Raw genomic sequence first — 72,089 nt, 5'->3', positions numbered from 1 at the left:
GGTTCAGTGAGCTGTGCCCTCTACAACTAGATTGAATACAACAAGCTGCCACTGAGCTGCTGCTGAGCTGCTGGAGGGGTGGAGGGGTGGCTGGATGGCTCAGTTGGTTAGAGCGCAAGCTCTCAGCAACAAGGTTGCAGGTTCAATTCCCACATGGGATGGTGGGCTGAGCCCCCTGCAACTAAAAATTGAAAACGGTGACTGGACTTGGAGCTGAGCTGTGCCCTCCACAACTAGATTGAAGGAAAATGACATGGGGCTGTTGTGAAGGGAGTCATGTAGGGTCTCTGGTCCCGCTCTCCACATAAGAACGCAGGATATGGTGAGGCCAAAAAGGAACACCCATGGAGCCATAGATGGGGGAATCATACTACCCAACAAGGGGAAGGCCTTTTCCCCCAAGGCCCCAAAACAGAATGGTCAGCGAGGCAGAAAGGGGCCCAAGCCTAGTATAATGACCCAAGATGGCAGAACACAGGGTTTACAGAGCTGCCAGACATCGATATAATCTAAGGGAGACACTCTGCTCCTTCCTGGCTCCTGAAGAAACACTAGAGAAAGTCATGGTGTCTGGAACCCTCCCCTGAATGGGGCCATTGATTCAGTGAATTTAGGAACAAACTGTGAGAGGTTGTGAGCTTGTGAGACTAGAGCATTAGGGACTCATATAGAATCCCAGGGTTTTCCCAGAACAACAAAGGGCAATAAAGCCCTGGAAAAGATGGGACAGCAGATGGGGGGGCGTGGCGGGGGCTGGTTGGCAGTCTGAACTCTGATCATTTCTGCAAATAAGACTTCAGTTCTCTTTGTCTGGTGACACCTGGGCCAATTGGTTGCATTATGCCCCAAAGTACACGACTGATCTATATTTTGCAGTAGAAATGCAAAATCACACTCGCTGTTGAAATAAAACATAAGGTTTCAAAAATTTCTAAAGATAACTTGGCATTACTTGCTCGAATCTGAGAGTTTGATTTCACTCTCCTCTGGATAAGGAAGGATGTCAGTGGAATAAGTCAAGCAACTTGAACTTCAGGGAACCACAGATCCTGGGGGTGGAGTTTAATGCACAGGAGGGGTGCAGAAGGCAGGCGAGAGGAGAGATGAGATGAAGTGGGTGGGCAGATGTGCCCAGGCCTTGGACCGCCCCTCAGGGTTGCCCTCCAGGGAGCTTTCCTCCCTTGTCTCTGAGCATCTCCACCTCTCTCTCCCTGTTCTACCATAGCCACTACCCATCACTAATACCAACTTTACCTCCAATTTCCTCTCCCTTCACTTGTCAGAATTTACCTATTCTGTGTTCTTTACCAGAATATCAGACACATACAGAGGGTGCTAAAAAATGTATACACATTTTAAGAAAGGAAAAAAACTGTATTAAAATTGCAGTACCATGAATGACGCTAGCATTCATTTGCTTAACGCCATGTTTTGGGCGCATGACACACTACACATTGCTGCTATCATTCAATTCAACTTTGAAAAGTAATAGATAACATCTCTTAAAATGGGTACATTTTTTTGACGCCCCGGTATCTGAATTACAGCTGATATGCTGATGTATGCAAATAGATGATATATTTGCATTTTTCACAGTGGTGTCTCAGAGACAAGTCCTAATTCAAAGACTGATTCTTGGCAGAGGCGTCCCAGGCCTTTCTAGGCATGAAAGCTACCTGTTCGATCTCACCTTGGGCATCAACCTATTAGAAGTTCAACGTATGATATTGTCTTCTAATTGGTGTGGACATCACCACTTCACTTGTAGTATAGTGGACACATGTCTGGAATGCAGAGCCAGACAGACCTGAGTTCAAGACTCGACTCCAATCTTGTCTGGAGCATGTGACCAAGACCCTCAGAGCACCTGTGTCCAAACTGTGAAAGAGGGCATTGATGGCATCCGATCAGGCTCTGGTGAATATGTCAGTGAAAAATTGGTGTCAAGTTGTGGCAGACACCCTTGTATGTCTGTCCAAGAGCCATTCCCCTCCCTTTCTTTCTTATAACACAGCCTACTTTCCTTGCAGATGCTACAATTAAAAATTTTCCAATCACAGAAAGGAGAAACTGGGGTTGGAGGTGGGGATACTGCTTTTCTGTCCCTCACCCCTTGGGTGTGTGGAAGTGTGGCGGCCCCTTTAAAATCCTCAGGGGTTCCCCTAATACTGACAAAGGCAGAGTAAAAAGATGAAAGACCCCATGTCCTAAAAGACATCACGAAGCTGCTGTGTGAAGCAATCCTGGGCTCCACTACCCATGCTGTTCTTATCATGGGAGATAATAAACCCCCAGTGTTTACACCACTTTCATTTGGGTGTTCTGATGCTTGCTATCGAACCACTCTGGTACAAAACCATTTTGCAAAAGTCCCTGTAAGAACTTGGCAATGTTAACTGCCTTTCTTCACCTTGATTTTCACTGATCATGCAGGATGAACCACTTCCAGGCATCCTGCTAATTGGAAAAAAAAAAAAGACCCAGGTGGTCTAGACAGGCAGCGCCGCCCTTCCCCAGCGTCTGTGCCGATTGCCTCTAGAGACAACAGAATGTGAAAAACTGAGGGACTGTTGTGACTAGCTATCTCACCACACCTCAAAACTTCACACATCCCCAAATGGAAGATCAAACTAGCCTTTTTCACAAAAGTAAAAGAGAATTGTATTTAGTGTTACAAAACACCCTAGCAACTACTAGTGATTGTTGACACTATTCTAAAATGAACACTCTTTAAAGCAATGAAAATTCCAGGGGAATTTGCACCCTCACCAACATGACTGGGGTGGAAATGTTACTCCAGGTGACAGTGTTTGTAACAATACATTTACATTCTCCCTCGTTCTATGTGATCCAATATGTTGTGTCTGGGGATTTCTGGGGGGCTGGTGGTGACTGGCCTTTCGGTAGCAAGACTTAAGCAAACTCCAGCAGCCTGACTGCAAGTTACCCATCCATCTCAATTTTTCTCTTCCTTGATCAATAATGTTGTGTTGAAAAAAAAAGAGCTCGCGCTCTAACCAACTCAGCCATCTGGCCACTCCCTACCATTCAAATAATAATAATAATAATAATGTTGTGTTGTTTTAGACTCTTGATTAAATAAGACAACAAGGTGGGGTTTTTTTGTGCTCATTGTAACTCAATCTAATTCTTATTCAAATCGAAGTAAATTTGCAAAGCAAAAAGGACAGTGGCATCCAGCTAAAATCGCTTAGCCCAATCAGACACTTGGGAAAACCAGCAGGGAATTGAGAGGGGCAGAATCAACAAAAACAAGCTAGCTGCTTGGTGCACACTTGATTTTTATTTTTGCATATGGCATCTTCCCAGACAAAAAATAAAGCTTTCCAACTGGGATACCTCCAATGGAATTTTAGTTCACTCCAATATGTTGTATCTTGGGACTTCAAAGGGGCGTGAGAAAATATTTGATAACCTTGTTTCTGGTGGCGCCCATCTGACCATATTCATTGGTCCAAAGTCATAGTACTGTACACAGAAAAAGAGCGAACTTTATTAAGTGTACATTTTAAACCCGATTTACAATTAAAAGGAAAATAGAGTACTTGTTATTTCACATGCCCACATCCAGCCAGTCAAAGTAATATTTTGCTACCTCCTACAAGGGTGTTAAGGGTTTTCTTGAATGTTACCTCTCTTCTGTTTTGTCTCCCAATTCTCTTCCAGGAAATATTATTTCAGGTGCTACAAACTTGAATTCAATATGAAATCATTATGAAATGAACATTTTCTTCTTTATTTTAAAAACTGCTGTATCATGAATCCAAAAGAAGGAGTTAAGAGGGTTCTTCACTGTCTGAAAACATGATGGTTTCTTAGAACAATTTATTTTATCTAGCACTGAACAAATCTCTGAACAAATTCCTGAGAGTGGCTTAGCTCTAAAATAATAAGAAAATTACTTATCTTTTCTGTTTTCAGGTTTTTTAGCTATAAAATGTAGGGCAGACTACACTAAACCTTATTTGTGCAACCCCAATAGCTGGTAGTACTGCCTGAATCATTGTATTGAGGGAAGACAGATGATCTCCCACCCATGCCTCCCAATGACCCTGGCCTCAAGGGCCTGGAGAATTTAGGTGCTAACACCCCATACTCATTTGCCATCTTGGCACCTCCTATGTGACAGTCAGTTCCATGTGGATGGGGACCTGATTGCTTAGTTCCCTTCAGTACCTGTAGTACTCAGTACAGGGGAACTCAGAAGGCATTCAGTGACTAATGTTACAAACGAGTGAATGAATATACCAATGACTTGTAAAGCCCTTGGCAGCTCTAAAGATCGAAAGATGGAAACCGTGACAGGTGGTGGGCCTCAAGTTGGTTTTCCTGAGACCTTAGCACACAGATACTTCTCCTTACTGTCTTTCATTGGGTTCCCCTTCATGAGCCTCAGATTTAGATTGTAATTAAAATAGAAACACTCCCGGGCAGTATAAGCCATTAAGCTGGTTATAATAATCTTCAAATTTCCCTGAATAAGAGCCCTGAAGGCATTTTTTATTAGGAAGGGTGAAATATAGTGTTGCTTGCCTAAGGGCATGATGGAATGAGGTAAGGGGGAGTGATTTGGTTCCAGGGAGATGGAAGAGCAAATCTTGCTGATTTTGCAAGTGTGTCCAGGGCCTGCTTTGCCCCAAATGGCCACCTCGAGTTTACACATAGGTGGGCAGCTCGGCTTTAGGATGTCATTAAATTGATCCATCTCCAGCATACACTGTAAAACATGACTGTAAAAACATATACACCTGTGCGGCCACCCTCCAATCAAGATACAGCTCCTTTCCATCACTCCAAAATAATTCCCACATGTTCCTTGGAAGTTAATCCCCAATCCTGGGCTCTCGGGGAACACTGATCTGCTTACTATCCATATAGGTTGGCTTCACCTCTTTTTTAAGGTCATATAAATGGCTTATTTCACACAGCATATTTTTGAGACTCAGGAAATTGTTCCATGAATCAGGAGTTTATTGCTGGGTAGTATTTCAACATGGCTTTTGTTTAAGGATAAAAACTGTGCTTTTGTTTACTTTACAGTTTAAGCAACCAATTTTATTTATTTGGCTTGATTTTGAATATAACATTATTTTTTTAATGAAAGGATACTCATTTGTTTATTTATTCAAAAGATATAGAAAAATACAAAGAAGATGGTAAAAATACCCTGCAATTCAAACACCTAGAGATAGCCACCATGAAAGTTCTACTATTCATCCTTTCAGGCACCTTCCTTTTTGTGTACCTACACAAGCATACCCAGATACACATTTTATAATAAATGGAATTCTAATATTTATTCTGTCCCCTAATCTTTCATTTTCACTCAGCAATTCATTGTCAAGTGCAGATCTGCAATATTCCATTGCATGTATGAATCATATTTATTTAAGTGGTTATTTATTTGGGAACATTTGTGGTTTTCAAATTTTTACTCTTAAACGATGAATATTCTCCTAGATACACCTTTGGGCTCCTGTGTAAGTATATCCTTCATAAACTCCCCAGGTCAAACAATATGAACACACTGATTTTTGAAACCTATTACCAAAGGGTCTCCCTGAAAGGTCAAACCATTTATACTCCCAGCAGTGGTGCTCACAGTGGTTCATTTTTCATGCATTTCTTGGGTTTTCGCAATACGTATTTTAAAATGTGCCAGTGAGTAAAAATAACAAACAAGAGCCCTCGCCACTTGTAAGGTTTCCATCTTGTTTGGTACTGTTGACTGACTAATCCAATCATTTCGATGAGATGATTAGGAGACTATACCTGTTTTTGGAGCTGTAGTTTTACACTCGAATGGATCCTGAGGCCTATTTTTCTCCACTTTTCCCACTAGCACTATTTTGCCACTAGAGGGCGAAGACGCTGCAGAAACATAATAAAGTGGGACACAACCGAGAGCGAGCGCTGCAGGAGGCACCGCTAATACTTAGGCGGGGACAACAGGCCTCATCCAGGAAGGCCATGCACATCCCCGGACATAATTAGCCCAGTACAGTTGTCTTGCTTTGAAATGTCATTTAGAATAATAACCAGTGATACCTATGTCTAGATTTATGATACCTGTGTTATGTTTAGAGTTGCTCTCATAACCTCAAAGAATTTTTCAAAACAGTATTTTAAAATTTCATTTCATTAAGTATATTGTATATAACATATTATTCCTATATCAAGTCTAAATTAACATTTTAAACACCCCAGATATGCAACCTATGAGGCAGAAACTCAATATGAAAGAAACTCTACTACCGTTATGAGGAGAAAATGAGGGCGGCTGGTTAGCTCAGTGGGTTAGGGAGCGACGCTGTGGCACCAGGGTGGCCGGTTTGATCCCGGTGCAGGAGCCAGTGTGAGCTGCGCCCTCCACAACTGGACCAAAACAACTACTTGACTTGGAGCTGGTGGGTCCTGGAAAAACACATTTAAAAATAAATAAAATTTAAAAAATATGTATGGACTTGGGGCTTTTTAACCAGTAGCTGGGGCCTTAATTGCTATATGACATGGAAGACTGAGGCCACGAAGCTGCCGCATGAGCAGAGCAGAGCAGCGGTAAGTGGCATCTTTCTCCACGAAGATGTCTCTTCTCTGCCTGAGTCAACAGGATGCCTCTGTTACACGTCTACCCTATATTCATCCCTCCTCCCAACAGGCTCTGAATAAGTGTCTTCTCTGGCTTTTTCCCCAGAACTTTGGACGACCAATGAGCCCCCCTCCAAACTCTCCAACACTTCTGTTCACACTCTTTTCCTCTTTCCCCATGAAACCAACTTCTCAATGAATTAGCCAACCTTGGTGGAGCCCAATCCCCACCCTTCACTCCTTGGTGAGTGCCATTCTGTCCACAAGTAGACAGAGATGAGGTTTTCCCAAACTCGCCAGTATCCTCCTAAAGAAAGCCACATAGATGTAATCAATACAGTAGGAAGCATTCTACAAGTTTATTTGTGAGAACATATGGCAACCTCATTAGAAGGGGCCTAAAATGGGGGAAAGGAGAGTAAAATGTGGGGATTTGCTTCATAAATAGAAATGGAGCCAGTTGCGTGCCAGGCACTGTTCTAGGAGCTGGGAATAAATGGAAAATTCATCCTGGCTTTTGTCCTCATGTTGCTTACAGGCTAATGTGGAATACAGACAATAAAGAGTTAACTATTGTAATGTTAGGGAGCCAACCACACAAGGGGGTCGAATCAAACCCAGGAGAGAGAGGGGTGGGCAGGGTCAGGCAGATGTGAGCAGGGATCTGAATGAAGAGAGGGAGTGAGCTCTGTGACGTTATAAGGAAGCACATTCTAGGCCAGGGGTGTCCAAACTTTTTTCAACGTTTTTCACCAGGGCCATATGCGGTAAAATACACAAACAGCCGGGCCCCTCACTTGCGGTGAAGTACTATTGCCTCACCTGGTTTATTTAAGTAAACTATATTTTTGGAATTTGCTGCGGGCCAATTAACAATGGATTGCGGGCCTCAGTTGGCCCACGGGCTGCAGTTTGGACACCCCTGTTCTAGGCAGAAGGAATAGCAAGGGCCAAGGCCTTGGGGTTGGAACCTCCCTGGCAAGTTGAAGAAGAAGAAGGCCAGAGGGCTGGCGAGCAAAGAGAGAGGGTAGGACAATGTTGAAGAGACCAGGGGGAAGGCTTTGCAGGGCTTCACTGGCCCTGGCAGGAATTTTGCACTTTATTGCATGTGTGACGGGAAGTCACGGGAGGGTTGAGCGTGAGGAGTGACATGATCTAACTTATGTTATGAAAGAGCACCGGGCGGTGGTGTGGTATGAGGGAGAAAAATAACCAGAAATTGTTCGGTATATCTCAGGCTGATGACAATCTGTGAATGAGGAGTGTGATTAACTCAATTCTGTACTTGGCATCCAGGACGGAAGAAAAGGAGGGCGGGAGGGAGAGGACAGAAAAAGGAAAAACAAAATGTATTCTGACGCCTACTTTTCAATCCCATGAAATCATTTTCATGCTTTCTCTATGACTTTCCCAAACCCTTCATAATCCTGCTCATCCCCCTATGCTAAACTGTTTCCAGTAAGTTCTCCAGTGTGCCTCAATGGTCCCATGGTATTCCGTTTCTCAGGAGCATCCTAGTCATTAAATGTTTGCAGCTCTGAGGTTCTTAAGGATCAGCCAGTGCCACCCTCTCATTGCATGAGGCTGGTTTGACTCAGAGGTTTCCCCAGTTCTTAGTCCAGTCTCCAGATAGAGCGGAAATAGGTGGCACAATTTGAATTCACTGCCAAAGTAGCGGCTGTCCTCCCTTCAAGTTGGAATGTAAATGAATTGAAGAAAATAAAGGTGTCACGAATAAATAGGACATAATAAATAGTATCAAGAGACTCCAGAATTGAGGGAGGATGCTTTCTCTGACATTTGCTGGTTTTCCCTTTATTTTCTTTTGCCCTGGTGGTTTGGGACCCACCCTCACAGAGATGAAATCAGGTTGGCCTTCCCTTTGTGATATGAGAGGGGTCTCAAGGGCCTCTGGGACACTGAGGGGACACTTAGGTCACTTCCATTTTTTTGAGGTTTAGGTATATTAAAAAATGAGGACACTTTGAGAATATTTGTGTGCTGTAGGATAGAGCAAATGAGGAAATATTCCGAAATTGCTGGGAACTAGGACTCTTGCTGTGGGAGAAGGAATATAGAAATATATAATAATGGAAAATAAAGAAAAATCCTATAGTGTTGGATTTGGATTTGAATTGGAGGTATCACTAAAAATTCATTACGTAGCTATAAGTTCTGTTCACCGAAAGTGTGCTGTGAAACAATAAAAACCCAGTAGTAATTCGCAAACTAGGCATCCTGATCTTCTTCTCCAAATACAACTTCCCTATTAAATGGAATTAGGGATCCTTGAAGATATGGTTGATTTTATATCTGAAACAAAGCACAGGTGAGCCTAGAATATCTTCTTGTACTAAAAGCAATGAGGTGAAGATGTGTGAAAGGGCCCAGCATGGAAGGGAACCCACTGGCCACATTTGGGACAACTAGAGCATCAATAAGAATAATGCCAGACGTAAAGAATACTAACACTTAGAATTTTTTTTAAGTGAATGAACAATTAAGTAAGTAAATGCAGATGGCAGAAGCCAGGTTTCTCACTATTGGAATGGGAAGTTACAGATATACGCAAGGGGAGGAGGCTAGCACGTGGTAATGGAATAGAGTTGGAGACTCTAATCAGCATTAACTCAACATTTAGCATAATGTAGACACAGATGATCACACATAGAAAGAAATATTTGGAGATAGGTGAATATCCCAAGAATAAGACTGGAAAATAAGCCCTAGCATGATCTTTCAGGAGGACATCCCTGAACATAAGCCCTAATGGGTCTTTTGGAGCAAAAATTAATATAAGACCCAGTCTTGTTTTCAGGGAAACACGGTATGCACAGGTTGGTATACAAACATAGGTGTCATGCTCTGTCAGCTGAGAGGGTTTAGAAGTAATGACACCCCAGTAGCTAGGCCTACCTAGCACCCAGATCTTTGTTTCTCATCTCATTCTCCAATAGAAGGAAGCAGGACTCCTTGGAGAAATGTCTGGCTCTAGGACTGAGGCAGAAAATATACCAGGTGAGCCAGAAAGTAAGAAAGTGCTGCAAACAAAACCTAACCAAAACATCCACAATGATGGAAGTCTATCATAGAGACACAGGAGACAACCAAAAGAGCTCCCTTCAATGGCCAAAGCTGGAATAATGTGAGCAACAGAATTAATAAAACAGTATCAGATTGTAACCTGGAGTATAACATACATATCTGTGAGTCCACACTGATATGAATAAGTGATGGAGAACCGTTAAAAGAGGAACTGAGCAAAAGCTTTACGAGTTTATTTGAACTAATATCAGTTTGAATCAGGCAGCACTAAACCTGAAGTGGCTAGAAGTGCTTTATTGATGGATCATAACTCCCCATTTGTTGACAGTATGTACCTTTGATGTGATGTGATAATAATCTGTGATAATAGCCTTGTCATTATTAGGAAAATGTTCTTATCCTCAGGAGATACAGACTGATGTGCCATGAGTTCTGCAAGTTAATTTATAATTTAGCAAGAAAAAGAATACATGTGTGTGTGTGTGTGTGTGTGTGTGTGTGTGTGCGTGTGTGTGGGTGTGTATGTGTGCTTCCATATATACTTGTATATAGAAATAGGAACAGAAATAAAGAAAACTGGCAAAACAACAACAGTCACTGAATTTGGTGAAGGACGCATTCATTGTATTATCTTTCAACTCTTCTGGAGAATCTCAATTTTTCAAAATAAAAAGTTGGGAAAAATAAATTTCAAAAACAAAGGATTTTGAACGTACACATTTAACAAAGGACTGCTTTTTAAAGGAAAACGCAATAGAATGTAATTATGCTAAATTCGGATTTCAGAATCAAACAGTAATTACAAAATCCATACAAACAGTTGGTCCATGGCGCCCCAAAGGCTCTGTGGTCTGCTAACAGACACAGGTTTAAAGTTATAAGAAAACCATCTTTTATTACCATTGCCGATGTAAGAAATATCCAAACCTGTAGAGAATGTTTATGAGTTTATTGGAGCCAAACTGACAACATACACTGCGGAGCAAGATCTGAAATGCTCCGGAAAGGAACGATTTTGCTGCTTCTCTTAAGCATTTGAAATTAAGGAGGGAATTTAAGGAAGCTTACATGGAGGTGGGAGAAAGCAAGGGGGGTAGCTTTACAGGATGGTTATGACTATGTGCTCTCTTGGGGGTGGTTATGCCTTATTTCAAAGTCCTGTTAACCTAGATGAATAGAAACAATGGACAGGGCAGGCTTAAGGCAAAGATTTTAGTATTTACTTAATAAAAAAAAAAGGAAAAAATTATATGCCTGGAGCGTGGGGAGTGACTACCCACCGTGACCTGCCCAGTTAGGAATTAATGATCAGATCACTCAGTGAGAATACTTTCCATAGAACCCCTTTTTTCATTCACAGCATGAGATTACTGGGGGGATGGTTCTTTCGGGAAAACATCAAGGATCCAAACTTGAGGCTTTCGGGATGAGAGTGAAGCCTGAGCCACATTCCCTGTCGGCGCAGTCCTAGATCCTGAGTCACTGTTTACAAAGGCCTCCCCCAGCCACCCCACCCCACCCCCGCGAGCTATTCTCCACTGGGGGCTGGGAAATTCCCTCTCAAAGCATTGAACTACCGTTCAAATGCACAAACATCCCTTTTACGGTGTCTCCTTAATCCTTTCCCTTCCCCACTGCTTAGTTTACAAAATTATCACTTTGAAAGACACAGCAGGAAAGAGTATGGGCCGGTAATGCGTCCAGTGGACCCAGGAAACTGAAAGACTGTGCGGGATGGTTCCTGGGGATGGAGCCTCACAGACGTCGAGGGATCAAGCAGCTGGGGTGCTCGGGCTCCCTGTGAAGCACCTGGGATCTGAGGTGGAGCAGTGACACCCGAGTAGGAGGGGAGCCCCAAGACAAGGGAATAAGAAGGGAAAAGTGAGAAGGGCCTCCCCCCCTGACTATACCTACCTGACTATTCCAGGTGCCTTTTGGGAAGGAATGGAAGTGCTTGGAAGGGGGGCGGGGAGACATCAATTTAATACATGGGAAAGCAGAATTTCCCCTCTTCCCTTTGCTCTCTAACCTGATCAGCTCTGAGACCAGCTAACTTACCTCATGGAGCTCTGGTTGGGTGATGCTCTGTGTAAGACCTCGAGCCTCAGCTCTCTCCCCGCCTGCCTGCAGACCCAGTCACTTGACAAGGAGGAGGGTGAGGAAGAGTTAGAGTCAGAGAAGATGCATTACACCTGAAGACCATTTCGCCAAGGCCCAGGAGAGTTATCTTTTTTAAGTAGCAAGTGCACATCAAACGTTTCTGCTTCTACCAGCGGAATGGCTACTCCTGGGGGAAGGAGAAGGGAGGCGGTTGGGGAGGGGTGGGAAGGAGTATTAAATTCTAGTGGAAACCGTTTAATTGTTCAGCTGGATGGTACTTTACAGCTCTCCATTGTGCCAATACCTAGATTATTGGTTTGCCTAAAACATTTCATAATAAACCGTGTTTTAAGTAGAGCTCACGCATTACTTGAGTGCAAGCTTTGAAAGGCATGCTGCTGTCCTGATTTCAGTTCACCCGCACAAGCATATTGCCAGGGAAGAACCCTGTTTTAGGAGTTAGCTACCTCCGGAATCGGCAATCTGGAGCAGCTGCTCACTAGTCCAGCAATTCCGTGCAAAGTCCTCTGTGCTTCAATAGCCCACCTTTAACAGGAAGAAGCTACCTGTTCTGCCACCTCTTGAGAGCCTCATGCAAGAAAGTCCTGTCGACAACATAAAGCGTTTGTATTTATATAAATACAAACCATTATGAGTGGAATTTGGGGTCTGGACTGTTCATGACGTTAAATTTGTAAGTGCTGGATGTGGGGGGTTGTTAACTTGATTGCTTTTGCAGGTGTAAATGATGAAGGGGAAAAACCTGGTTCCAGAAGCATGAACTGGGTCACCGCACTTCCTACTCACCACAGACCTGTTTTTCTCCCTATTTCTGTTCTGCTTGCTCTGTGTCTCTCTGCAAAATAGCAGCATGGGAGGCCACGAGCAAGTTTTCATCTCATTGTCCTGGGTGTGGTGGGGAAGGCAGTGGAATTATTTTCTCCCTATGCATGTAGTTTAAAAGTAAAAATTTTTAAGTTTTTTTATCTTTCCCTAAAGCATTTTCACCTTCAGAAAAGTGTTCCCTGAACCTAATATAATATTGTTATGTCACCTATGATTGAAAAATAAATTTTACCAAAGTGTGTGTGTGTATGTGCCATGACCATAAATTCACACTAATTTATTTTAAAATGCATTGTGATTTCTAACCAGATTAATGTCACTTTGAAGCAGCCACTTTGGGAAGCTATACTTCTTGCCTATGACCTTTGCTTTGCTTAGAACATGTATGAAACTCTTCTAGGGTTGCTTTCAGAATTGCCCCCCTCACCCCAAAACCATGCAAGAAAATCCATCCCATGAATCCAAACAAGATTTAGACCCAAATCCTGTTACTCAGATGGACCACTTGACTGTAAGAATAACCTTCTAAGTTGTTTCTGGAAAGCAAAGCTTCAAAGAAACAACATTTGACACCTTAGAGGATATTCAAAGGATCGACCTTGGGATCTAAAAAGTTTCTGGAACTTTCTCAGCAAAGACACCACTGAACGAACGTTGAGCACAACCTGAAGGCAACTACTCTTATCTGGATGTAAAAGTTTTAGTCCAGCTTCTTTTAGAATTGAGCTTTTAAACTTTGTAATTATTAAAATATTTTTTGGAAGTACAATCTAATGAGAGCATCAGTGTTATTATAGTTCAAAGACTGAACCAGTGACAAAATGATACTGGAATTTGCTTTGGGGCACAATAACTCTCAGATTAATCATTCTAAGAGACAACGACAAGGAAAATGGAAACCTGGGCGATTAGGCAAAGACATTATTACGTTTTTAATATAAGAAACTAATTCTGGTTTTGACTTTTGATTAGGTCACTGTAGTGGTTTTTGCGCCCCACTCTCTTACTGAATGATTCACAGATTTGTTTTTTCTTTTTGTCAAAATTTCATCATTTTCTACCATTCACTTTAGATTCCTGTAGATAGCTGAATAACCGAAATGCCACAACATAAGTTGAAAATCTTTTCTTCATTAACTAAATTTTAACTGGAAAAATGATTGCTGCTGTGACTAAAATAATCCTCAATCATCATTTTCTGGAGTTTAGCAGTAGACATTCTAAACAATTATTTACATTTACCTGTTATACAATTTGGGTGTTTTTAAATGGCATTTCTATGGAAAAGCCAATAAACTGAAGAGAAATTGAATAGTAATAACTGGCAATAAAAAAGGAACTATTTCAAAGAAATGAGAAAAATGTTATTTCCGAATTACCTATCCTAAAGAGGAATTAAAATAATAAAAGACCAAGCAACAGGAAAATCTTTATAATTATACCTCTTATAAAAAGCCCAAGTATGTTTGTGCACATAAAGGTACATGAAGACAAGGGTATTTCACTGTATTGAGTGAGAAATCTATTCAGATTCCATGGTCTAACCTCAGCCCTCCAACTCCTGGCATCAGGGCAAGGTTGCGTAATCTAGTCTGACCTCAATTGCTGCCAGAGGAAAATTTCATCCAGGACAAAGCCTGACTCTGAAGGCTTGTTGAAGTACACCATAAAACTTTACTGTTCCTTCTGGAAACCTGGCTAAGTCAACCAGATAATAAAAGATTTATAAGCCTACTGCCTGTTGGCACCTCAGTAATTCAGAGTTCAGTGGCTTGGATTGGCTCCCACATGCTTTATTGGTCTGAGGTATTCTTAGTGGACCAATCAAAAGCAACGAAGGGCAGGCAGGAAGGCTGTCATCCTGTGCCCCTGAGCACCTGGGCTGTGTCAACTCTCAGACCTGATTACAGTGCTTACATTTCACCAGGCTGTTTTTCTAAGTCATATTTGTTCCTTCGGTCCTCCAAAATTTATCTTTGCAGCTCACATAGAACTTTCTAGATTTAGAAAATAGCAATAGAGGCATAAATAGACACTGCTACCTGCTTCCCTTCCAGTTAAAGCCAAACTGGAATATTTGATTCAGTTCCTAGAAACTGGAGGAAACTCAGGAGACCATGCCCTCTAAGGATCCTCCCTCCCTTTCTTCCGCCCACTTTTCCTTCCATCCTTCCTCACTGGGCACCAGGCATGGCTCTCAGAACTCATTTGTGTTCCAGGTCAAACACTGAGTTTCTGTCTGACCTCCAAGACTCGGTCACTTCGTTTTCTTCAATTCTGGCTATTCTCCATCTCTCTCAGAGGGATGGTTGACCAGTAACATCCCTCTGCAGTTCCCTTGCGTTGCTCTTGCCAGTTCCGCACTCTGAGACTGGAAGTCCTGTTCCTGACCCCTGAATGGTGGCCCCGCCACCTGCACACACTCCAGATGGTGCCCACCTGCTCTGCCTCCTGAAGACTGACTATTCCTTGTGAGCTATCACGGTGCTCTGCTGAGCCCTGCAGGTACCCCTGGGCTGGACCTGGAGGTGTACGGGACCACCTTCTGCCATCTCTTAGACTGACATTTGACCTGAGTGGTCATACCAAGAAATGAGCAAATGTGCCAGGCTTACTGGGCGGTAAGTTCCTCCACGCCAGGAATGAAGTCTTGGTCAGCGTTTTATGCCCAGGACCTAAGTGCTGGCCTGGCCCAAAACAGATGCACTAAATCTTCGTTCAAGGATGGGTGAACACTATAATTATTGTGTCCTCCCCGGGGCCCACAGCAAGCTCCCACTTGGTCTTACTGTTCTACTTAAGTGACCACATGTAGCCATGCTTTTGGGTACCAACAATTAAGTCACTCGGTTGATTTATGCAATGTGCTCATAGGCATTTGTTCACTTTACAAATATTACTGAGTGTTTTACTGTGTGTCAGGTTGTAGTATGTAAAAGTGACATTTCATGCTCCCTGATAGAGGAATGGGCTGTCTGAAACAGCATTTCTCAAAACTTAATGTGCACATGAGTCACCCAGAGACCTTATTAAAATGAGATTCTGTTCTGTGGGTCTGGGGTAGGGCCCAAGATTCTGCATTTCTAACACCTCCTCCCACCTCACCCCCCACAGACATAGAGGCCACTGGACTAGGAAAGGTCACCAGCAGTCCTCAAAGTGTGAGACCCATAGCTCTGAGGACCACGTAGGAACATGTTAGAAATGCAAACTACCTAAACCAATGAGATCAGAATCTCTGTAGGGGGACCCGAGCCTCAGGAGTTGCTTCTTTCTTAAACTTCCCAGGTGAGGTTAAAGAACAGCCAGTTTGAGAAGTATGAGCTAGAAAAGCTGCCACATCCGCAGACGTATACAACCCTATGTCATAAGTGTCACTATTATCAGCTACAAACAGTCTGCCTGGGAAAGTCAGCGGGCTTCTCAGAGGAGGGGACACGTGTGAGCCATCTCTTGAATCTAGCCAAAGGTTTGCCAGAGACACAGACAGGGACAAAGCACCCAGGCAGAGGGCAATGTAGAAGCACAGAGGCAGGAGGCAGCAGAGCTGGTCCAGGGTCTCTCTAGGCCCTGGTTGGTGGCGCCAGAGCAAAGGAAGGGGAGTTGGATGGAAGGGAAGGTGGGGTGGGGGCAGACTATTTTCCTGTGTGATTGAAGGCAGTGGGCACACTTAACCTGGAGCACGAATGACCAAGTGGAGAGAAAACAACTACCTTCAAAAATCTGAACATTGTCCCTCATCAATTGTGGCATAGATGATAACCAGAGCCTTCTCCCTGGTGCTTTCCCTGGCCTTCCAATCTCTCTTCCATAGTACTGCCTTGTGGCGTGTGGTGATCAAGTTCCTCCCAGATTTAAAGCTTTCATGCTTCCCAGAGAGAATCAAGGTCCTTCAAGAGTTGGGTCCTGCTTTCCTCTTCCATCTCCCTTCTTCACACTTTCCAGCCTAGTAGGTCGACATAGCCAGTGACTTGCAATTCTCCAGGTGCTCTCATGAGCTCTGTCCTGCGTCCACCGCTGGCTCACTCCTCCCCAGTCATGGTTGGCTACTGTTATGGGTTTAATTGTGTCCCTCCAAAAAAGATATGCTGAAGACCTAGCCCCTAATATCTTAGAATGTGACCTTATTAGGAAATGGGGGTCTTTACAGAGATAATCAAGTTAAAATGGGGTCATTATGGTGGGCTCTAATACAAAACGACTGTATCAGTATACAAAGGGGAAATTTGAACACAGAGACAGACATGCACAGAAGGAAAACAGCATGTAAAGATGAAGGAAGAGATTGGAGTAATGCTTCTACAAGCCAAGGAACACCAAAGATGGCCACCAAACCACCACAGGCTAAGGGAAAGGCATGGAACAGATTCTCCGTGCTGTCCCCAAAAGAAAATATAATGTTGGTGACATCTTCATCTTGGACCTCAAGCCTCCAGAATTGTGAGACAAGAAATTTCTGTTTGTCATCCAGTTGTAGTACTTTGCTATGACAGCCCTAGAAACTGACACAGCGACACCAAAGCACTCTGTGGTTATGTCACCAGGTGTGTTCTTAACCACTTCCAAGCCCCTCCTTGAGAAAAGGGCTCTGTCTTTCATTGCTACATCCCCCGTATCTAACTTAGGGAAGTCGATAGGCAGCTAAAGATGGAAGGAGAGAGAGGTGCTATTTTGAAAAAGAGCAATAGGGTTATTCTGTTGCTACTTCCAAAAGTGCCATTAGAACAAGGGCTGACTGCTCTTAGGCAATGCAGTGACTGTAATTCTAGAGAGGAAAACATCACTAACTTCTCTCTGAAGCCAAATGATTGAAATTTGTCAACAATTTTCTTATAACACACTTTTTTTCCTACACAAAGGAGAAGAGCAAGTTTGTTTTTGTTTTGTTTCTTAACTACTGGGTGGTAGGGTTACAGGTGGGGTTTATTTTCTTTTTATATTTTTCTGTATTTTCTAACTCAATTGAGGAGCCTTTTATAATTAGGAAAAAGTCACAGAATAAAGTCATGAACTTTTGCTAAACAGAAGACCTTCCCCATCTTGACTCCCTTGCATCTCCCATCCCCCACATCTCCCCCCACTCCACCAGGCACTCCCTGGATTCCAAATTAGGCTCCAGTTAGAAGTCAGTTCTCCTTCCTTAGGACATTCTGGCACCTTATTTCAGCTCAGAGAAGGAGCTGAAAGGAGGAGTGGTCTTCCTCCTTTCATCAGCCACTTCTTCCACCAACTTGGTGGCAGCACCCATTTCTTTCCCTTTGGATCTCCCATAGCACCTTTCTCCAGGTGGTTACCCATGAAATGAGTGGGACAAACCCAAGAATACACACCAGCCTCCCCGATCACAACTCAGTCTCCTCGAGGCAAGACCTGATGTTTCCCCCACTTGGAAATTTTCCCTCCCCGCCCAGTCAAAATTTCCACTCTGGATTGTGGAAATCACCCCATGGAGAAGAGACAGGTACACCAATCAGGGGAAACTGACTGACCTCAGACTTGTATGATGGGGTCTGGAGACCGTGGAAAGTGCCCAGGGCACTCTGGTTCCAGGTTCCTTTAAAGGTGGTGTTTGGGTGAGTGAGCCAGCTAAGATTTTCCAGGAAAGAATCCCCAGTATATCACCACTGCCCAGCACAACCATCTTTAAAGAGCAATAGCTGACACATAATATGCAACCACTGGGGGAAACTGGGGGAAGGATCCAGGAAAGCTCTCTGTACTATCTTTGCAAATTCCTATGTGTCTGTAATTATTTTTTTAAAAAGGTTAAAATAATAAACAGGTGGCTAACTGTCATTTGCTAAATGCTGATGTAGGTCTTTATGTTGCATTCTATCCTCTGAATAGGAGAGACACAAAAGCGTCTGAAGGAATTACGCTTTGGGGAGGGGGAGTGGGGTTCCATTGGGACCTATTTCTCTACATCTGCTGATAGAGTTTTGCTTTCTCTCTATCTTGACCAGCTCTTTACCACACTACAGGAGATACCAATACGATATGCTGTTAAATTGCTGAGGCTGCAGCCACAGAAGTAGAGAAGCCAGAGTTTCTACTAAAGCACAAGAGAAGAAAACCCAGCAGTTCCCCTAGGGTTCCTTAATTCAGAATTTTTCAGGTGCTTCTGTTCCTCAAAAGTTTTGTTGTTAAAAGAAGAAGAAAGCGGGGGTGACCAGTTAGCTCAGGTGTTTAGAGCGTGGTGCTGATAACACCAAGGTTGCCGGTTCAATTCCCACATGGGCCACTGGGAGCTGCGCCCTCCTTAAAAGAGTCAACTATGCCATTGTAGCATTAAAGCAATGTAACCAATGACCATGGCTATTTCCCAATTAAAGAAGGAGAAGGAGAGGAAGAGGAGAAAAAGAAAGCAATAGCTGACCCTGGACACTGAAAACGCTGGGATACTATTAGGTGCTGAATAGCCACAGGGTTAAATGACTTGTATGTGAGGCCTGTGTTATGGGCTGAATGGTGTCTCCCCAAATGCACATGTTGAAGTCCTAACTCCTCGTGCCTTGCTTGGACTGTGACCTTATTTAGAAGTAGGGTCTTCACACATGCTGGAGTTCAGATGAGGTCATTAGTGTGGGCCCTCATCCAATATGACTGGTGTCCTTATAAAAGGGGGTAAGACAGACATGCACAGAAAGAGAAAGCCATGTGAAGAAGAAGACAAAGATTGGGGGGATGCTTCTAGAATAAAAGAATGCCAAAGATTGCCAGTAAATCACCAGAAGCTAAGGGAACAGATTCTCTCTCACGAGGCAAGAACCCTGAGATGCCATGATCTCGGACTTCTAGCATCCAGAACAGTAAGACAAGAAATTTCTGTTATTTATTTATATATTTTTAATTGGAGAATATTGGGGAAGAACGTGTTTCTCCAGGGCCCATCAGCTCCAAGTCGTTGTTCTTCAATCTAGTTGCGGAGGACGCAGCTCACTGGACCATGTGGGCATTGAACCAGCGACCCTGTTGTTCAGAGCTCGCGCTCTAACCAACTGAACCATCCGGCCGTCCCAAGGAAGTTCTATAATTTTAAGCCACCCAGTTTGCGGGACTTTGTCAGGGCTGCCCTAGAAAACTCATATAGCCCAACCCCAACTGTGAGCCCTTGGCAGGTTCCCTTCCTTTATGAGATGTCACCATGATTATCTAGCCCATCTGCAGCCCAAGATAGCTGGGGAACATAAAAGTAAATATCGACTAAACACATGTCATTTGAGGCATTGGGATAACAAACATGAAAGTATTTTAATAAGTATAAAATTGCAGAGCATGAGATAGTATGATATCTTTTACCTCAACTGGGCCATAGCAAAGAATTGGATGGAAGATGTAGCTTGGTTAAGAGTTAGAGGCAACTCAGAGATAATGTGGATGCCTGACCATGGCATTGTACAGCAGAAGCTAAACATTAATGAATGCCAACTATAATCTTATATATATAATGTGATGGCTCGGTGTGAGGTCGGAGGGATAATGGATGGGGGGCGGGGGATTCACAGTGTGAGAAATATAAATGATGAACGTCTAAGTATTACCTTGTCTTGTACACCTGAAACTAAAAAAAAAAAAAAAAAGAGTTAGAGGCAAGTTCTAGCATATTCTTTACACCCACAGGGGCTGACCAAATCCTCCCCATCATCCTGCAGATTTCAGGGGCAAGTGGAGACTGAGGCAGAACTAGAGGTGGAAATGGCTGTCTCAAACCATTTCCATATTCATTTTGCCTGTCTCAAAAGGACAGACACTGAGCTGAGTTATGATGAGGAAATGCATGTGGGTTTTTTTTCCCACTGAACATCGACACTTGACTGTTCTGACTGCTTTCTAGAGCTCTTCGGCAAGAAGTAGGCAGGGTATGTGGCCAGCAGCCTGAGTGTCACTCACCCCTTCAACACATTGCCTTAGCACAATGAGCCTTAGCACATTGGCGCTAAGGCTCTAATGTGATACCAGGGCAGCTGCTCTGCTCCAGGAAGACAGCCAGCCAAGGCCTTCGCTCTTTCCCCGTGGGGCTGTGCTGGACATTGAGAACCAGGAGGCCCCCATGACAATCGCATTTCACTTTTTCCACTCAGTACATATCGAATACCTCGTCTGTCCCAGGCACAGCACCAGGCACTGGGTCCACAGACATGGGCACGGATCCCTCCTGCTGGCCCTGTAAGTCTCTGGCTGGGATACGTAACGTAACTCGTACTTGCTGGGCTATAAATCAAAGTAGAAAGAGATGAGTCTCTGTTCTAAAGAGAAAGTTGATGGGTAAACAGCACGTCCCGGTCTGGCTCACGCAGAGCCAACATCCTAAAGAGCCAGTAATTAGTGACACAGAGACAGGACCTGGGCCTGGTTATCTCTGGGGTGCTGGTAGACGTCTGGGAGTTCCTCTGGTCCCTGGGGCACCCGGGGAATGTGTAATTAGTGTCAGGACCAGACTTCTCTGGCTATGACCACAATGGTTATTGAGATTCTGTTTATGTTTCCCCAGCTGGTGGACCATCAACTCCACCCCTTCCAGAAATACTAGGAAGAGCCTCCTCCTCTTATCAAAAAAAGGATGTGTCACCCAGCTAAGCATCCCATTCCCAGTACCAACAGGAAAGGGTCAACATTTGGCACTTCCCTTTAGGAAGTTTCAGACCTCCTCAAGGAGAGGAGCAGACAGCCAAGACAGAAGTCTGGTTCTGTCCACAAAGCTTGAGTGGATGCTCATCGTGGATACTCCGACCCACCTGGAGTCTTTCTGCATATTTCCAGGATCCTTAACACAAGTCATCACCATAACAATAAGCCAAGGCTCTGGTCAGTTTGGGTACTATTCACCCTCGTGTGGGAAATTTTTGTATGAGGCTGACACTCTGGCAAACAAAATTTGCATCACTGATAGGATTACTCTTTCACGCCTGCTTTCCAAAACCAGCTCTGGAAATGTGTACGGTATCCTGCCATGACTTCATGGCCTTTATGACACATATCGGAACAAAGGTCAAAGCAAGACTTAAAAATAAGTATATCAGTAGGTGAATGAAATTGCAAAATGAAGTCTTGATTTTTAAGAAAAGTGATTTCCAGGGAAAACGCTCAACATAAAAATCATGCAAGTGAGATAGGGAGATAAAAATCCTGGTCATGTTATTTATAAAGTGGTTGTGTGGCTACATGGTTGTGGAGGAAAAAGAGGGACTTGAGAAACTATTAGTAAACACAGTTATTATCACCTAAGTTGTTAGAAAAGGATACTGAAGTTTGGAGTAGATGTTCAGGCTATAAAAAAGAAGAAAACATAGAACCAAACATTATTGAGATGCTGAGATTATAGAAAATGGCCTGCAATAGTTAAATTGCACAAAACTTCACTGATTAAAAACTGTAAGGGATGGCTGGTGGGTTGTTGCTTTTTATGTAAGAAAAGCCTGGGGGGAAGACAGGGTAGTTCAACTGTAATGTACATTATCTCTCCTGATTACACACTGCTAATCCAAAAAAGCATTGTTTTTACCCTCAGCAATACAGCCTTTCACAATCACCTCCCTCCCCTATCACTTCTGGAGTGCCAGTGCCTTACCCAGCAGCCCCAACCTTGTCACTCCGGGCTACCGAGCAATTCGGGGTCAGACAAGTGTCCTTAGGAGTGGCCAGTGTTTTCCCTACACACACGCACAGCTTTAGCCCTCCCAGAGTTGATGACCTTATCCTCAGTGGTTTGCTGACTCAAAGTACGTAATGATGTTTTCCTATCATCCCCGTAGCATAAAGGAACTACCGGTAAGATGCCTCTCAACTCATCTAAGCGGCTTTAGGTAAAAATAGAGCTTTTCAGAGTGTGTCTAGAAGTTCACGCCATGCCGATGCCATCCTCCAAGCCTATAGGCTTTCCTGCCAGACCACCTCTGCCCGTTTCTCCTCCTTTCCCACCCCTCAGCGTTGATCTTTCTTCACCTTGACTGAACACGCTTACGATTCAATGCCACAGAAAAAAATGGGAAGTGAAATAGGGGCCACAAAGAGAAGATAAAGGTATGTGCTCCCCTCACAACTGCACACAGACTCTGTCTCACTTTCCTAGTGAGCACATGATTTGATGAGGCCGCCTCGCCCTTCCTTTTCAAGACAGGGATCACAGCCCCCTCTGTGGCAGGTTACAAGCAGCAGGGAGCGTTTTGTTTACCTAATTCTACGCAGACTATTAGCAGTAGCTCCCAGGTTCTGAACGAGGAAAAGTGCTCACCTGTGACCATTGCACTCCAGCTCGCTGGCTGGTGCTGGTTGTCGTGGGGTTTGGCTTTGATTGAAAGCAGAGATGCATGGAACTCAGGAACCATGACGGTCAGTGGACACCCGTTAATCGCCAGGCAGAAAGTTTTCCAATCGTTCTATCTATAATAATCAGGAAATGTTAAATACAAGTGATATTCGCAGGTTCACGACAAACAAAATGAAGCAAATAATGACAAAGGTCGACCAGGGAGACTATCTGATATGAGCGCACTGACGTTCTGGACTTGCAGTAAGCATAACAAAGAGGTGTATTTCCCAGTATCGCTGCCTAACTCGGAGATAACACGCAGATATCAATGGAAATGTGTACAGTGGATGGAAAACATCATGTTCTTATTATTTATGTACTACATTTTAATGAAACAGAGAAGTATATATAATGGGTGATGTCACATAGCTGGGTGTAGCTGTGAGAGGGCCAGGATTCCAAATTCAGAGCTTTGAAATAGAGGGAGATGAAAAAATACCAAGTTTTGAATTTGAGCATTACAGGCAAGGTTTATCATAAAATAATTTGTTTTCTGTGTTGGTTGCCGTGGTGAGTGAAACGTACCAGTCTATGATTGCAGAGGTGTGTAATTTGGAGCCCAAACCTCCATGACTCTAGAGAGCTCTGGCTTAAGGAAAAAAAGCACAGTTCTCTTATATGGCACAGTATTTTATGTACTTCTTTCCATCTCACCCATGCATCACATGGGTAAATCAAAGCAGAGACAAAATGCATAATTTTGTCTATGGGAATCTCCAAGTGTCGCCAAGAAGACCTGAAGACGCCATCAATAGATGGGTGGTACCCATCTATTGGGTCATGCTTTGCAGCAGTTCCTTGTGGGGGAGGGTTTTGTTTGTCCCAGTATTTACCATAAACTGTTTGGAAAGTTTTTTCCCCCCAACCCCAGCCCACCGCCCCCCCCCAAGCCCCCACCTTGGTGTTTATCTCTGGTCCACAACTCAGATTACACAATGTAAGGCTTCATCCCTATCCCATACAGTTTAAAATACAATTCAAAATACTTGGAACGTATATAATGCTCTGAAAGGGTCATATCCTTCACATTCTTCTTCTGGAAATATAAAGAACTCTTGCGAATCAATGTTTAGAAAATGAAGCTCAGCAGAAAAATATAGCCAGCACATAGCTTAATATGTTTTAAGAGAAAAAAACGACATATGAAAATATCGACAAATATCTTAAAAGATGGTTTCATGAAAAAGAAAGGAAATGTGAGTAATATGAAAAAAATACTTTTTTCTCTTCAATTTGACAAATATTAACAACAAAAGACAATATGCAGTGCGACTGATAACTGTGAGAACATATTTTTGTTCACTGCTGGTGGAAATGTAAATGGGGACAACCTTTCAGGAGGGTGGTTTGCATCAAATTGTTTTCCTCTGGGAAGCAAAAAGAAAGAAGTAACTGCATGGATGATCTTAGTGATGAGAAAAGATGGTAGAGCACAGTGGAAACTATTTTTATAAGCTTGATGGAGTAGTACCTGCCTAGAAGAGAACTGATGTTAAAATCTCTAAAGGGAAAGAAACAAATCTGCCTAAAGAGATTACAATGCTATATGCAAACTATATCATAAAGTTAAACACAAAACATCAAACTGGAAAAAAATAATTTCTGCAATGTGTATGAGACACAAGTGCTTGGTGAGGATTGTAGATCACGCTTTCTCAAATGCCATCGGAGGGAATGTAAATGGGTATACTAACTTTCAGCAGAGCAGTATATCAGAAATTACAATGTGTTTGATTCAACAATCCCCCTCAGGACAGATACATATTCTTGTGTATGTATCTGTAATTTACGTATTACAGATACATGTACAAGAATGCTAGGATACCCTGTTCCAGGATGGTCCTTGTTACATGTATATAATAGCAAAATACTGAAAAGCAACAAAATATTCACCACTAGTAGAATGGTTATTCATAAGAGCATGTTCTGTTATTTATGCCACTTACTTAATGAGAAAGCTATATGGAAAAGATATTAAGATATACCACTAAAAAGAAGTGGTATACACACTTTTTCACAAAACAGGAAATGCAGTATAACTTGTTCTAAATAGATATGTTCACCTAGGCTTGTATAGTCACATAAACAAGTCTAGAAAATTTTGTCATCTCAGGTTGCATAAGATAACAGGGGATTTGCTTCTGAATTTTTACATTTTTATGCTTTTGAATATATACATTTTTTACAATGAACAGACATGGATTACTTATATAATGAAAAAAAATACCTTTATATTTTAATTTGAAAAATGAGAAAATATCCTTATATCTCTTTCCCTCATTCTTTCTAAAACTTTTAATTTTTAATGCATTCAACAATATAGCAACATTATGGACACAGTAAATGGTGTAACCCAAATTTTATTTAAAAAAGAAAAATACTGTTATCTAAAGATCACAAATGAGAGGAGAAAATTCATGTCATCATCAGCTTTTCGGATTGTATTTGTGTGACAGTTTTTTATTTATATCTTAGCCATCTTTTATTTTATTTTTAAATTTTTTTTAAACCAACACAGTTGTTTAAGAAAGAACATGCATTTTCAAGTAAAGAGAATATATTGAAATAATAAGGAGTTTCACCACCATGGAGATAGGTGAAAGCATTCCAATTTTACTGAGCTGTTTGGTAATGTGGGAGTGGGATGCGATAATGAATGTGTAAACCAAGAGAAAGATCACAATGACAGATACCCCACGGCAAATTTTAATTAAGACATTTGCTATATTAAAAATGCCTTTATTATAACCCAAAAACTGAGAGTTCCTTTCTCAAAACTTTCTTGACAATGCAGATGAGAAATCTGATATTTAAAGAGAGTAAACAAAATTTAGGTCCTAGCTTATCAGTATTCCACACAGTGTTATTTCCCCCAAAGTCCAGAAACCTGAGGTAACCTGCCCAAGCTCACATACTGACTTGGAAACAAAGACAGGATTAGAACTCCAGACCTCCAAACCTAAACTTGTTTCCCTTCAATATTTTATAAAATGACTTTAATCCTGGATTCTATTCCTCTTTAAAACTTAGTGTTTTTAAGTATAGCCTTTCACTATTTTCTTGTTTCTTTTCAAAACTGAATGAGTTATATACATTTAAGCAACTATTTCTGAAATTTATAAAGGATAGAAAGGTTTGTTTTTTGTGAAACATTTTTGAGGACTTCTTTTTAATGGTATGCCATTTAAAAAAATCTAGAATTATTAATAATTTGCGTTCAAATATTAATTATGATGCTGCTTGCTATTTCTTTCAATAACACTGTTAACATGAAAATACAGTTCGAGACACCCACTTAAATAAGTAATGTCCAGCTGGTAGATCGATCCCAACACTGAGCCTTATTGGGCCTTCACAGTAAAAACTTTAGCTTTCACCTTAATTCTTAAAAACAAAAGAAAAACAAAAAAACAGAGAGACAGGCATACATTTCCGGGTTTCTTCCCGTGTCTGAGTAGGGCGGGGAGAACTATGTGTGATGGTGATGTAAAAACAAGCAGCCTGTCCTTACGCTTTACACAAACATGGAGAAATGAGTATCTCTGAGCCATGAAACCTTCAATCTATAGGATGAAAGTCCAGATTTTGCTCCAAGATTGAGTTCTTCATCTTTCACAAAGAATCCTGGAAAACAATGAGGAAACAAAAAACCTGGTAAATTTCCAAACGAAAGAAAGCAGAGGAGAATGCCTCCTATTTCAGAGCCTAGTGAAATAATCACTGTTCTGTGAGATAAATCCTTTTAGGACAAAACTTTAAATGCACATGATTCCGTTAGAAAGCATTACAGCCTATGTCTTACAAACTCTCCCTGGAATGACACTTTTCCAGAATAGCGCCACTTGATGACTGAATAAACAAGCAACTCATAACCACAATAGAGCTACAATAAATCCTCCTACTTTTACAAAGTTGTTTTAGGGTTTACAGTGTCCACGTAAGAAACGTGCAAACCTGTAGAGAATTTTTATAGGACTTTATTTGAGCCAAACTGATGACATATACCCGGGAGCAAGATCTCAAATGCTCCAGAGATTAACAGTTTTGCGGCTTCTTTTACGTATCTGAAATCAAGGAGGGACCATTCAAGCAGGTTGGAGAAAGCGAGGTAGGGATTGCTTTATAGGCTAGTTAACAAGATTCTGTGATCTCTTGAGGGTAATACCCTCTTCCTAGGGTATTACTTCTGGCATTTCAAAGGTATGTTAGTAGTCTAGATGCACAGAAACAATGGACAGGGCTTGCTTAAGGCAAAGATAAACCTTTTACTGAAAGGTTATTTTAGTAAATAACCTGGGGCATATAACTACCACCCTGTCCCACCTAGTTCAGAATTTACTATCAGATCACCCTGTGAGGTTACTTTCCACAGAACCCTTTTTTTCCATCCACACCAACATGACTTCACAGATATTTGGTCTCTTGAGCAGTCAAAGGAGAAATTGTATTATGTTGGTACATTTTCAAATTGTCCGGACTTAATCATTCTTGGTGATTGAATTCAAGAAGCTGGTGTGATCTACCACCAAGAATGTTAACCTTTCTCATCCACCCAGGACCCACCAACCCGTGCCTTAGACCTTAGTATTGACATTCGAGTACAGATGTATATCTCTCTTTTAAGAGCTGCCCAAGAGAAATCCATGAAAACAGGCTTGAAAGGTGCTATGGAACAACGTAAAGATCTTCAGTGTCAAAAAAGTGGCCTGAATTTCAAAATTTAAAACTCTTGTGTTTGAATGCCAACTCTGCCCCCACTTGGCTAGCTAGGTCGCCAAGGGCAGTTTTTCATATCTTGTAAAATTGAAACCATACTCCTTTCTCGTGGTGGCGGTGGCAAGTAGATAACATACTATATATGTGAGATTTACATTATCTGACCCATGTATTTACATTATTGTAGTTACCTATAGGTATAAAAAGCAAGAACAGGAGATACATTTGCTGAATAACAATATGGAACTGAAAACTTGCAACTTGAAAACAGAAACAAACCCTCAGCTGAACATAGTATCTCAGAGAGATTTCTCCTCCCAGTGGAAAGTAACATCAGAAACCACAGCCACAGAGAATCTTCTCAAGATATGGGAACTGACAGAGGGCATGGGTGATTCTGGAAATCTCAAGGAGTGTCTTTTGTGTACGCCGTCACTTTTAGTCCTGGCTGGTCAGAATTTTGTGTTCCAATCCCAGAAGTTCTTCTCAGATAATAGTGTCCTAATGCTCCATCAGAAATATTTAACATAATATATATATATATATATATATATATATATATATATATATACTCTTGTGTGTATATAATATTTATATAAAAATACATTTATATAAATATAAATAAATGTCTATATAAATACAATATACTGGGGGGTGCCAAAAAATGTATACACATGGCTTGTATTCATCTTTTGTTATCGATATATATTGAGTATTACAATTTTAATAGATTTTCCCTTTCTTAAAATGTGTGTACATTTTTTTTGGCACCCTCTGTGTATTATGACCCTGGTTAAGAAAATGTCTGTAATCAGAGAAATCATAGATTTTACTGACTTCTTTAATTTTACTGACTTCTCCTAAGGTAAAATCACATTTTTTGCTGGGGGTGTAGGGGCCTTTTTCCTCTTCCTCTTTTACATAGATGGATATCCAAGGAACTAAGAATAGATGACTTCCCCTTTTCACATAAGAGATTTTACCCAAGTAAAAAGCCATTCGATTACACAAACATTCTGAGTCCTTCCAATGTCATTTTTCTCTTTATATTTTCTCTTTTTAAATATATATTATTATATATTGTGTTTGGTTAGAAACATGTTACTTTGTTTAAAATTATTTCTAGGCTCCTGAGAAAGCATAACAATATGTATATTTCCTCTTCTCATTTACAAGATATCCCATAACTCAGAAATTAGGAATTAATTCCTTTCATTACTATATCCATTTGCCTTGGTTGTTGTTCCTGTGTGTGTGTGTGTATTTGTGTGTGCAGTGTGTCAGCAGAATGATCTTGGACATTGTGACCAAATTGTCATGCAAAGCCATGGGTTCTGTCCAGAGTCTAACTAGAGACTTCTTTTCATTACGAGTTGTACGGTCCTTTCAGTTATAAGTTTTGAAGATCTAATGTACAGCATGGTGATTACAATTAACCACACTGTACTATATACTTGAAAGTTGTGAAGAGAATAGATCTGAAATGTTCTCACCACAAGAAAGAAAAGGTAATTATGTGAGGTGATGGGGGTGTTAATGAACTTTATTGTGGTAATCATTTAGCGATATGTAAGTTATCAAATCAACACATTGTTAAACTCACACAATGTTATATACTGCGTATTTCTCAATAAAACTTGGTGGGATACGAGTTGTGTGATTGGAAGTTTATGAAAAGAATCCAGGTGAGATGAAAACATATTTCTATATCTTAGATCCAAAGAAATACAAAATCAGTAAGAGACCAACAGGATGGGAATTGCAGAAGCCCAGGGGTAGGAGAGGATGAAATAAGGTCACAATAGGCTATGGGACTTCCAAGTGACAAAGTCCTTATTCTAGACTATTAATAAGACTCAGCATTTCATCCTCAATGCTTGGGGGATCTGATGAGAATCCAATGAGCATTTCAACTCCCCAAATTACATAGGAAGATAACCCTCAAATTTGTGTAGTTTGAAAAGATAGTTTCCTTTTTAAGTACTGTCCTTTAACCTGGAAAAAGAAATGAACAGGTACAGAAGTGTTTAAGACGTCAAATCTTTAGGATTAGTGTTTGGGGAGGACATTGTGCGTGTTTAGTCCTCTCTACTCTAGCGTTTAAGAAAACGTGGTGTGTAAACATTTTGATCTATAAGCTATTCTCTGTAGTGTGTGTTCCAGAAAATTAAGCCTACATTTAAATGAGGGGACTAGGCCAACTCCTCCCCACCAGACTCCGGCCCGGGGACTGCCAAAGCTTTTTGCCTATCTCCGCCCACCTCCTCAACTACAAAAGTCATCTGAACAGGTATCGTTAACTTGTTCGAGATCCAGTCCCAGGGGCGCCACTTAAGCCCTCACCACATGACAGCACAATGGTAGCCCTTTTAAAGAGGTGTCCATTTATGACCCTCACTTAGCAAGGAGCCAGCTCAGGAAATCCCTTTCGCCCCTCCCCCACCTCCATGTCTAATTAATCAGCACTGCTCTTTCACAGAGGTCCCTAACTTCAAACACCCCTTTATTTCCTTATTTTACAAAAACTGTTAAAATTTCTAAGTTTTTACAGATTTTGTTAGGTTTGGGAGCAAGTCATGCTTCCTACTGTCTGTCTTCCACAAAAACGACCGAAATAAAACAAGACTTCAATCTTCCTTTTACAAGTAAGACGGAACAAGTCAAATGAGAGAAGGATGAGAAAATACAACTTTTATACAATCTCAACAGATGTCAGAGGTTTCCTAGTTAAAACAAACAAACAAATGAAAAACTGCAAAATGCGTGAGAATTATAATGCATTTTCTTTTTCCCAATTGTTCTGTAAATGACCTGACGTCAGGATATTTACATGGGCACGAAAATGCTGTATAAATTCTCTGCGATTGCATGGTGCTAGTTTAAAAAAAGTTCACAGTAAGTGAAGCTAGACAGGACTTAAAAGTTTAAGATGCATACAAATCCCCTGGAAATGTTGTGAAAATGCAGATTCTGACTCAGTAGGTGGGGAGTGGGGCTGGAGAGTCTGTATTTCTAGTTCCCAGGAAATGCAGAAGTCTTGGTCCCCTGCTGTCTTATTGTGGAGCCAGGATGGTGGCAGTGAGTTAGATCAGTCTGGAACTTGAGAATTTGGTTTTGCTGTGGAGGCAAAAATTTTGGCAAGTTCTGCCAAGAGAGATAAGTTCCTTCTGTATGTAGCATTTTCCCTTAGAAAACACTGGGGGATGGGTGCGTTTTTTCACAAGTCATGCAGACACTGAGGGGGTCTCCTTTTTTTCTTGGATTTCTGTCATTCAGTGTATTAATGGTGATTCCACTGAAAATTGCCTAGATCTCTTGACATCCAAGGCCTATAACAAAGAAAGGAAGGGAGGGAGGGAGGAAAGAAAAAAGGAAAGAAGGAAGAAGAGAGGAAAAGGGAGAGGGAGAGAGAGAAGGAAAGGGAGAAAGAGAGAGAAAGAGAGAGAGAGAGAGAAAGAGAGAGAGAGAGAGAGAGAGAGAGAGAGAGAGAAAAGAAAGAAAGAAAGAGAGAGAGAGAGAGAGAGAGAGAGAGAGAGAGAGAGAGAGAGAGAGAGAAAGAAAGAAAGAAAGAAAGAAAGATTCTATTACTGAGGTGGGAGCCAGCAAATTTTGGCCTAGTGCTATTTATTTAAATAAACTCTGATAATAAACCTTTAGTGCAGGGGGGCTGAGTTTTGAGGCTGAGATGAAAGAAAGTGCTGGCTGAAGAAACAATGACCAAAGTCATTCAATTGTCACTGCAGTGCCAGTGAGTGTGGATGCAGGTGCCCAGCCAGGACGGACAGTCACATCCCTGGGGGTTCGTTATGACCCAGGCATCAGAGAAGGCCAGCCACCTCGAAGCCCAGCTGGCAGGAGGAAAATGATAGCCAAAGGAAAAAACAAGGGTGGGGCCCCTGTGAAGAGACGAAATGTACCCTCATTTTCATCAGGAGCTAGGATCAGCTGGGCAGATTACTGAGCTCTTGGCTGGAACTCTGGAGGATTCAGATTAGAGACAACGTGTGTGTGTGTGTGTGTGTGTGTGTGTGTGTGTGTGTGTGTGTGTAAGGACAGCGGTGGGAAGGGGACCCTCCCTTCCCCCACACACTGCTTCAGATTTTATAACAGCTGAACCAAAATAACTAAAGAAAAGACTGGATTTGCCCCATCCTGGGCAAGTTCTACATTTTGTCACTGTAACCAATATTGTCATTACTCTCTTTGTTCTTCTGAGACAACCTTTGTCCCCACCGCCCTGACACTAATTTTCCTGGTAGGACACTTTGAGTTCCACAAAGATATCAAGATGAATAACTGGAGGCTTGGCAAGAGACCATCTCTACCCCACATGCAAAACTGCAGTGCCTGCCCCCAGACAGAGCCCCACACTTAGAAACCAAAAGGAGAAATCCTGAGGTTGCTAGATACTAGAACTTACTGGGACCATGGGACTTCAGAGGGGTCACTGCCTTCCTGGAAGGGGGAAGAGAACAAATGATTTTAAGAATCCTGGCACTTTTGAAGTTCTAGTTGAAATAAGGAGAAGGCAAGACACTGGAGCTGGAACAAGCAGGAGCTGTTAGGGCAGCTGACTCACAGGGGTGGACTTTCAGGTTCACCCGCCCTCTGAACAAAATGATCTCGCGCCAGTCACGTCCACGGTTTTCACTTATCATGCTGCCTGATAGCCTAAAACTACAGATTAGCATGGAGCATTATTGTTTTTAAAGTGCAGCCCTCTCTGGGAATGCGAATAAGCCATCAACCATTCACATGCTGTGTATTTTAATGTCTTCTGCCATTCCTTAAACTTCCCCTTAGAAATTAAACAAAATGAATACCATTTAGTGAATACTGTAAAAGCGTGGATCGAAATTTATTTTACTGTTCTGTCATTTCTTTGTGAGCCCCATTAGGATGGCTCCTACATCTATCTACCTATCTTCTATCTATCTATCTATCTATCTATCTATCTATCTATCTATCTATCTATCTATCTATCTATCATCTATCTATTCATACCTTGAATTGATATACAACATACAGACAGAAAAGGGATAACTTTTTACAAATTGAACACACCCACATAAAGAGCCTGCAGCTCAAGAAGTGGAATATTATCAACACCCCAGGAACCCTTCTCTGATCCACTTAGTCCCTGATTCCTCTAAGGGCAACCACTATTATCTTGGCTTCCAACAGCATAGATTCCTTTTGTCTGCTTTGGAGCTTTTTATAAATAAGACCACACACTATGTACTCTTTCGGATCTGACTTCCTTTTTTCCACATTGCCTGTCATATTCAGCCATGTCGTTGCTGTGGTTGTAATCATTATTGCAGCTGTGTGTAGTATTCCACCATGGGAACGGACTGCTATGTATTTCTCCATTCCACAGTTGTTAGGCAGTTGTGCGGTGTCCCAGTTTAACGCCACTACAAATAAGCTGCTGTGAGCATTTGTACATATCTTTATTTATTTGTTTGTTTGTTTGTTTGTTTATTATTAGTTTCAGGTGCACAAAACAAAGTAATACTTAGATGTTTATCATTTATATCCCTCACACTGTGTGAACCCCCCTCCACCCATCCACTACCCCTCTGACATCGCACACAGCCATTACATTTTCACTGTCTCTATTCCTAATGCTGTACTCCGCTTCTTGTAAGTATATACATATATATATGTAAAATTATAGTTGGCATTCATTATTGTTCAGCTTCAGCTTCAGGTGTACAGTGCAGTGATCAGATATCTACACCGTCCCTGAGGTGGTCTCCCTAATGAGACAAGTGTCCATCGGATACCCTACAAAATCTTTACAATATTATTAATTACGTTCCCCAAATTAACTTTCGTACCCCGTGGCCATCTTGTGGTTACTGACTGCTTTCTAATCCCCTCACCTTCCCCTTTATCCCCACCCCCCCATCTAGCAACCCTCAGTTTTTCCTCTATGTACATGTCTGTTGATGAACATATACATACATTTCCATTTGACGTGTACTTAGGAAGGAAATTGCTCGGTCCATGTACATTTGAACTTTATTTGCATATTCTTTGAACAATTAATATGACACATGTTTGAAAACACTCAAAAGTAACAAAAGAGTATACAGAGGAAAATAACTATCGCTCATACTTCTGTCCACCAACCAGTCATTCTCCTTTGTAGTACACCGTTACTGGTTTCTTGTGAGTTCACTTTTTTCTTGTTGGAACAGCCACATTTTATCAGTATTACAATTATAGCTTTATAACACATCCTAATTGATTGAACTGCTGTCCTAATAATACTAATAAATCACATGTGTACATTCCAGTTTATACCATATTTTTAAATCTACTATTTCAATTAATTAATCTTCCCCAAACTTATGAGGTACGTAGGGGGTTACAACTACCATTTAACAGATGGGTTAACAAGGTCCCAGGAAGTCGATGCTTTGCCTAAGAACACATTGGTTTTAAGTGGCAGAGCTGGGAGTCAATCAGAACTTCTGACTCTAAAATTTGGCATTTATTGTTCCTTCATTAAAAAAATCAAGCTTAATATCTGACAACAGCGATATAAAAGCTGACAGAATCTTATATCCTCCTGAAAGCAGCTTGTAACCTCCTGACAGTAACTTATAACCTGACAGCAGCTTGTATCCTCCTGAAAGCAGCTTGTAACCTCCTGACAGTAACTTATAACCTGAAAGCAGCTTGTATCCTCCTGACAGTAACTTGTAACCTGACAATAACTTGTATCCTCCTGACAGTAATTTATAACCTGACAGCAGCTTGTATCCTCCTGACAGTAACTTCTATCCTCCTGACAGTAACATGTATCCTCCTGACAGTAACATGTATCCTCCTGACGGCAGCTTGTATCCTCCTGACAGAGGAGCCAGCAGGCAGGCTCTGCCCCTGAGCCCCTGAGCCAAGGTTTTCTTTACCACAGAGCACTACCATTCAGAATTGTTGGGTCCTCAAAAGGGCTCCCATGCTTCCCCACAATGGTTTCTGATCCCATGTGCCTTTCCCACTGGAATTTTATTTAGTCAGGTAAATTTGGATATTTACTTTTGCATATTTCTCAAGAGACAGCTCCAAAGAAGGAAAAAAGTCACCTGCAGATGAATTGGCTAATCCACCCCCACTCCCCAGCCTGCTGTGTGTTCAGGCCCAAGGCTCAGAAAGTGATTCATTTCCTCTTTCTTGTAGTTTCCTTTCTCCGCCTGTCACCTCTTTCCTTTCTCTACGGAACTCAACAAAGTGGTCCTGTTTATAATCATGAAGTCTGGGGGGAATTTGGGCAGTTTTTAGTTTTCGCAGGCAGGGCTTCTGTGTTGGGATAGGAACACAACTGATTATGAATTGTGTTTCTGGGGACTTTGGGGATGGAATGGATGGCACTGGCACGTTCTTGCCCTGCCTTCTCATTCTGGAAATGGTGGTGGACGAGGTAGGTAGAGAAAGCTCTTATGATCGTTAAGTCTTCCTCACGTGACATACACTATGGTAACTGATTTCTTGTATTATCCTTTTTCATTCTCAAAAAGCCCTGGAGGGGAGGTATCATTATTATTTTCCCTTTCCAAAACAGGAAATCTCGACTCAGAGAAGTGAAGCAACTTGCTTAAGTACACATATCAAGTAAATAGTGAAGCTGGAATACAAATCAATTTTTTTAGAAAGGTAAAAGAGAACTTCATACAAAATTCCCCCATTAACTTGCCTTCTGTCTATATATTGTAATCCTTTGAGACTTCGATCATTATTTCAGGTACTTATCGTCAAAGAAAATAAAGCTCATTATTTTAGCATTTCAATACCACACCAAATTTGGCAGATTTAAAAAATCCCCCAGGGATTTTGATGAAGATGAGGATGAAGGAAGATTGTCTCTGGGTAATGGAAGTAGCTTAAATGGTTTGGAGAAAAGATAGCAGTGAGGGAGAAAGGGAGTCCTGGCCCTTAAGGAGTATGCAACTTTATTTTAGGGGACTCATAAAACAATCTGTGACACAGTGTACCAATAAACCAGAGAAATGAAGTATAGACCTGCTTGGTGGGCAGTGGGGCGTTATCTATTAATCCTTTAGCAAGGGAATGAATGTCAAGAAACTGGTGTTTTATAGGCAGATTGAAGGGTAAGGGGGCTCCGCTGGCAGAGAAAGGCAGGTGTCCAGCTAGAAGACTTTTGAAATAATGTCAGAGTGAAATAACACGCTCTGTAAGCAGAGAAATTTGAGTAAGAAGGTTAAACCCTAAGGTCACTTTAAAGAAAGATGTGCTAGGATTGATGAATTGAATACAGGGGGTAAAGAAGAGGAGAGAAGCCGATCACTGTTGCTGGTTTTAAGTGTTCTAGTCTGAAAGGCTGGAATAATTGTCTCAAGTTTCTGCAAAAGTGGGCTGGAAAGAGCCAGACACCTGGCTGCCAAAGGCTCTATAAAACCCTCTCTAAGGCTTTTCTCTATGCCTTCCCCAGGCTTTCTTGCAGAGAGAGAGAGAGAGAGAGAGAGAGAGAGAGAGAGAGAGAGAGAGAGAGAGAGAGAGAGAGAGAGAGAGAGAGAGAGAGACCAGATCTCTCCCTCTACACATTCAAAAAAGGGAATCTGAAGAAGGGTCTGTGCTGTGGCTGTACAAGCTTTCTGTGAAGCTGTTCTCCCTCCCCTGCTCCAGCTGTCTGGGCAGGCTGTGCCACAGGTAGCGGCTGACCGAGGGCAGGATCAGACCCTGAGCTCAGCCTTTGTTCTTCAGGAGTTCTGCTGGCTCTTGACTTTATTCATAGTGTTTGTTATCTTACTGACCAGGGCTTGTACATTTCTAGGAAGGCGAATGGGTCTTTGGGGTTTGGTTTTCACAGCAAGTTTTCAAAAGTCAGTCCAATTTTAAAATTATGAAAATATTCACCCATGATTTCTTCAAGTACCTTTTCATATGTGCTTGATAGTAAATATCGTGAACCCTTTGGAGTTTGTTTTGATGCAGACAATGAGGTAGGTATCAGGCATTGAGTTTTTTTCTGAATGTTTAACAATCATTAAACCCATTTATGAAATAATCTACGTTGTATCTATTGAACAGAAATGCCACCTCGATCATACACTTCTTTCTCGTGTGTTTTGGGGGTGTCCAGGTGCCCCTAGGGTCAAATCACATATGCAAAAGCCAGCTGCCAGAGCCAAAGGAAAAAACTGAGGGGAAGTTTGTTCTTACTATAGAATATCTTTAATTCTCTGTTCTGCTCAACTATGTGTTTTCATAATTTTGTCTTTACATTTGCTTTTAATTTTAATAATTTTTCTAATAAATGGAAGGGCTAGTTCTCCTCAATTTATTGCATTCCTAAAAAGATCTCCACGGGGTTCTAACCGGAATTGTATTGCATGAGTAGAATAATTAGGCAGAGTCTTCTCATCTGGGAATAACTCTTCCATTCTGTTCCTCATGACACAGCCAGGACTCTTCATGCAGATTTTCCAGATGCCGCCAAGAACATATTTATAATTTTGTTGCTGTCATAAATGGGTGGCATTAAAATAAAAAGCATTACACTTTCTTAGTGGTTAATGTTGGGCTATAAGAAGGCTATTTAAAAATACTGATTTTTATTATTGGTATCTAATCTGAGGTGGTGTCTAACCTGAAATCGTTTTGATTTCTAATGGTTCTTTTTTCTCACTCTTTGTTTTTCCTGCTAGGAATGCCAAAAAGCTGGGCAATGCTTCCTCCCCTGTCCTATCCGGCTGTCAGAACAAAGTTTCACTCATTTTTTTTTTTTTCCTTCAGCTCTGGCACATGGCTTTTGCGAATTCAATTTGACTCTGGGGCGCCTGGAGACACCCAAAAGCCTTTAAGCTGAAAAAGGAAAATATGATCACTCTGGAAGCAGTGTGGACAATGGATAGAGAGCTGTAAGAAGGGACATGCGGAAATTAGCATTAAAGAAACTCACCCTGGCTGCAGTGTGAAGAACAGAGAGAAGAGGGCCAGGTGTGGTGGAGGGAGGTCAGGGAGAAGGACCCCTACATTGGCCCAGGTAAGAGGAGGTAATGGCTGGAATGCAGAGAGTCAAGGGGAGATCAGAACGACTTCCCACTGATTGGTTTGAAGGTTCCCAGGGGGCTAGGTCTTCGGTCTTTGGCTTGAGCCTCTGGAGGGGGTGGGGATGGGGGACAGAGGATGGTGCAGTGTGTGGAGACTTCAAATCTGCAGGATTAGTGGAGACTCCAAGAGGTCTCAGTGTTCACTTTTGAACCATACAAATTTTAAGTTTAAGAACATGCAGGTGGATATGGGGAAATTCCACGTTTGAAATGTGGGTGGTATTGGACATAATCTATGAGAATGGGTGATGAGAATGCATGAGATTCTGTAGGGGGAGAGTAAGAAGTCGGTGACTTTGGAATGGCCTGTTTCAGGAGGAGGGCCAAGAGATGAACAAGGAAAACCAGAATGCTTTGGACAATGCTAATTCTTTTTTTCTTTTTTAATTTATTTTTTATTTTATTATTTATTTATTTATTTATTTATTTTTTATTTTATTATTTATTTATTTTTTGGACAATGCTAATTCTTAATGGTGTTGATTATTATTATTATTATTATTATTATTATTATTATTATTTTTATTTTTAAGGAGGGCACAGCCCACAGTGGCCCATGCCGGGATCGAACAGGCAACTTTGTTGTTATCAGCACCATGCTCTAACCAATTGAGCTAACCGGCCATCCCTGAGTTTCTAACCTTTTAATTCTACAGGTTTATTGGTAAAGAGAAACACTTTTATAGAACAACAACAACAAAAAGGAAAGGCTTATTTTAAATGTCCATTGCCTGTGATCTCTTCTGATTATTGTCAACTGTTCTGTCAACCAAGAACTTTAATTACTCTATTAGATCTGTGAATGTAGGCAAATGATTTAACATTTTTTAGCTTGGGTTTTCTCATCTGTGTGAAGAACTGGAAACTTAGTCCACAAAATTTTTTAGAGGAGAAGGTCCTTCTCAACATACCCCACAAAAGCCATGCTTTTACTCAACAAATACTGCATTTGTCAAGTGTCTGCCATGAGCCTAGCACTGTGGGTCTGGGCACTGGGAATAGTGGAGAACAGTCATGTAAGGTCTGAGTTCATGTGGAATTTGCTCTCAAAAGGGGAAGTTCCTGACAATAAACAAGTCAGGCAACTAAATAAAATAGATTTCATGGTGGATAGTCCTGTGGTGTGTGGGGAGGGGCCATTTTAGATGAGATAATCTGGGAGGGCCTGTCTAAGAAAATAGCATTTGTTCTGAGACCCGAGTGGCCAAAAGTATGTAGACATGGAAAAATCAGGAGAAAGAGCATTCTAGGCAGAGTCAAGGGCCGTGTCCCCGAAGCAAGAAGGAGCTCAGTGAGTTTGAGGAAGAACCCCGGGGAGGTTGGTATCACACACGTTACTGTTCTGTTGCCCTCCCAGGGTTCACAGTTCCTCTGTATTAGTGACACTCAATCCACGGTGTGGGAGGGATTGTGGATTCGATTAGGCACGAATGATGGTAATCTAGAACTCAGCCTTCATCCATTTCTAAGTCTATCTATATGCAGAAGTGAAATTGTATCCCCCCCTTCCCCACCCCTAAAGGCAGCAACTGTCAATTATCCACACAGCTGGATAACAATTCTGTTTGCCGGTAATAAGCTGAAAGCTTCCAGACACTCAAAACATCTCCTAATTCCCTGTTCCCCTCTTCTCACCAACTGTTTTTGTTCTGCCCCTTCTGCCTCCTGGGGCTCATGACAACCACACATTTCAGTTCTGCCTCTTTCTCCTTCCTCGATTGTGTGTTTTTATTCTTTTGTCCTGAGCCTATGTTTCCTAGGGGTTGTGGCTTCTTTTATTTTCGAGAATAATTAACAAGGTCCCCTTTTTTCCTTTCCCTACATAGATTGTTGAAATGGTGAAATATAACACTCAACCGGAAAAGTATATAAAACACAAATTATGTTCACTGAACTGCTGTGTAAAAATATTTCCATGTGTTACAACGTCACAATAAATTATAATCCATTTTCATTTATTTGCTAATTCATACCATTGTTATTTCTTGAACTAGACTAAAAGCTACATGAGGTCAGATATCATTTCTGAAGTGCTTTTTCCTCATCTCCATTCATGTACCAACATCATCTTAGAAGCTTGTTAAAATGAATATTTCCGTTCTAGGGTCCCAAAGATTGTGATTTATTAGTCTGAGATCAGGTCTGCATTTTAAATCAGTTCATCAATTGATTCTGAGGTTGTATTTACACAGATTACACTGGGACAATCATTACTTTCTACTCTCACACAGGACTGAATTACCTTCCTAGTAGTCATTCGATAGTAATTACTTAAAATGATTTTATCATAATGAATAATGTTCTAATAAACATAGTATTTATGAATAGTTTTTTCTATCAAATCCTCTATGTGAGTTGGATTTATTTACTTGTTGAAATTAAATGCAGTTAATTTCAATCTTCAGGCCGTCCAGACCTCTTTCCATCCTTTAGCTGGTGCTGTTGAACATATGACTGCTCATTTCTCTTCTGGAATCTTTTCAGTTACAAAGCACAAACCTGCTTGATGATCATTATCAGTGATAATCCAGAAAAAAGAAACAAACAAACAGAAAATAATTAGTAAACGAGGGAGAATAAAATGAAGAATAGAAACTTTGGGAAATGAAAAAAAAATTCTCCTCTGTTTTCCACATTTTATAACCTGCTTATATATTGCACTAAAGAAATTAAACTTACTTTCCAGCTTCATAAAAGCATTTATGGAAAACGTGTTTGACCTTGTGAGTGGCAAGCCTGGGTGGGGTGAGGACGGGGGGTCACACCACAACCTCCGACTTCGAATGTGCAGGGTATACATATCTTCTAAACCTGTTCCCTCAGGAGTCATCTTATTTCTTACATTATCTATACTGCTTTTGAGCTTTATTTCTGGCTGCTTAAATCCATTGTCAAGTTTACGAAGGGAATTTTGGTTTCTAAAATGTGTAAATTACAGGGGTAGCCAGTTATCTCAGTCAGTTAGAGCGTGGTGCTAATAACACCAAGGTTGTTGTTTCCATCCCTGCATGGGCCACTCTGAGCTGCCCATTCCTTAAAAAAAAAGAAAAAAAATTCAAATTACAAATAGGAGGAAAGGTTTATATCAGTACGTAGACCTTTTTTAAAAAGGCAATTGGTAAAGGGAGATGTTATAGATTGAGATGAGTCCCCCCCAAAATATGTTGAAGTCCTAATTCCCCACTACCCCCCACCTGCCAACCTATGAATGCGACCTTATTTGGAAGTAGGGTCTTTGCAGATGTAATCAAGTTAAAAAACGAGGTCCTACGGGATTGGTGGGGTCCCTAATGCAATGACTGATGTTCTTATAAGAGGGAAATTTGAACACAGACACAAAGAGGAGAAGGTCATGTAAAGACCAGGACAGACACTGGAGGGATACATCTAGAAGTGTTGCAGGAACCGCCACAAATTGGAATTGGCAAAGGAGGATTCTTCCCCTAGAGCCCTCAGAGAGAGCATGGCCCCACTGACACCTTGATTTCAGCCTCCCAGCCTCCAGAACAGTGCAAGAATAAATTTCCATTGTTTTAAATCACCCAGTTTGTGGTGCTTTGTGATGGCAGCCCCAGAAAACTAATATAGGTGAAGACGTCAATTACATTTATGCTGAAAAATACCAAGTCTTGCTCTAATAGAAGGGAGTCCTATCCCAGTCAGGAAATATGGGAATTTTAATAAGACCGGTTAAAACAGTGAGTTTGCTGGCACTACCATCAGGTATGAGAATTCCAGCAGATCTTCACTAGTCACACCGTCCCCAGTCTCAGCTCAACTAATGTAGTCACACTGCAGCCAGAGTGAGCTCTCTAGAATCTGAGCATATCGCCCACCTCCTTAAAACCTTCCGTGGTTCCCCCCGCCCCCACTGCTTCCACAATAATACCCAAATTCCTCAGGCAGCTGCTCTCCCCATTTACCTCTCACCATTTCCCACTGCTCTTGACTCTCTGCAGGGAACACACTTCTTCCCTTCAGCCTCATTGCTTGGCCAACTCCTATTTATGCCTCAGGTCTCCATGTCGATGCCCTTTCTTGCTTAATTGACCTCCCAAGGTCTGCCATCATTTCCCTGGCCCAGCTCTCGGCACATCTTATTGTACCTGCCTGAATCAGCCTCTAGCCTTCTCCACAGACCAGAAGCTTTAGCCTCACCAGTATGCTTAAGAAGCAGAATGTTAAGACCAGCTAGATGTCCAGAATCAGATGTGAACTTTAACAAGGCAGTCTTTCGCACCATGTGTTTGTAAGGTCTTGCTCTTTTCAACACCGGTTCCATGGGGGCTAGAAAGCACTTTCTCCCGGGAGCCTAACCTAGTGTCTGTCTTAAAGAAAGATTTAACCAATTAATGCATCAGGGTGATTTCGTGTTAACAAACATGCTCTACAGGAAAAAACAAACAAATCCCCGTTTACAGGAATAAACAGACTTAGGTTTACAGCCTATACATATATTTCTTCACAGGCTTCCTTTAAATTTCCCCCCTTTTCATCTCTCATATCTTCCTGTCTTCCTGTTAAATCCTATTTCCCACATGAGCTATATGAATGACTATTCTATTACTAATCATGTTTTCTGTTTTGTTTTCCAGTATTTTTATTTTTAACATGGGAAGTGACAACACAAGCATGACCAGATTTGCATTGTCATTGTTGAACTTGGTCCATGAAAACTTATATCTGGTAGTAGTAGCAGTTTAAAACATTGTCGCTCTCACCAGTCCTAAAAACAACAACAACAACAAAAACATAATAGGGGATTTTAATGCTACATGAGAAAATTTTATTTTACCAGCACCAGTGGTCAAAATATCTCCATGTTTATATTTCTTGCAAGTTCTTATTAAATGATACATCATTTTCCCAGAGACGTCCTGGGGGTGCCAAAAAATGTATACAAGTGGACACTGGTCAGCGTTGCTCAAGTAGTTTGCCATAATCAGAAGTGTCGGGACACTGACGGGAACCACTTTGAGCACCTCTTGTAATTGCAGAAGTCCAATGTGACTTGTATTCATCTTTGGTTATCAGTATATATTGAGTATTACAATTTTAGTAGTTTTCCTTTCTTAAAATGTGTATACATTTTTTGGGCACCCTCTGTAGATAGTTAAGAAAGCCTTTTCATATTCAGCTTCGATTTCCCTTAATAGAATGTTGGGTCTGAAAAAGACTGTGAGGTGTCTCAAATTCAACATCTTAAAAAGTCCTCCATAAATGGCTGATTTTGACCCCTCTCTGAAGCCCACCTCCCCCTACTTGCTCCTTCCTTTTCTTTCGGATTTGCAATTCTCTAAAAGACACAGCTAGCCTCAGTTTGTGTGGACCACGTGACCAACAAGCTTTTATAATGCTAAGGTGACAGGACCTGATCGACACACCCTTTGTAGGTAGACAATGACATAATTTGTTTTTCTCGTGTTGAATGTTTTCATTGCCTTTCAGCGTCCATGATTGTCTCAGAAGTTTACTGATTTATCCAATCAGAAAGTTAATGATGTTCCTTAAGTATGAGGTTCATCGGAATGACCCTTGAGGAGAGCCGCAGTGGTTTTGGGCTCTCCAGCAGCTCAGCAGGGCTTTCTTTGTCACATGGTAGAAAACTCCCGAATTCTCTTAATCCCAATGTGTTTACCACAGTCAAAACGAAGTTGTTTAAACTCAATCGCAGTTTTGTTCCATGCTTCCAGTGTTGTCTATACTTCTGCTGGACCAAGCCAAAATAAATAGTCGCCGATTTGTGTTGATTGAATGATTTCAGGTAAATAAACAAGCTCAACTGCCTACTGGGGCCAGATAATGTAAATGAGAAAACAAACAGCAGGGAGTGTGGCTGACAGGGGCTCCAGCTCCCGAAGGGAAGAAGCACGTTTGGAAAACGGATCGCAGTTTTGAGGAGCTTCTGAGTTTCCAAAGGACGCCAGAAATGCAGGGTTTTAATGCAGTCTCTCAATTTTAAATGTTGGTAACCAATGCAAATGTTCACAAGACATTCTGCAGACCAATCCTGTGAGCCAAACACTTCTACTAGGAAGCCACGCAGCTCTAAGCAGCCAATTTGCAACGTCTGCATGAAATAGCAGGGCTAAGACTCAGCACACATTTTCTCAGAACCTGATCACGGGAAGGCTGCAGTGGACTACTGCTCTGGCTCCGCGTGGGCCTGCCTGGGTTCAGATCCTGGCACTGCTCTCTGCCTACGTGAGCTTGAATAAATTCACTTCATCTCGGTAAACCTCAGTTTTGCACCTGTAAATTGCGCAAAAAATGCCCATGGTAAAAATGCCCGTTTTTTGGCGTTGTTTTGAGGACAGGAGAAAATGCCCGCTTAAAAGCTCTGAGCATGAAACGGCCCTCAATACCTGTTAACTAACCCGAATGACTTCTTTTTATAATAATGGAATTATTCAAGGGCCAGCCACACATTGTGCAAATGAACTTCCTATTCCCAGGTAGCTCATTCCTCCCTCCACAAAAGCATTTGAAAGTTTTCTGTTGGATAAAGTATTTTTTTTTTAGGTTACTTAGCATCCAGAATGAGCAATATCAACCTATCCAGAAAGGAAGCCCCCTCTCTACACAGACACACACACACACACACACACACACACACACACACTCCCTTCCAAATCAAAACAATGTTTCAATTTGTAGCTAACTTCCCAAGTTTCAGTCTGGTACTTTATTTACTCACATGGCCTCTGGCATCATGCCTACTGTTATTAAACTTCTCTTTATTGCACTTTCCTGAAACTACCCACGTTCTCCGACGGTAAAAAACTTGCCTTTCCAAACGCTTGGGGGGGGGGGTTTGTTTACAGAAGTCTATAATTGCCCATTTATGATAAGGACGAAGTTCCGGGCCTCTCCACCCGCAACTTGCCGGCGAGGAAAACCCTTCTCCTCCCCGGACTCCTGGACCCCCCCACAGCTGCAGCTGACTCCATCTCAGAGTCTTGGTCCCCACCCCCCCTCCCTCACCCCGTTTGTTTCAGAAGTGATTTCGGGACTGGGCAAGGTCTCGCCCGCCCAGCGCCCTGCACCCCCCGCCGGGGGTCGGCGCCGCCGCGGGTCGCGAGCTCGTTCGCGAGGTGGCGCGGGGTTCGCACCCCCCAGGCCAGGCGCGCGCGCCCCGGGCCACGGCCGCTCGCTGGGGCGGGGAGAGGGGCGGGCCCGGCGTCTAGTTTCGCTACGTCATCGGGAAGTCCCTGTAAAACGTGAGCGTGGGCTCTTGCTTTTCCCCAGAACCCGAGGTTCTCGGGTGCCCACTGAGTCCGGTGTCCAGCCGGCTCCCATCAGTGCAGCCCGCCCGCCCGGCGCGCAGCTCGCGTCCTGCAGACCCCAGGTTGCAACCCAAGGTTGGGGGGCTGCGTTCCCCGGAGGTCTGCAACAGCCTTCCCGCCGGCTGCTCGCGGAGATGCCGGGGAAGAAGGCGCGTAAGAACGCGCAGCCCAGCCCTGCGCGGGCCCCGGCAGGTAGGGACCACAGGGGTCCGCGGCGATCCTGGCCGGGGTGGGGCGGGGGCCGGGAGCTCAGGCTGGGTGGGGTCAGCCAGTCTGCTCGGGGCCTCAAGCGCCGGCGGGGTCTGCGTCGTTGCACGTGTTGTAAGGGCGCCTCCTGGAAGTTCTTCAGGGGTTTCACCTAGGACCGTGGGGACGGCGAGGGAGGGAGCCCGGTCTGGGATTGGGGTGCAGCTGCATTTTAGCGGATGCAAAAAATCTCTTCTACGCGCGCCTTGTGTCCCTACTTGCCCTGCCGCAGGGCCACCGGGGGAAAAAGTGCAAGTGCGGGCATCAGCAACGAGGAAAAGTCATTATGCCAGCAGGTGGGGAAGGGAGAAGCTCCGGGAGCCGCCTGGCCTCCCAGCACTTCCTAAGGCAGGGCCTCCCCGTCCCGAGTCGTGGGGCGTCGTGGGCCGTCGAGGGCCCTGCTCCGAGCGTTATCATTCGCTTCACTCCCAACGGGAACAAAAGCAGTGAGGACGCTTGATAGGATCACAGCTCTTCCACAACCGGCTGAAGAGTGGGGGAGGCCGCAAAGGGACCATGGCGTTCAGGGGCCCAGAAAGTCTTGCTTCTTTGTTAAGAGTACATTGTATAACATTTGAAACAATCGATATTAGTTGCGGAGTTAGGGATAAAGAGCAGGAGTTGGTCCCCAGTTTTTAAGATCCTTCCATTCACCCCCCGCCCACCACCGTATCACCATCAAATAACTTAAGGTCAGCTCCTACCCTCCCCACCCCCCACCCCCGCGCCCTTTTTATAAATCTTATCAAACAAGGCAGTCATCTGTTAAGGGGCAGTAGGAAAAAAGGCAGCAAAGCTTTGGCCTCAAAAATCTGTGTGGACCACACTGCTATTGCATCAGCTTGTAATAGGCCCCCTTTTTAACTTAGTTTCATTTTATAGAGCCCTTGGGACTTGCAAAGGAAGTGGTGCATTGGCAATCTGGCCATGGCTAAGTTGGCACCAGACTGCTCTCTCTGGCTCTTGCTTGGGAGGGAAAAATTTTTCTAAAATCTTTTGTGATGTCCAGTTGTCCTGACCATGTTTTGGAAAGGTCTAAACTTGTGCGTAATCTTTACCCAGCCAACTTACTTAGTTCCCAAGAACAAGGAAGAGTGGAAAGGTCCCTCTTAAACTTAATTAGATAGTACTATATGTAAAAGTTGAGATACAAGTGACATAGCATTGTATTAATTTTAGGGGTAAAACATAATGATTTGATATGTGTGTGTATTGTGAAATAATTACCACCGTAAGTTTAGTTAACATCCATAACATAGTAACCACACATAGTTACAATTTTTAAAGTACATTTATAGATGTGTAACTGTAACAAAACGATTAAGGAAACAAATAGGGGCTATTTTCTGCCTTTTTGGGGAGGGGTGAGTGTGAGGGGTAATTTTTCCTCTTATAATTCAGGGCTTCTAAAATTGTATGCAGCATAATTTTTTTTTAAGGATGATAGGTTAATATATCCCACTTACTGCAAAGAACATGACTGTAAATACCTCTCAAAATGTTTGACTCTTATCCTATAAAGAATGGCACCTTATGATATTCATTAGGTCTCTTGTTAGAGATTATGAAAATTTCACCCAGGTCTTGTTTGTAAACAGAGAATTTAAAAATACACTTTATTATAAATTTACAGCTTTTCATTTTGAGCCTAAATAGGGTCTTTGCAGGGTCTGTTTACAAAATAAAACCAGATTTCAATTTGTAGTCATAATGACTTTTTTTTCTCCTTTCTGCCTTCCCCACCCGCCTTCAAGCCGATGTTTCTCAGTCTTGTATAGGACACAGTTCCTTGGCCCATGCTGGTATTAGGAGCCTCGCGCTCCCCTCTGCTGAGGCAGTCAGTCGCCGTAGGTTGGCAACTCACGGCGGCTCTTGCTGGGTGCCGGCCACTCATGCTGCTGGTGCTGGCCACCGGCTGCTCAACAGCAGCCCAGCTCTAGGGAGAGCTGTTGTTCACAATCTTAGCTGTAGAGGGCGCAGCTCACTGGCCCATGTGGGAATCCAACTGGCGACCTAGGCATTAGGAGCATGGAGCTCCCACCACCTGAGCCACCGGGCTGGCCCATCATAATGACTTTTAATGTTCGTGGTCATGAACTTGAAGTGGACCAAAAGACCTTGAGTTGCTCATTGAAATATCCACAAAATTGAAATTATGGTCAATATAGATTTGGTGTTAATTTCACTTGCTTAAAAAATTTACTTGGAAATTAGATGATAAGCAATATTTTTCTTAAATTAATATCCAGTTGATTACAATATCTCTATCCTAAAAAAGTAGTAAATGTGTGAAGTAAATATTACTTATTTTCTGCTTCAGTTGTCTCCGTGAAGGCAGTGGATTGATGAGAGGTTGGGTTTGGAGGAAGAATTTGGTTTAGAGTAAAATTTAAACTTCCAAATTATTTTAGAGTATGTGGGGTTAGTTTTAGAATAGGGTTTTATAAGTCTTTTATGATAAATTTTTAGAGGTTTTTTAAATGAGGAAAAGAATACCTTTAAATTTGCCTATAAATGAGGGCATAATCTGAGCTATGTGTTATGGCCATTTAAAAAATAAGTCCTATTTGAAAACAACACTGAAGATTTTAGAATTTGACTTCTGTTCCCCAACCAACCTAAAATGAGATAAAAAAGGATGACATCACCTGAGGCTGCCAGAGTCTCACGGACTCTGTGGTAATTGACATCTGTTCTGCTGTGTTTGACATTCCGTTCCCCAACCAACCTTAAGTGAGTGAAAAAAGGATGACATCCTTTGCCTGCGGTTGGCAAAGTCTCACTTACTTTGTGGTATTTGACATATTAAAACTTTGAGTTTCAAGGTAACATAACAATCGCCTCATCCAGGATTCTTTTTTTAAAAAAGATTTCAAAGTAAATGTCTATTTTTACCTTACCTTGTTTTTCTTTGGTTTATGAGTCACAGTGTCTTAGTATATGTCACGTGTGTGTGTTTTCCATCTCACATTAAGAAAACAGGTGTAGTAAAGCTAACTTTTTAAGAGAAATGCTTCACAGGCTAAATACTCAACTTGTCACGCTTGCTGGTTACAGTTTGGAATGTTGTCAATGCAATGCTCATGTTTTGCTTTCTTTTTCAGAGCTCGAAGTTGACTGTGCCATTCAATTCAGGAGAATTGGAGACAAACTGAGTTTCCGGCAGAAACTTCTGAATCTAATATCTAAACTCTTCCGCTCAGGAACCTGACTGCTTCTGAAGCTTTCTAATGAGGAGCCTCCTTTAAAATGAGAATTCCCCAGTAGGTGCATATTTCAGCAATTAGAGGAGAGACTGCCTTATAGTGGAGAAGAATGTGAAGGAGCTCTCACTTGCCCTTGGAAATGAAGATGGAATACATCACAGTGAATTTCTACTAGAGGTTTCCCAGAAGTCATTCTTTGGGATTCGAGAACATTATAAAACCACTTTGTTTATTTTAAAGCAAAAATTGAAGAGCTTTGAAAATACAAAATAAATTATTTATACGTTTTGTTTTTGCTTAGAGAATTGTTCTAGTGTTTTTGCTGAAGGTTGCTGCCTAGTGTAGTGTAAGAGGAATTGACGAAAGGATGAGAATGTGGACAGGGGCCAAGAAATAGAATATGTTCAGTGTTTATTTCTACTTTGGGATGACAACTCCAGAACAATATGTCATATATGGTTTATATATATATTATCTTGTTAGAAGTAAATATTTTATTCTGAGAACACTGTATGTCATAATGAATGTTGATTTCATAGGTCACTACAAAATATAAAATAATTTGATAATTTGTTTCTTTTAACTTTACTATGTATTACTTCTGTAAATGTGTCCCTGTGGGTCTTAACTGAAAAGTATGTAATTTGAAAAATTTGATAGAAGTTATGAGTGTTTCTTGGTGCCAGTAAAATTCTTGCTGTTGAATATTAAAATATAAAGAGCGTGGGGAATTTGCATAACCAGGAATAATTTTTAAAAAGTGAATTCAACTTCTTACTGCTGTAATTAAAACTTAGTAAAACAAATATTCTAAAGTAACCATAAGAAAATGAATGTGTTTCTAAAGTTTCTAAAATTGAAAGTTCCCTTTCTCATACTAGTCAGCGTGTATCCTAGAAATAGTGATCTTTTAAGAGAAATTAAGCATGTTTTCATAATTGGGATGTACTTTAAAAAAAAGGGACAGATTGCTCATCCAGGATGAAAAGCCCATTTATATACATAAATATACATTTTGCAGAGTGATATGTAGATTGTGAGAAAGGTTTCATGCATTCTTTTTTTTAATTAAAAGGCCAGGCTATCAACAAAGTCCTCAAATATATATTAAAAAAAAGTGATAATTCAATTTCAGCAAGAACAATCTTATTTATTTTACCTATTTATAATTAAAATATTTTTGGTTTAGTTTAACAATGTATATTAAAGTTACAGTTTTGGGTTATGAGACAAGGTTTTTATACCTACTTGAACTCTTATAGTAAGAATGTTTTAATATAGACTATAGTCACTTTAGATAAAAAATTACCTCAGCATCTATTCTTCTTCAGTATTACTTACGGCGTGAGTTTATTTAGTTGAAAGATTTTTGTGTGTGTGTGCCTAGAGGCATATCCTTTGCCATGTAGATATTTATGGTCTATAATTATATTTATACATGTATATATACTTTTCAAACTGTACTGTAGCTGTAAACCATTAAAAATTATCACCATTGTCTTGTGTTTAGTTTTGCATCATGTAAGCTACTGAGTGTTCATTATGAAACCAAAATATTCTATCTTAACTGATTTTCCTCAGCAGGCACCTTTTGAACAAACCATCCCCTCCGTTCCAGTTCTGTGGTCAGAGTATACGGGGACGTTTAGCATGATCTCTGCTGTCCAGGGACTTCTACTTTCCTTGGGAAAGGAAATGGTGAAAAGTAGGAAATTAATGCCAGGTGTAGATCTTGAGTGCTGCTGAGTGCCTTACATTAACGCTGGGAGAGTGATTAATTTAATAGCCTACTGAGATTCATGATCTAATTAGAGGTATGGTGAGTCTTGGATGTTCATGAGTTTGCCAGGCAAGAGGAACTTCTGGGCAGTTTCCTTTTAGTAACCTCAAAGCTTTTCCCTACTGCCCCCACCCTGAGCAGCAAGTATTGCTTCACGAGAAGCTAGTCATGTGCACAAGTAGGTGTAACTCGGTGGCCTTCCTGTTCCAGTGAGAACTGAAACGATATCCCCCAGTAGCTTTGTAGCTTTGATCTAGGAACCACATCTTCCACCCCTGCCCTCAGAAAGTCTGCTGAAATCATGGAAAGTAAATTACCTTGTTCCATTGTGTAATGATTAGCACTCTGGACTCTAAGTAAATTGCCAGCCTTAAATGGGGAGGGAGGGAGGAAGAGTTACAGGAGGAAGGTGACAAGGAGAAATGGCAGCTAGAGAACTGGGATCAAGGGCGGTGGAGACAGCCATACAAACCAGTATCACCAATACCACCGGCTCCCCCCAGAGGAAGGACTTTGCATTGCAGGAGGACCAGGGGAGGTTGGTTTCCTGAAAGGTGGGATCAACCTGAGTGATTTGATTGCAGGATCACTGAAAGAGTAACTCCTGTCCCTAACGCTCTTTGCATAGTGTGAATTAGACCATTGGTGCTAATGAGTTTTGCTAAAAGTACCCTTGATTTTTAAAAAAATAAATATAAAGAGTAACACAAAGCCTTAGGCACAATTTACAGGTTTCAGGTATGAGAACTATGTGTCTTTCAAAACTATTTTGATGTCAAATAATTCACAAGATGTCCACATAATTGTAATTGTAGCTGATGGCTGACAAAAGGCATCCAGGAATTTTAAAAAATACTTTGACTTGCATTTATGTTTAAAAGAAAACCTCAATAGTCTTGTATATTTGAAAAATCTATCATGTGTCTATTATCTATCTGAATAAGTTGTTCTTCAGTCTAATGATCCCGTGCACTGTGATTTTGGGTTTTTTAACCCTTTGCAATTATCACACACACACACATCCTGGGTAGGAACAGCATAAACTGAATATCCTGTCAAACTACTCAAACCTTTGTCAAATGGAATGATCCACCAAGAACACAACTGAAACCTTGAAGAGAGTATGTTGACTGGTAGTGATGAGGTGCCCAGAGCGCCCCACTTTGGAATCCTGAAGCTGGACATTCAAAGCAAAGCCATCAGTAAGCTGTGTGACCCTGAACAAGGCAGCCTGTCTGAGCCAGTTATTTCTCTGAAATCAAGAGAACCAGATCATCTTTAAGGTCACTAGTGACCTGAAGGACAAAATGGGATGGCAAAGGGGTCTGAAGGAGGTCTGCCCCAACACTCCCCGTCCTACTAGCTCCGCTTCTGACTTCATTTCAGACAGGATAGGAGAGAACTAACGGGTTTATAAAGAGAAGTAGGGGACTGAATGTAAAGAGCCCCTCCACCCCCCCACCCCCCCAAAAAATCTATTTTCCAAGTTTTCTTCTCCTAAATATTGATTCTAAGTCCTGGAGCAGACTGGGTGGGAACTTCTCGGACTTGGATGTATTTTCTTGGAAATGAGAATTCCCCATGCATTCTGGCTTCCCTGATGGTGTGTCACTATCTGGGCTGCTTTTCCTATACAGGTAGCTAAAAATAAAAATGGGGTCACCTGACAGACCACACCCTCCCGTGTGATCACTTGAGTATTCTCATGTAATAGGTCATGGCTCAAAGACAAAATCTTGATCAATACAATCGGGGCACTCTTGTTAGCTTCTCTTTTAAGGACTTTCAGAACTCAGTTTAAGAAATTCCCAATGAAACAGTCACACCACCTACGTCTTTTCCCGAATCAGCTGCTCTTTAAACACCAAAAAAAAGAATTGATAAGAGTTACAGTTAGGATTTCTTTACTTAGTAAGTCTGGGTCCCAGACTACCCCATAGTGATTAGAAACTGCACAGTGCATGGAGCCTGGGCTTGAGTTTGGGTTAAAAGTAGACTGTGCTTGGAATTTCTTTTTTCTTTATTTTGACATATTTTATTCAAAGACCAATCTGGTCACACATGGTCCAGGAACATTCAAATAATAAACCCCAAAGAAACACATGTTAAAGATTGGTCTTCAAACATTATTACCAATAATACCATGCTTGCCTGGGTTTCGCAGACATAAAAACACATCCACATGTCAGTGACCACCAAACCATTTGGCAGAGAGTCTTTAACTGTGAGCTGTTTGAAGTTACAGGTTTGTGTACAATATTGACTATTATTTTCAAGCTCTGAATAAGCTGTAGGGATGTCAACAAGAATTGGAGGAACCAGCTCAACCTTGGTATAGTGCCAAACTGTAGCCAATTGAGGTTTTGAGTGAGTCACAGCAGTATGTAGCTGAGTGGGGGACTTCCCTGTACGGTGCTGGACACATTGGGCCAGACACGGTTGTAGGATGGAAAGTCCGTGACCTCGAACGGCTGACTGAATCGGCATTTCTTGCGTTTTAATAAAAGGCTTCTCTTCTTTTCACTATGCTGTGTCACTAATGATCTCTCATGGAGCTTATAAGATTTGCCCATTTCCAATTTCACATCTATTTTCAAAACTACAAAGTTCCTCTCATCACAACTGTTGCTGACTTTTGACTTTCGAATTTGCCAGTTACTCTTGCAGGACTAAAGGATAAATTGCTTGATCTCAATTTTTAAATAAAATGGTGTAAAATATACTTATTTCAAACCACCTTGAGAATCAAACGAGGCGAGACTCTGAGTGGTGTCTGGCTCACAGTCATGCTCAGTAAATATCAATGAACATTTCCTTCAAGATGGATGGTTCGAACCAGCTTCCTTACAAAGCTATGGAAGGCTTTGCCCAATTAAGATTATTAGATGAAAATGAAACCTTTTGAAGGACGGCAGTGGGGCAGAGTTGGAGCTGGAGAGGAAGTGGCAGTTTTTCCCTTGATGAGGCCATCTGTTTTTCATTTGTAACTTCTTAGTAGTGATGGTAAAACATTTATTTTCACCCCATACACAATAGATTTCATGAACACTACTGAATTGCCTGAAACCCCTTATACATATTTATATAAAAATTTGGGTCTTGATTTATATAATCAATACAAGAAGATCCTGTCTAGTTATTTTGGACTTGTAAGGCTGTGTCAGCAGGGAGTCCTGAAGGGCTGGTGGGGTGGGGGGCTCTCACCTGAGACAAAACTGTGAAAATTCGTTAATTTGGAAGACTGAGGTCAATTCCTGGCTTCTTTGTTTTTGGCTCTGGGGAACTTGAGTTGCATCACCCACAGGGTTTCCATAGGGCCAGTCTGAGTGAACCAAACTCTCACAAGACAAAAAACGATTTCCTGATCCCCCATGATGAGCCAGGCACTTTAGAAGCATACTTTTATTAGTTCATCTAATGCTCACGACAGTCCTATTTGGAAAACATGACTACCTTTCTCACTTTATAGTAGGGGAAACAGTCTCAGAGAATCAGCAATTTCACCAAATCAACTGGCACGTGTGTGGAAGACACAGGATTTGAACTTGCTGTTGGCTTCTCTAGCCACCACAAAACAAGTGCCTCCCCAGGCTTGGGGAAGGGCCCCCATTCCAGAGCAAAGCTGGTTGTTTTCCAGCCCAGAGACTCATAAAATACAGCCAAGTTTTATACCCCTGGGTTTTCTGAGACTGGAAGGTTGATTATTAAACCAGAGGATATGTGAAAAATACTGATAAGTGAAACAGTCACACCACCTACGTCCTTTCCCGTTCGAGTGGCTCTCGCACAGCACTGCATTACAGCTGGTTGCTTTCCAACCTCCCCCGATGAGTATGCAGCCTCTGGAAACCGTCTCACGTTATTCCTAGAGCGAGCGGTCGGGAAGGTGATGATGGCGCATCTGGTCCCCGGAAGGGACTTTGTGATGGGCAAGTACAGAATTAATTCTGAAAAATACACTCCCCGCCGGCTCGCTTTTTACGAGCTAACGCCCAAGGCAGCACCTACTGAGAAAGACCTGCAGGAGCTATTTGTAATGGGAAAGAAAAGGATTCAAAAGAGACTGTTAAAACAGCAATTTGTGTGTTTTGTCGGTTCCCCTGTATCCGGCCCTATTTCAGCAAAGCCCAGCAGAGGTTAGGAAGGAAGAAGTAATTGCTGCCACCACCTTTTTTTTTTTTTTTTAACCAAACAATAGAGAACATCTAAATGAACCAGACTGCATTCTTGGTGATTCATTTGCACAAGTGTTGGAGGAAGGGCGAGTGGTTTGACCAAGGTTATTTTTAGTAAGAGATTCCCAGATCCTCTGTCTTCAGGAAACATACCGTTTATCAGTTCATCAGAAAGCAGCGGGGGAAAAACAAAACGCTGCCTTTGCTCATTGTTAAAAAAAGAGACCCATGCAACACAATGTGGCACGTGAAATTAAAGTAAGAAAAGACACTTCTTTCCTTCTTTTGAACGTTTTACTGGTGTCGCATCAAAAAGAATAGATTTCTGAGACTTAGCAAATCAAGACTAAAACTTTTAGGTAATTTTTAAAATGTAGTTGCCGGAGAATATAAGGAAGTCAGGCAAATACTACACAAATGACTCTTTGTGGCTCTGGGAAAGTACCAGCCTGGATGATAAATCTAGGCTTTTCTTACAGTGCTAACATAAAACAGGAAGAAAGGTATTGGTAATATAGCCTAGATGTGGCTTACTTGTAAACCACACTTTATCAAGAAAAAGCTAGTGAAATTAAAAAGTGTATTTTTCTACATGTTTAGAAACACTTATAATTTTCAACCCAAAACCCCGTTACAGTCACACTGGAGCTCTTATCATAATAAATATTGCTGGTGGGATATAGGTATTGGCCCCTTTCTTTGTTGCAACAGTTTACCACTGCATCACTAAAGACTATGGAATGTTCCCTGCTCCTGCTTTGCCTGGGGACTACCCTGGGTTTAAAACTGAACGTCTCCTGTCCTGGAAATGCCTTCACTTTTAGGCAAACCAGAATAATTGTATGGTCGTCACGTGTTGGCACATGTACCTTTAGCAGATTTAACTCCGAGGAACCTTATGTAAATAAACTATATCCCACTTCTTTTTCCACTTTTGCTTCATTTGTGAGAAGGTAAAGCCCTGTGGAATCACGTTTGTAAGGGGATTAAAGGAGATCATGGATGAAATGCTTTCAGGCCAGGGCCTGGCTGTTAGTAAACCCCCAACACATGGTTGCTGAAAAACATACTCTGGGGGATTACAAAGAGTTTACAAAAGCCAAATGTTATCATGATTTTATTGGAATTATCAAATACATTCTGAGTGAAGAGATGAAGCAAACATCCTCTCTGATGTGTGGACATCACAGGTTAATAGAGGAGACAGATGAGCACAACCAGATGAAACAGCTGTAAATGGTCCAGAATGAAGTCATACACCACGAAGGTGTTCACTGCAGAAAAGAAAAAAGTCAAGTAGGGTCAAGTATTTTTTATTTCAAATAAAGAAAGACGTTGTTGATCAGGTATTTCACTATCAAAATCTCCAGTGACTCGGAAGTCTTCATAGGCAGGTCTAACAAGTTATCATTGGGACGTTTCTCCAAAGGTCAGTCTTCCCCAAACGCACTGTACCTTTTCTCATTTTGTAATCTGTTTTCCATTTCCATTATTTTTCATAGATATTGTTTTCTTAAAGTTCACTAGCGGCCTGATTGCCACATCCCCCGGCCTTTTTTTATGTTGCATAATGCTCCACCTCTGGGCATCACCTCTTCCTTTAAACTGACGTAAAGTGATTAGCATACCACATCAGGCTCTTGGGTCCTCTTAACTTATAGCAAGTTCCTCTTTTCTCTTATTCTTTAAATGTCAGTTTCCCAAGGTTCTGCTTTCAACCGGTTCTCTAAGAGTAATGACCTCACATGCCCCCTTGAAGTTCATCGATTTCCAATTTTCTGTCTCCATTTGGCTTCTTCCTCTGGGTACAGGCTTGACTGTCTCCCTGCTACATTTTTTCACTTTCTAGGATTTGTTTATACTTTTCATTAATTTTGGATTCCTTTCCTTCTCATCTTTGCTGCTCAAAGCTCTTTTATCCTTCAAGGTCAATGTCAAAAGCCATTTCCTTTGAGAAGTGTTTTCAGATTGCCCAGATCAGAAAAGACATTCTGTTTTTCGTTTCATAGCACATTTTTCTTATCATGATCCAACACTTTTCACTCACACATATGTTCACTGACTTTATGTTTGCTTCTCCAACTTGATTATAAGCTCCTACAGGTATAAAACATAGATCTAATTTAGTTTTTAATCCCCAGTATCACTTAGCAAAATGGCATTCATTCATCTATAAAATAATTTGACCATTTGTACCAAGAACTGCATTGGATTCTAGAAATACAAAGATGAAATAAGGTTGCAGGGGGTGCAACCATCCCATGTGGGAATTGAACCAGCAACCTTGTTGAGAGCTCACACTCTAACCAACTGAGCCATCCAGTGGCTCAGTGGCAACTTGTTGTCTTCAATCTAGGTGTGGAGGGCGCATCTCACTGGCCCATGTGGGAATCGCACTGGCAACCCTGTTGTTAAGAGCTCACACTCTAACCTCCTGAGCCATCTGGCTGCCCCTATAATTAATTTTTAAAGTACAATGCTAAGAGGTGAGGACAAAGTGGGAAGTCTGTGGCTCACCAAGTGTGTGTGTCATGCAGGGTGGCACGCGGAGTGTCATGCGGGGTCTCTGGTCCCGCTCCCCATATAAGAATGCAGGATATGGTGAGGCCAAAAAGGAACAACCATGGAGCCATAGATGAGGGAGTCATACCACTATATTCTCAGTAGTGGCTGGGTTACAGACACAGGAAGCAGGAGCCACACTATCTGCAACCTGCCGTCTGCTTTTCTGCTAACCAACCAACACCACTTGCTAGCTGCAACCCGCTCTTGCTAGCTCAGCCACCACCTTCTTGGTAGCCCCCCATTTTGCTGCTAGCATAGCCACAGCAGTTATATTAGTGGCCAATGGCTCACTGGTTACAGCTGACGGCCACTGGCCACAGCTGATGGCCATCCAATCACAGTTGATGGTCATTTACTACCTGAGCCAGCACCTTTCCACGTGAGGCCAAGAGCCTGGAAACTGCACTCCTGGCTCTGTCCCCACAATGTGTGTGTGTGTGTGTGTGTGTGTGTGTGTGTGTGTGTGTTAGGAGATACTGAAGGCTTCATGGAATAGATATTGTCTGAGATGAGTGTATGTGGGGACAGAGCCCCAGAGAGCAGTTTCCAGGCTCTCGGCCTCACATAGAAAAGTGCTGGCTCAGGTAGTAAATGGCCATCAACTGTGATTGGATGGCCATCAGCTGTGGCTAGTTGGCCGTCATCTGTAACCAGTGAGCCATTGGCCACTAATATAACTGCCGTGGCTACGTTAGCAGTAAAATGGGGGCTAGCAAGAAGATGGTGGCTGGGCTAGCAAGCGTGGATTGCAGAGAGGTGGATGCCGCCAGCGAGAATATAGTGGTATGACTTCCCCCATGTATGGCTCTGTGGGTGTTCCTTTTTGGCCTCACCATGTCCTGCATTCTTATGTGGGGAGCGGGAGCTGAGACCCCGCAGGCCGCCCCGCATGACAGTGTATTAGTTACCTATTGCTGTGTAACAAATTACCGCAAAATTTAACCTCTTAAAAAAATACACATTGATTATCTCATAGTTTCGGTGGGTCAGGAGACTAGATAGACATGGATTAGCTGAATCTTTTGCTGAAGGGTCTCTCACAAGGCTGCAATAAGGTGTTGAGTAAGGCTGTGTGTGCTCTCACTCCGAAGGCTTGAATGGGGAAGGATTTACCCCCAAGCTCTCTCGTGTAGTTGTTCGAAGGACTAAGTTCTTTGGCAGTTGTTGGACTGAGGACCTGCATTCCTCACTGGCTGTTGGCTAGCGAGGCCACCCTCAGTTTCTTGCCATATGGGCTTCTCCAGCTTGCTTCATCACAGGAAGTACTCAAGAAGAACGAGAAAAAGAGAGAGAACAAGATGGAAGCCACAGGCTTTTATAACCCAATCATGTGAGTGACTTTTGTTTTATCACTTTTGCTACATTCAGTTTTTCAGAAACAAGTCACTAGGTCTAACCCACCCTCAAGGGGAGGGAATTATGGAGGACACAAATACCAGGAATTGGGGATGATTGAAATTTCTTTTAAAAGACTGCCCACCACCACACTGAGTCTTAAAGAATAAGAAGTTAACTAGCTTACTTCTCTCAGAGGAACCAGGATGAACAAATGTCTGGTTAGGAAACCAACATGGCTTATGAGACATTTTGGTGCTGCTGGATCTTAAAGTTTCAGGCTGGAGAGATAAGTAGGGCCTCGTTTGTCAGGTAGGGACTTGGACGTTATTTTGGAGAATGATTGTGCTAGTAGAACTGGGAAGTAACTGGAGAGATATTGTCTTGGTTACTGTGCCTACATAAAGGATGGACTGGAAAGAAAGAAGTCTAAAATCTGGGAAACCATGAAGGATACATTGTAGAAACATGCCAGAGGCCTCGATGTTGGCAGTGGTTTGGGGTAGGAGAAAAGGAGACAGATCTGGAATATAGAGAAGAGGTCAAGTTGATTGACATTTTTTTTCTTTCTGTATTTGTGGGACATTCAGGTGAAAACGTCTATATTTAAGTAGGATCTTCCTAAAAAGCAGAGCAGAGATAGCCCCAGAGAAGTAAGCAGCAAAATGGGGGGCTACCCACAGAGGAAGTCTCTTCACCAAGCCCACAGGAAGGCTGGTACACAGATCCCTAGCAGCCTGCCTCATGGCCCAGCGAAATCCTGGGACAATTAGAAGGTGTATTACTTCCCTGGGGCTGCTTTACCAAGTACCACAAATGGCATGGCTTAAAACAATAGAAACATATTTTCTCACAGTTCTGGAGGCCAGAAACCTGAAATCAACGTGTCAGGGGGCCATACTTTCTCTGAATCCCGTAGCCTTTCTTGCCTCTTCTCAGTTTCTGGTGGTTGCTGGCAATCCTTGGTGTTCCTGGACTTCAGGTACTAGAAGTTAAGACTTCAGCATATCTTTTGAGGGGACACAAATCAATCCACAACTTCTCTCTCTAACAGTTGCCTTTAAGAAAAAAAGGTCTAGTTTGGGGTAATTAGGAAACTTTAGTCAGGCCAGTTTCAACAGCCCGATGAAGTTTAGTATTACATGATTTGCCTGAGATCTGCTCAGTAAAGATCAATGGCAATCATTACCTGTCTCACTTGTGGTACCTTGCTAGATTAGGTCACAGAAAATCGTTTCTGTCGAGTGCTCACCACTAAGAGAGAAGGAAGAATATTCAACTGGCTTTTTGTCACCTCGCTATCCTTATTATTGGGCTGAGGTTCCCAGTCTCACACATCATTTGCCTAAAGGAAAATCTGGCCTGACAGGGGAATCTCAGGGAGTTGGTGTCTCCCCTGAAATTGTGGATAAAGAGGTTGGTTTTTTGTGCAGAGGGGGTCTATTGTATTTCTCACAGGAACCTCTGACTCAGTAATATTTAGCAGCCATTAGACTGGACTGGTGGTGGTTCCTACGCTTAGCTGCACCTGCAAATCCCCTGTGGAGACTGGAAGTGCTTGTCCCAACCTGAGCCTCTGATTCAGTGGTTTCTAGGTGGACATCAGTACTTTCCAAGCTCCACAGGACATTATAGTGAGCAGCTGGGCTGGGACCTGCTGCACCAGCTGATTCCTTACCCCTCCCCCTCTTGAACTAATATTCAGATTCTGAGCCGCCACCCTCCTCCTCCCGCACCATTTAAATAAGCAATAGAGCACACCCATCAAAACCCTGAGTGCCATGGGGAGGGCTTATTGAGGCTCACCTCTGTTATCATTTAAAATACTTCTGGTGTACATTTCAAGAACTTCCCTTTAGGCTTCTGGTGATTTCTGCTGCTACACGGGTTGAGCGGGAGAGACCTCTCTCTCTCACCCTCTATACCATTATGCTCTCAGGAAGAATTAGAGTAACAGAGGGGGACCTTGCATAGTTTCCACGGGGGTGTGGTGAGAGGGGGTGGCCAAGCAAACCCCCCAACTAGGGGGATATCAAAGGGAAAGGAGGCATGTGGGGTAGTGAGATCTGGGCCTCTACTGTGGACCTGAATAGTGAGCCAGTGCACAGACTTGTTGATTCTCAAAATGGGCCACAGTCACCTTTATAGGGTGACTCAGCAAGTTAATTTTCAGGAAGTGTTTTTCTTTTTTTCTCTTTCTTTCTTTCTCTCTTTCTCTCTGTCTCTCTCTCTCTCTCTCTCTCTCTCTCTCTCTCTCTCTCTCTCTCTCTCTCTTTCTTTTTTCTTTTTTTATGAGTTAGTGAAGGGGAACATGCAAGCCAGTTAATAGTACTGAAAAAGACTTCAGCTTCTTCTGTGAGCTATGGAAAGAGCTTTAAGTGTTTCATTAGCTGCCCACAAAAATAACCTAGTGACCCACACTTCTCCCCTACGTTTCTCCGCAGACTGGGGTTGTATAAGCCGGGGGTCTCTCTGCCATCCACACACAACCCACGGCTGGAGAGAGACTCAGATAAGACGTCGGTCCACAGCTGATTGCCCACAAACCCAGAACACACAGCCTTCCTCTGAGTCTTTTATCTCTTTGCAGACAGGAAAGCTGGGTGTGGAGTGTTGTGGGTCTGGCCAGGGACACGGTCCCTTGGGACTTCAAACTGCCCTGCCGGCAGCTGGGATGACTCAGACGGTGCTCTTTAGCCAACAGAGGGGCCTGGGAGGGTGGGGCCCAGTGCAGCTGAGCACGAGAGACCTCCCCAGTGCCTCTATTTTAAGCTACAGGGTCTTATAATAGGTTTGGTAGGACTACAGTATTGGCTGGGGAGTGAGGAAGGATTAAATACTGTCTCTAGGTCCCTGTTTTAATAATAACCCTGTCCGATTGCTTGATGTGTGCCAGCTGCTGCATTAAGTGCTTTGTAAGTATAATTTCATTTAATCCTTTCCAACAACTCTTAGGGCTAAGTATGATTATCCCTCCTTTTTTTTTTATTTTTTATTTTTATTAACAAGGAGAGGGGGTGAAATGGAAGGTTTGGAGTTTTGGAAACCTGCCCAAAGTCAGAAGACTAAATGCAGGCGTAGAGAGAGGCCTTCGATGGGTCTGATTCCCTAGCCTGTGTCCTTCGCCTTCCTGATGGAGCTGCCTGTGTCCCTTCCCTGTAGGGATTTAATTCAACAAACATTGTTGAAAGCCTGCCATGTACTAGGTGCTTTGCTGGGCACTGTGAAGAATGTAAATGCGGATACACGTGGCCCTTGTTATTGAGAAGTCACTAGCCTTTAGAAGAACTACCCAGGTCAACTGAAAAAACATTCTTTTTAGTCGCAGTTCTATCCTTCATCAGTGGTGTGGCCCTGGCTCATTTACTGAGTCCAGGATTCCCTTTAGTTCAGTTATAACATGGAAATAACGAGACTATTGTGCATCTAGACAAAAGAAGGGATGGGGACAATGTGTTGAAAGTAACAGGTGCTTAGTAAAGGGCAGCTTCCCTCATTTTTTACAAGATACCTGGGTTTTAGCTGGGTTGCTTCTGAAGCCAAGTACACTCAGGCCCAACTCAGGAGTGTCAATGTATCTGAGGCACCTCTCTTTCGATTACACCTCATATTCTGTCATTCCATCAGCAAGTCCTGTCAACTGTACCTTCTGAGCACAGACTATGACCTTTCTCTGTTCTAGTCCAGTCAAAGTCACCATTATCCCTCCCCTGGATCACTCTAATGACCTCCTAGCGGGTCACCTGCTTCTGCCCTCAGTCTCTTCAAATATCACCTTAGCAGAGAAGACCTCTGATCATCCTTTAAAAAACTGCACCATCATCCGTGATACCCCAACCCTGCTTTATCTTTCTTCATCCATTGATGTAGATTTGTTGATGTGGGAACAGTCTGAGGCCCACTCTAGAATGTAGGGTCTCTGAGGATAGGAATGTAGGGTATCTGAGGATGGGGGTCTTGGCTTTTCTGTGTACAGCCCTACGGCCAGGACCTAGAACCGGGCATTCCCAGATACTCCCACACCTGACCCCTTTCAGTTCCTTCTCAACACTCTGCTGTTCTTCACTTACATTCTTAATATTCAAAAATTCAGAAAGGTAGAAATAAATGGGAGAAATTTACCCTTATTGGCAGTCCCAGACATAATCAGTTAATACATGTAAAACAATTTGAATGTTTTAATATAATTGAGTATTTTAATTACAAAGATTAACCTACACTCTTTTCCTCATATATGTTCTGAATTTTGACGTTTCACTTAAAGCATTTGAACACCAGAGTGACCCGAATTTGGGGTCTATGCTTAGCCTCATTAATAAATTTAGGGTTATCAGCAAACCCTTAGCCAAATACTTTGAGAATGTTAGAACTAAGAAGCCCATGTGCGTGTGGTTGCTGACTGTGTATAATGCCCTGACAACACACCATACTTGATTCACATAGTCATGCAATATTTCATTCCCTAAACTGCTTATTCAGCACCTACTGTGTGCTGTGCCTACAGTTTCCTGTCTCAGTTAGAACCTTGCACTGACACGGTGTCATCCTTCATGTGAGTTTTCATTGTGCCATCGTGCAGGAACCGTGGTTGTGGTAGTAGTGAAAGAAGATGGCGTGGCTTGTGGCTGGTAGGTGGTTTTTATGATAAAGCCCGTGACCACCAAAGAGGCAATTTTCTGAAGTGGGGAAAGACTTGAACACAGAGACAGGAAAACAAGGATCTCATCCAAGTTCTGCAACTAACTTGCTGAGAGAACTTGGAAAGTCACTCACTCTCCTGACGCCACTTCCCACACTGATAAAATATCAGGGGTTGAGAGAGAGAGAGAATGTGTCTGTGTGGTAATTCCGTAAGTCCCATTAAAGATTCATGATCTTGACTAATTTTCTTGTGATTTGCCACCTATTCTATAAATTGAGTGCAGGCATAAACCAAACTAAACCACACTCTTACCCAACCAGCCAAATCATCAAAACCTGTCTCGGCAGCATTTACCATCAGTTGCTCAGATTACCTGGAAGAGTTCACGTGGGGGGACCAGCACTTAGTGCTGCTTCTTCCATATTTATGCCAATCTCTGGCTCTTTCTGAATCCGAGGATGATCCTCTGGTCTTTATCAGAGCCTCCCGTCTCCAGAGAAGGGTAAAAAAATTGAGAATTCAACCCCACCTTAAATAATAGTCTGAGCAGGGACCAAAATACTGATCGACCCTGTGGCTTTCTGTTACTCTCAAATTCAAAACGTCTCATAATGAGAAGAGCCGTGTAGAATATTCTGGTCTTGAAGCTTGGCCAACTTGACTGACGCTTGTTTATCATTTCAAGCTTTTAATGTTTTAAATATACCACGAGATTGACTTGTATCTTGTTCAACCTGCTGTGAAACAGGGAAATACAGACATCCTGGACAGGTTGATGTTTACTTCATTCTGTATCAAATGTAGTATTTCTTTTTTTTCTTTTTTCATTTTTTATTAGTTTCAGGTGCACAAAACAATGTAATAGACATTTATCATTTATATCCCTCACACAGTGACAACCCCCCTCCCCACATCCACTACCCCTCTGACATGGCACACAGCCATTAGATTTCTACTGTCTCTATTTCTAATGCTGTACTCTGCTTCTTGTAAGTATATACATATACTTACAAGACAGTATATATATAAAAGACAGTATATATATACATATACTTACAAGACAGTATATATACAGTATATATATAAAAAATTATAGTTGACATTCATTATTGTTCAGCTTCAGGTGTACAGTGCAGTGATCAGACATCTACATCATCCCTGAGGTGGTCTCCGTAATGAGACAAGTGTCCATCGGATACCCTACAACATCTTACAACATTATTGATTATATTCCCCAAATTGACTTTCGTTTCCCCGTGGCAATCTTGCTTTCTAATCCACTCACCTTCCTCCTTATCCCCACCCCCCCTCCCATGTAGCAACCCTTAGTTTTTCCTGTATTTCTCTGAGACTATTTCTGATTAGTTCATTCATTTATTCTTTTCTTTAGATTCCACATGTAAGTGAGATCATATGGTATTTGTCTTTATCTGACTTATTTCACTTAATGTTCTCTAGGTCCATCCATATTGTTGCAAATGATAAGATTTCATTCTTTTTTATGGCGCGTAATACTCCATTGCATAAATGTACCACAGTTTCTTAATCCAGTCATCTACCGATCGGCATTTCAGTTGTTTCCATGTCTTGGCTATTGTGTATAGTGCTGCAATAAACATAGGAGTGCATGAATTTTTTTCAATTAGAATTTTGGGTTTCTCTGAATAGATACCTGGGAGTGGAATTGCTGGGTCATAAGGTAGTTCCATTTTCAGATTTTTGAGATACCTCCATGCTGTTTTCCATAGTGGCTGCACCAATCTGCAATCCCACCAACAGTGCACAAGCATTCTCTTTTCTCTACATCCTCACCAGCAAATGTAGCATTTCTAAACTTTGTTCAGTGTTGCCCTGTAATTGAATGGGAGGCTCCTTCCCCATGGTTGTAGCTGTGGCTGGAACACCCTCATATGACATGTGCCTTTGGAATGCCACCAAACAGGGCCACACTTTATCTGCAAGAGGACGCCAGTGTCTGCTAACCCATCAATCTCATGTCGTCTCTGAGGGGTGTTTCATTTCACCTGATAGCAGGCGAATTCTCTGTTGAGTACAGAGTGACCACGTTGTCCTATCGAATTCCTTGCCAGGGACTCCCACAGGAGGACAGATTGCCTTTGAGTGTAAATGTTTCCTTAGATAACCTGTAGCTTTTTTTGATTGTTTCTCTCCTCCAACCAAACATAAAATGAGGGTGACATTCTCCCAGCTCTTTATTTTGATAGCGTGGCAGGAAGGTACTTTGATATATTAACTGAGTTTTTGGTGGGTTACTCCACTCCTGCTGTTGGGCAGACGGAAACCACGCTTTGTTCCTCAAGGGAGAATAGTCATAGTAGAATCGGAGAAAAAGAACTCTTCGCTTTTAGGTTCCAGAGATGAAAAAGATCTGGAAGAATCCATAGGTAAGCACAGCCAGTTCTCCCACCACTGAAAATTAGATGCAGTTGCCCAAGACAGAAAAGACATGAAGACGGGGAGGGTTCAGTGAGGCTGGACAAGGGACCAGATGTGGGCATTAGCAGGGTCAACTGAAGCAAACACTGTCTCAATCCGGCACCAGGAAGCTCCGAGGAAGCTTCTGTGGGATCTGTGGATGCCAAACTCTATTGACGAGCACCCTCATTTCCTACATGCCTTCGGTGCCCTTCCCTTCAGGGAGTCTGCCCAGGAGAAACACTCGCCTGTATCCCAAATCTTTGCTCCACATCTTTTTCCTGCTCACTGAGGGAGAGATTTCTTTCAGCAACTTAGGATATATAAGCTGTCAGGGATCTGCCTTTCTAATTCCTTTTGTTCTTCCCTAAAAATCCTAATGTATCGCCTCTGAACAGAAAAATACTGGATGTTGGCAAGCCCTATGCTTCCAGTCACACTTCAACATACTTAGTAGAGATCGTAAAGCTGTCAGAATATGGGGCTTGAAAAATATACCAAACATTGCAAATTAACTAATTCAGATGTATTAATTCTGTAATCCTTTCAGGCACACACAAGAACCAGAAGAATTCATTGCATCTAAAGAACATTTAGTTCAAATTATTCATACGATTTAGTGTTAATGTATTATTATAATTCATTATAGAGCCTAATGTGCATGGTCAATTTCACCAAAGCAATTTGGGAGGATACAACTCTAGAATCATTTCTCTCTATTCACACTCTTTTCTCCTCACCTGAAGCTTGGATGTCAATTCCTGATTTAATTCAGTAGGAGTTGGTTGAGTTTTCTTTCATTTGAGTATTGTTCAGTGTAGGCTAACTGCTATAGACAATCCCAAAATATCAAAGTGAGTTAGAATGAAAAGTTCATTTGTTGGTCATGTAAAATCCAATACTGATGTTCCTGGTTGACAGGTGCTCTAGGCTTCTCTCTTCCATGGGGTGATTCGGGGACTCAGGATCTTGTGGCTCCGCTGTCTTTTGTCTTTAAGGTCAATATTATGAGCTGAACTGTGTCACCCCAAAATTCATATATTGAAACCTTAACTTGCATTACCTCAAAATGTGATTGTATGTGGACATAGGGGCTTTAAAGAGGTGATTGTTGAAATGGGGCTATTGGGGTGGGTCCTAATCCAGTCTGAATAGTGTCCATATTCAGATGGACCATGGAGATGGACAGATGGACCTGTCCATGGAGAGGATATTTGGACACATAAAGAGACATGAGGGACGCATATTATAAGGACACAGCGAGAAACCAAGTAAGCCAAGGAGAGGGGCCTCAGGAGACACCAATCCTGCCGAAACCTTGATTTTGGACTTCTAATTGGAGCACTGAAAGAAAATGACTTTCTGTTATTTAAGCAATCTGGTCTGTGGCATTTGTTATGGCAGCCTGAGCAGACTAATAAAGTGACTTTGTCGTCATCCTGAGAACAGATGAGGGGAGAGAGATTACAGACCCCAGTCTGGGAGCTCTCAATGGGCCAAGTCTTTCGGTAGTGTAGATGGTGGATAGCTTTTCAGCTATATTGCCTGGCCCAGAATTTAGTCACAAGTGGTAGTGGTTTCACAAATGTTCACTTATAATTATTTGTTTATGTATGTTTTAAACACTCTTTGATATAAGTGTGGTGCATACCACAGTAAAAAAAAATTGAAAAGCAAAACAAAAATAAAAACCATATTCTGGCACCTCAAAAGCAGTACCTTGTTTCATAGAAGGATTACTTATTTCCTTTTTCCTGGGTTTAGGAGTCAGGAAGGGAAAAACAATCTTCCTATCTTCTTTTAGAAAAATCTCTCGTGGTTTGAATTTGTATCGTTTTTGTTGTTGTTGTTTGCATTTGTAATTAAACATGATGAAGAGAATCATAGTTTAATTACAAATGCAAGTTGAGTTGTGTTATTAAGGACATTAGCTCTTTTTAAAGAAGAAGCTTATGCTGCTTTCATTCTCTATAAGGCTGTTCTGAAAATAGCCAATGGCATTTCTTTAACAGAATTATCTTTGTTTCCCCCCCAGTTTTTCAAAATTAGTGTTTTATTGCATGAATGCACAATCATTTCCTCCATTATTTTTCTCACACAAAAAAAGACAGTAGATGTTCAGAAATGAGTAGCTGACCAAAAAGCCTTCCTCAGATTTTTGTGTTTGTATTTGGGGCCTGCGATACCTGTTGGAGGATGGAAGCCTCCTGAGATTTAAATTATGGTTCTCATTGCTGTCTGAGACTGTTGCTCTTATTCAGAAATATACTATATGAGAAGCAGAGTTGTGTGGTAGTGAAGGGCATCGAGCCTGACCTTGAACTCATCATGTAATAGCTGTGGGACACTGGGCAAGTTATTTAACCTCTCTAGGACTCATCCGTAAACTAAGAATAATAACAGAATCAACCTTATACGATGAAATGAGGTAATATATGGAAAGAACTTAAAACAGCATCTGGCATACAGTAAGTGTTACATAAGTATTTGCTACTATTGTTGTTAATGCCTAGTGAGGTATTATCATCTTCTATGAACATAAAGCGGCCAACATTTTTCTACTTTAGCATCCTGTTTTCCAGGAACAGTAGAAACTATCAATGTGAAAAAAGATAATATGTTATTATTAAAAGTGCAAGTTAACTAATAGAAAATGAGGACAATTTCACAAGAGGCAAAGACAAGGAAGGAAATGAGCAGCTGTCTTGGAGATTCACAAGTTGAGGCATGCCTCCGAATCCCACTGCTTCAGGAAAGACTTGCACTTCTGACCCATCCTCACAATCACAGCCATGGGATCTTCTTGCCCAGTTCTCCAGACCCGCCCAACAGGAAAGACTGGCATTGTGTCGCAATTCCATTCTGAGTGAGAGGGTTATTTTTATTTATTTATTTTTTAATTTAAGCAGAGTTGGTATACAACTGGTTATATTAGTTTCAGGTGTACAATGTAGTGATTCGACAGTTTTATACCTTTCAAAGGTGTGATCACCCCACTGTTGTTATTTTAACCAGAGAAAGGAACTGCATAATTGGTGAAAAATACCAAGCTTAATCTCTAAGCAGTTAGAGAGGTCTGGAGGTTTGAGAGAAAGGAACAGCTAGGCCAAGACTTGCCAAGTATGTGTGGGAGTGTCCATGACTCAAATTCAAAAACTTATTTCTGAAAGTAGGTTAATGAGACTGGGGGAGGAGGGTGGGGGAGGGGGAGAAAAGGAGGAGGGGAGGAGGGGAGGGGAAGAGGGAGAAGACACAACTATTTACCATGTGACCCTCTCTCCTTTGACTTTTCACAAAGAATTCTTGTGGGGTCCTAGAGGGCCCATCCAGAAGACTGAAGTTTTAAGGACACCCTGCCCATGCCAACCTTCGTGTTTTCACTTTATGCTCAGAGGAAGGTTTTCTCCCTTCTCCCTTACTGGGTGAACCACCTCAGCCTCCCCAACAAAATACTGAATCGGAGGAACTTTCCAAACGTCAATGTAGGAGTCGGTGTGTATGTGAGGATAATAATCGAGGACCTTCTCCCCGGTGACAGAGTGGTGGTCCCTCAGGCAGAAATCCATTCTTAAGCCAAATGGTCTTGAGTCTCACCGAGTGGAGGCCCACAGACGTGTGACTGTTAGGCTCTGGCACTCTTGCTACATATGCAAGATTGGGCAACTTAGTTTTACATTTTAAAGTCTCCATGTTCTCATCCGAAAAACAGGTATTATAAAATCCACTGTACTAGTTGGATTCAAGTTTTCTAACTTCAGAGCTGGAAGTAGAAGCAAATTCTTTTCATCCCAAGTGATTAGGCCTTTACACAGACAAGCTCGCTGCATGGGGTGTGACTCACACAAAACACAGACTTGAACATTGCCTCCAGCCTATTTCCTACAACAGGAGGGAACAGAGACAGGAGAAAGTGGTCCCAGTGTTCTCTACTTTAGACAGGCACTTCACTAATGCCCCAGAGACGTGGCAGGGTCACTATTCCAGCAGCTTACTGGTATCTGAAACAACTAGCCTCTGAACTGTGTTATCGTACACTTCTGACACCAAATGTATGGGAGTTTTTTCCCACACGAAGCAATTCCCCAGTTCTCGGGATTCAGTTCAGTCGATACCACTTCCCCAGAGTTAGTGCAGGTTAAGGGCTCAGTCCCACAAGACTGCCCTTATATCCATACTTCTGAACTCACTGGCTGCACATCTGGGGTTCCCTCAACCCCTTCTCCGGTTTGATAATTACTAGAATGGCTCACAGAACTCAGAAAAACACTTTGCTTCCATTTACTAGTTCATTATAAAGAATACAGCAGGACCACTCACGTGGAAATGATGCACAGGGCCAGGGATGGGGGGAGGGGCGTGGATCTTGAAGGCCTGCTCCAGATGTGTCCCTCTCCCAGCACCTCAACGTGCTTACCACCAACCCAGAAGGTCCAGAACCCAGTTGTTTAGAGATTTTTATGAAGACTCCATTACGTAGGCACGATTAAGTCACATCCAGCCTCTCTTCTCTCCCTTGGGGTTGGGGCTGAAAGTTTCATCCCACTAATCATGCCTGAGCCTTTTTGGAGACTGGCTCCCAGCCCCCATCCATTATTAGCATACAAAAGACACTCTCTTCACTCCAGAGATTTCAAGTGTTATTTTAGAAGGTCTGTGTCAGAAACCAGGACTAAGAACAAATATGTATTTCTTATTGTATCACACTGACTCTGTTCATCCAGTCAGAAGAGGAACAGCATTTCTGCGGCGGGATCTCCGCAGAGACGATGGTGATGGGGAATGTGCAGGCAGTATGTCCTGACGTATCAAGGCACCCTGGAGAGATGGGCACAGAGTCCTCTCTAGGGGCCAGTGTGGTCCTGACTCATGGCAGTGGCCAGGCTTCGAGGCCTGGGATTCCTACCACGGGAATAGAAGAATACAATCCAGTCATCGTCCTCTGTTGTGTTTCAGTTCAAACAACTCCTCCATTGTTCTCCAGGGGCATTTGCCTGTTTATGTTTAAGGCCTGTGGTTTCAACTAAGGTGGGGACATGCTGATGACTGAAAAGCCCTCCACAGGTGGTTTATGTCAGGTAGCTTTCCAAGAAACCTACCTTGCAAAGTTACTATAAGGATACGTTATGTGAAATCGTTATCAAGATTCTAAACACAGCATCTATTATGCTAAGTGCTGGAAGGTGAATAAGACACACTCAGCCCTCTTCTCGTGATCCTATGGTTTAGTGAGAAAGTAGAAAAGTAAATAGGCCATGTGAACTATGATCGACCAGGTATGTCATACAGAGTTTGTGGATGTCAATAGATTTAATAATCTTTTCCTTCAAAATTTAGGATTTTGTATCTCTGCTTAAAAATGGCTTCCCCACTCAAGACTGTATACAAATTTCCTTACGATTTCTTCTAGTAGTTTGTGGTTTTTCAATTTAAACTTTTGACTCCTCTGGAATCTCTTTTGGCTTCAGGAGGGAAGCTGGGATCCAGATTTATTTATCTTCAAATGAATTGTCCCAGTACCGTTTATTAAACAGTGCTCTTTTCCTCATTGATTTGGAATGCCAACCTGACTACAAATTACATTCTGGATTGCAGTTTGGTCTGTTTCTAGATTGTACATTACTGTTTATTTCTTTTGTAGTTCCTAGGTTTTTAAATTATTGTATCTGCATTTTGTGGTTTCATACCGGAAAGAACAAGTTTCCAGAGAACCTTTAGTATTTTCAAATGGTGAAGGGAAGGTGCAAGCAGAGAGGTTGGTGATACTACAGGAGAAAGGTGGTATTTAGATGAGAGATCCATGAAGAGGCAGGGAGGTGGTTTCCCAAGGCTGTTTGAGGAGTTAGTCTTTTTTCTTATTTATTTATTTATTTATTTTCTCTTCTCTCTCTCTCTCTTTGTTTTGTTTCCACAGTTGACATTCAATATTATTTTATGTTGGTTTCAAGTGTACAGCGTAGTAGTTACACATTTATGTAATTTATGCAGTGATTCCCCCTCATTAGTCTAGTATGTACCTGGCACTATACATTTAGTTATTACAATATTATTGACTATTTTCCCTATGCTGTACTTTATGGTAAAAATTTGTAACTACCAATCTGTACTTCTTAATCCCTTCCCCTTTTCCACCTAGGCTCCCAAACCCTCCCCTCTGGCAAGTATAAGTTTGTTCTCTCTGAGTCTGTTTCCGTTTTGTTCGTTCATTCATTTTGTCCTTTAGGTTTCACATATAAGTGAGGTTATGTGGTATTTGTCTTTCCCTGTCTGACTTATTTCACTCAGCACAATGCCCTCTAGGTCCATCCATGTTGTAGCAAATGGTAAGATTTCATTCTTTTTTATGGCCAAGTAACATTCCGTTGTCTAGACCAGGAGGAAGGGTACCCCTGACACTGTGAGGGGACAGAGGAGGGCAGGATGGCAGCAGCAGGCTCACCCCCATTCTTGGGGAAGTTGTCACCTTCTTCCTGATGACGGCAGTCTCAGGCAGCCCCCTTTTGTGCCTGTGACTTCATGTCCATCGCAATCATCCCTGATTGAATCAGAAAGACTTGAGCAAGATGTCATTTCAGAAGTTATTGTAAACCTGTGAGATGATGTGGTATGAAGAGATATGTCCAAATATGGGGGCACTAACTCAGTCAGAATCTCCAGTGTGTTGATTTGCTGAACAGTCACTTTCTTGTTCCAGAAAAACATATAAACTCACAC

General features: G+C 42.1%; 1 protein-coding gene across 1 annotated transcript; it reads left to right on the top strand.

Moving 5' to 3' along the window:
* Positions 1-44,955: 44,955 nt before the first annotated feature.
* PMAIP1 (phorbol-12-myristate-13-acetate-induced protein 1) lies at positions 44,956-49,944 on the top strand. The gene is made up of 2 exons (XM_081078231.1): positions 44,956-45,185; positions 48,344-49,944. Exons 1-2 carry the CDS (start codon positions 45,128-45,130, stop codon positions 48,448-48,450), a joined length of 165 nt encoding a protein of 54 aa, XP_080934357.1. The 5' UTR covers positions 44,956-45,127; the 3' UTR covers positions 48,451-49,944.
* Positions 49,945-72,089: the final 22,145 nt, after the last annotated feature.

The sequence above is a fragment of the Rhinolophus hipposideros genome (genome assembly GCF_964194185.1).
Source record: "Rhinolophus hipposideros genome assembly, chromosome: 17".
NCBI lineage: Eukaryota > Metazoa > Chordata > Mammalia > Chiroptera > Rhinolophidae > Rhinolophus > Rhinolophus hipposideros.
Note: the sequence above shows the minus strand (reverse complement) of the source record. Positions and strands in the feature narration are given on the sequence as shown.

Coding starts and splice junctions, on each gene's coding strand:
- PMAIP1 (XM_081078231.1), top strand. CDS start 45,128: ATGCCGGGGAAGAAGGCGCGTAAGAACGCGCAGCCCAGCCCTGCGCGG. Junction 45,186..48,343: donor CCCTGCGCGGGCCCCGGCAG/GTAGGGACCACA, acceptor TTTCTTTTTCAG/AGCTCGAAGTTGACTGTGCC.